This window comes from Drosophila kikkawai, chromosome 3R (assembly GCF_030179895.1).
Source record: "Drosophila kikkawai strain 14028-0561.14 chromosome 3R, DkikHiC1v2, whole genome shotgun sequence".
Taxonomy (NCBI): Eukaryota; Metazoa; Arthropoda; class Insecta; order Diptera; family Drosophilidae; genus Drosophila; species Drosophila kikkawai.
In genome coordinates, this window is record NC_091731.1 from 7,404,566 (window position 1) to 7,476,654 (window position 72,089).

At 40.4% G+C, this 72,089-nt stretch overlaps 3 protein-coding genes across 7 annotated transcripts; 2 read left to right on the forward strand and 1 right to left on the reverse strand.

Moving 5' to 3' along the window:
- Positions 1-11,152: 11,152 nt before the first annotated feature.
- On the forward strand, positions 11,153-48,241 carry LOC108084959 (phenoloxidase-activating factor 2). Of its 5 annotated transcripts, none has more exons than XM_041777595.2 (3): positions 11,545-11,653; positions 11,913-11,988; positions 46,899-48,241. In XM_041777595.2, the coding sequence occupies exon 3, from the start codon at positions 46,907-46,909 to the stop codon at positions 48,170-48,172; it is 1,266 nt and encodes a 421-aa protein (XP_041633529.1). In that variant the 5' UTR covers positions 11,545-11,653; positions 11,913-11,988; positions 46,899-46,906; the 3' UTR covers positions 48,173-48,241. The 5 variants fall into 5 exon arrangements, with proteins under 5 accessions (XP_041633531.1, XP_070142493.1, XP_041633530.1 ...); XM_041777599.2 differs by having other exon boundaries at positions 11,549-11,653; positions 11,930-11,988; XM_041777597.2 differs by lacking the exons at positions 11,545-11,653; positions 11,913-11,988 and adding an exon at positions 11,153-11,297.
- Positions 22,378-24,467, reverse strand: LOC138928828 (uncharacterized). Its single transcript, XM_070286934.1, has 3 exons — positions 23,013-24,467; positions 22,701-22,951; positions 22,378-22,639 (listed from the first exon to the last, which is right to left on the reverse strand). Exons 1-2 carry the CDS (start codon positions 24,169-24,171, stop codon positions 22,905-22,907), a joined length of 1,206 nt encoding a protein of 401 aa, XP_070143035.1. The 5' UTR covers positions 24,172-24,467; the 3' UTR covers positions 22,378-22,639; positions 22,701-22,904.
- LOC138928713 (CCHC-type zinc finger nucleic acid binding protein-like) lies at positions 25,384-25,872 on the forward strand. The gene has a single exon (XM_070286223.1). It carries the CDS (start codon positions 25,384-25,386, stop codon positions 25,870-25,872), a length of 489 nt encoding a protein of 162 aa, XP_070142324.1.
- Positions 48,242-72,089: the final 23,848 nt, after the last annotated feature.

The window sequence follows — 72,089 nt, forward strand, 5'->3', positions numbered from 1 at the left end:
GTCAAATTATAAACATAATAAGTATAGGTTTTATTTATTTATTTATTTATCCAAAGCAAATAGTTTTAAACTAAAAGCTAACTATGGGTAAAGAGCCATAGCATCTAAGGCCTTCGACTCGCGGTTTGTGTTGGTTTAGTTACAATGAATGAAGATACAATGAATAGATATTTACACAAGGATAACATAAACATACATACATACAGTGACAAACTAAATTTTTGGCACAGTTGACATGTCTGACTTTGGCACCGTTTTTCTCCGTTAAATATTGCGATATTTACATGAAACAAATGTTATTTAAATATATTGATCAATTTCCAACAAAATTAACTTAGTTTTATCCTTTTATATCATTCCTTTAATTTAAAAAAATTAAAAAACTAAAAAAACTCCTACATTTCCCTGAACAAAATTATTGGCACACTTGGCACATAGAGTATTATTTTGTAAAAATTTGATCGATCTGTTAACTTTTTTCATCTGGGAAGCCTCGTTATCTTTATTTAGAATATGCTTGTTGATAAAATTTTAACTTAAAATCGTCGAAGCGCCTATTTTCTAAGCCAAAGTAGCGAATTTTACCAAAATGTTGGGCAAACAAAAGTAAACTATCGAATTTCAACGGAAAATAGTTTTGTACTTACATAATAAGGGCAAATCGTATGCTGAGGATTGGGGAAATGATAAATAAATCCCGCTATACCATTTAGAGCATTGTACAGTGGTTAAAGATTAAAATTATTTCGGGTAAGATATTCACCCTTTTTCGGTTTGGCGGACACTTTATGTAGCTAACTACAGTTTCTCGTTGCTAGCCGAAAACAACTCATTTTAAAAGTCAATCAACAGAAGCGTTTAGCCTATTCAAAAAATATTTAAGCAAGCTAGTTGACTTTTAAAACAATTTTATCCTTTCTGATGAAAAAAAATTAAACATTTTCCAATCGGATGGCTGCAAAACAGTAAGAAGAAAGCCCAGTACGGAACTCCAAAAAGAGAAACTTGTAACGTCTTTGAAACGTAGTGGTAATATCGTTATTGTGTGGGGCTTCATGTGCGCTGCTGGTGCCGGAGAAATGGAATTCATATACGGCATAACGGACAAAACAAATTTTTAAGATATCCTAAGGATATATCTTAAAAAAAGAGCCGATAAGTTGAACTTACCAGTCACATTCACTTTTCAGCAAGATAATACGGTTCATTATGTGCGTATGTGGCTGGTAAATTTTGAGAAATATCCTTTATTACATCCACCACGATCTCCAGATCCAATCCCCATCGAAGATTTGTGGGAAGAATTGGACAGACTGCTAAAAAGTGCAATATATCAAAAAAGGTCGAGCTAAAGGTGGCATTTACCGGGGGGTGGCCTAAAATACAAATGGGAACCACCCAAACTTTGGTTTTTTCGACCCCAAGCGGTCATAAAACATAAGAGCTTAGCCACAAAATATTAATTTATACTAAAAACCGTTTCATTTTGAACTTTTTTAATATTTTTGGTTAGGTGTGCCAATAATTTTGTTCAGGGATATGTAGCAGTTTTTTTAGTTTTTAAATTTTTATAAATGAATGGAATGACATAAAAGGATAAAACTAAGTTAATTTTGTTGGAAATCGATCAATATATTTAAATAAAATTTGTTTCATGTAAATATCGCTATATTTAATGGAGAAAAACGGTGCCAAAGTCAGACATGCCAACTGTGCGAAAAAATAAGTTCGTCACTGTAGGTGGAATCATACATAATTTATATTTACAGCGGCTTCATATTTTGTAGGTAATTTTACAGTTGTCTAGGAACTTGAGGATGTTTTTGGAGTTTTTGTTTGAGGGGTTGGCTATTGTGGAGATAGGGTCAGGGTTGTGGAGGAGTAAGGAACGTTGTGTGGTAATGGCAGGGCAAGTGCAAATGATATGTCGAAGATTTACTTCGGCATTGTTGCACATTGGACACAAAAACAAAAAGTTTTGTCAATATAGTGAGCGTTTGTTAAGTATGTGTGTCCAAGTCTGAGTCGGGTGATAATGATTTGCTCTCTTCTGTTTAGGGAAGAGTTTTTCAAGGGCTGGTTTGTTGTTGATAGTCTGCTGATTTCTTGGTACCAGTCAGACGTGCGTAGTTGTGATTGTTTTTCAAGTAGTGTTATTTTTAAGAAATGAGATATATCGTTTGAGTTATAGTTAGCGGTGTACGTTAGGGGTGATCTGGCGGCTTTATCAGCGCTTTCGTTGCCCATGATTCCCATGTGACTAGGGATCCAGATAAGTTTAATTTTCGGAAAGTGTTAGGTGATCATGTTTCTAATGGAGGCTGGGTAGTGAGCGTGGTTGTTTTCGTTGGTGATAGCGGAAACTACTGATAGGGAGTCGGTGCAAATGGCATATTTGCCTGGCAATTTGATGTAAATTTGCATGGCTTCCTGGATCGCTATTATCTCGCTCGAAAGTACTGAGGAGTAAATAGGTAGGAGTCCGATTTTAATTGTTTCGCTTTCACTTGTAATGCTGTAGGTTGTTATGCCGGAGGATTTGGAACCGTCCGTATAGATAAAGGTGTGGTTAGGGTAGGAGAGTTTCAGGGAGTGGAAGAGTTGTTGGAATACAATTGGGGCTGTTGCGTTTTTATTCAAATTTGAGAGGGAGGTGTCTGTTGCTTTGAGGACATTGGACATGTTGAATTTCTTAAAGGTATTTTTCTTTATTGGGAGGTAAGGGATGGAGTTAGGTTTACATATCTTTACTATTTTATCTATTGTGCTGGGGTATCTGTAGGTCTTTTTTGCGGGTTTGGTAAGAGTTTTTAATGGTGTGTCTTTGGCCTGGATTAAGTTTTTGGAGAGTTTGCCGATGAGGAAGTCTCTTTTGTGCTCGATTGTATTAATGCCGGCTTCAGTCAGTAAGTTGTTTATGGGTGTGGAGCGGAATGCCTAATGCTGATCTAGTTGCTGCGTTTAGTGGGGTTTTTAGGCGATTGAGTTGGGATTTGGGTGCGCGTCCATATATAAGAAGGCAGAAGTCTATTTTTGAAACAATAATTGATTTGACAATTTGGATTAGTGTTGTTGTGTCTGTGTTGTATTTGAGAGAGGAAAGGTGTTTAATTATCCCTAGAGGTTTGGCAAGTTCTGATTTTAGTTTGTTGATGTGGGAGTTCCAGTTGTATCTATTGTTTATTGTAAGTCCTAAAATTTTAAGAGTGTTTGTGATTGGGATTTGTGAGTCACCTGAGATTATCGTGGCTTTGCAATTGTGTTTGCGGCAGATATGTAGTATTTGGTATTTTTCCTTTGAAAGGACTGAACCGGATTTTGTGCACCATTCATCAATTTCGTTAAAGATGGTTGATAGGTTGGTTGTGGGATTTTTATAGCAAAATCCGCTGTCTAAATTAAGACAGCGGAATCGCTGTTTAATTCGTTACCGAGCTAGTGTGACCAAACAAATTAAGGAAAAGCCTGATACGCCACGAAAATGTATTTTTTATGGCGTTTAAAGATTTTCTTTGGTCACACTGGACAGCTGTTTGTAATCAAATATTAAAAAAAAAATATTAAAAATATTAATAAATATGGCATTAAAATGTCCTTTGTTAGTTAAATTCCATATTATGGGCTTCCCCTTGACAGCCCCTATCAATGCCACGTTTTTCCTTCAACTAGCTCGGTAACGAATTAAACAGCGATTCCGCTGTCTTAATTTAGACAGCGGATTTTGCTCGTCTAGGCTTTATGTATAAATATACAACTTTTAAATATTTCCCTTTAGTTTGTTCTATTAGTTTAACTAGAATTGCTCGATTCGTAATGATCCAATTGCTAACTGCAAAGGTATACAAACTTCGGCGTGCCGAAGCTAGCTTCCTTTCTTGTTTTTATTATACTGTCTTCCCACTCAGCGTATTTTTGCGGAACGTGTGGGATTTTTCACAAATACGAAACTCGTGTTCCAAAAAAGCTTGCATTTTACTGTCTTCCCACTCAGCGCATTTGTGTGGAGCGGTTGGGATTAAAAAAAAAGTGCATCCGCATCCAATAACAGCTGATCGATCAGCAGTGGCTCATGAAAACGTAAACAAAGATGGCTGAAGCGGCCGATGTGAGAGTAAAATGAGTAGTTTATCAACTATTTAGGCTGTTTAACAGCAGCAAAACCACAGATTGCGTCAGATTTTATCCGCACTAAATTTAAATGAATTAGATAACAAGGAATTTGAGTTTATCTAATGATTTTTCTCTAACAAAGAGCAAATTCCGCGATGTGTGTGTATAGGTGGTATATGCTTCCGAAATCTATAAAATAACGTCGAGGTTGGCGTTTTATATTAAATAGTAGCGATTGGGGACACTTTGGGGCAAGAATATAAAAATAAACGCCAACAACTGTTTTGGGCATTCTTGTAGCTTTGGCGCCACATTTTAAATTCCATATTTAATTTGTTCCTCGCCAACTTTGTTTACATTTTCGAAGTGAATGGTCAAATTTTCACTGCTAAGAAGAAATCAGAGTTGCACCGAAAAACTATCGCCTAACTATCGCGGTATAAAATGATAAATTTCGGAACAGCAAAACTTTATGGGCAACTGTTTTGGGCATTCTTGTAGCTTTGGCGCCACATTTTAAATTCCATATTTAATTTGTTCCTCGCCAACTTTGTTTACATTTTCGAAGTGAATGGTCAAATTTTCACTGCTAAGAAGAAATCAGAGTTGCACCAAAAACAATCGCCTAACTATCGCGGTATAAAATGATAAATTTCGGAACAGCAAAACTTTATGGGCAGTTTGTTCACGGACGGTGAATCCGGTTTGGCACTCTGTGGGAAGACCCTATTAGGTCATATATAAGTCACTTTGGAACTAATCTCTGACTTTTCTGGGTAAATGGCTTCACTGTCCAGAGCACACTCAGCTTTAGCTTTCTCACTAGAGGTGCAGAAACATCGAGTGAAACATCGATAACATCGATGTTTTCAAAACATCGGAACCATCGATGGTTCGTGACCACCATCGATGTTTTCACAAGCAACTCTGCGCTCGGTGAGAAAAATTTTAAGTAAATGAATTTCTTATTGTTTTTTCTAAAAACTAACAAAATTGTTGATAATATTTAGGATTTCTAGTTGATGGTGTTGGTGGACGTTGATGGATGACGAAGGCAAGATGGAGAATTACCTGAAAAGTAGATATATATCTTTACAAGCTTCCTTTAGATATGTGTGAATGTATGTGTATGTACACACATACATTCATAAATTGGCTACTAATGCCGCAAAAATTTGGCGCAAGCCTTAAAATAAAGTAGCTCTTGTTTTGTTATGTTGTTTAGACGACGCTCATCCTCGGGTGCGATGCCAACGCAAGGCACACACTGTGGGGAAGTAAGGAGACAAACGATAGGGGTGAGTCTCTCTTCGATAGTATTATATGTCGTGACGTCAATATTTGTAACAAGGGAAACACGCCCACCTTCATCTTTCTAAGCACGGAAGGATTTCAGGGCTGGGAGGAAGTCCTAGACATAACCCTCCAAATGGAGCATAGTGATTACTTCAGACCACAGGTACATATTCTTCGAAATCGTGATGCCGGTATGTGAAACGGCGCCGAAACGAAACCCTCGAAACACTGACTGGGACAAATACGGAAAGATTGTACAGTCAAAGGTCAAAGACAGAAGGATCAAGACCCGATCCACCACGGAGAGAATAGATAAGGAAGTTGAGGACTTCACAAATATTCTGAACAAAGCCTAGAAAGAGTCATGCAGACTAACATACTCTAAGAAGACATACCCACCATGGTGGAACAAAGAGCTATGCGAGCTCAGAAAGAAAGTTCGAAAAGCCTTCAACACAAGTTACGGAACCAAAGACTGGCAGCCGTACAAAGCAATACACAAAGAATACAAAAAGGCAATCTACGTAGCCAAGAAGGAATCTTGGAGCAGCTACTGTGAATCGCTTGAAGGAGTCAAAGACACGGCGAGGCTAAGTAAAATCCTATCGAGAGGACACACAAGCCCCACGCTCATAAACAAACCCGATGGGACAGGAAGTACGTCGGCTGAAGAGTCACTGGAAATCCTGCTGAATACGCATTTCCCAGGAAACCAAAAAAAAAGAACCTAGAATAATGGAAAGCCAGGGGGCAGACCAGCAGCTACAAGTAGAGAGGTCATCACCATGGAAAGAATACATTGGGCGATAGATTCCTTCGACAAATACAAAAGCCGGCAATGCTACAAACAACAAAAGCAAGCACGGGAAAATGGCTGCAAGCAATCTTCCAGGCATGCATTAAAACAGCACACATACCTCTTCCATGGAAGGAAGCGAGGGTAGTCTTCATACCAAAACCAGGAAAAAGAGGACACATCCAAGCCATGGATTATAGGCCGATAAGCCTTACCTCCTTCCTGACGAAGGAGGGAGTCCTGTCCCCACTGCTCTGGCTGATAAACATGGACGACGTACTAAGAACACTAAATAGCGAAGGAGTAAAAGTGGTAGCATACGCAGACGACGTAGTCCTACTCACTTCAGGACCATTCCCCGACGTCATCAGCGAACTAATGACAAGGGCACTCAATAAACTCAATGCATGGTCAAAAGCCTGCGGATTGGGCATAAATCCAAGTAAAATGGAACTAATGCTCTTCACTAGGAGAACAAAGGTCCCTAGCTTCACAAAGCCAAAGATAGATGGCATAGAACTAGAGATATCACAGCAGGCAAAGTATCTGGGAGTGATACTGGATGCGAAACTGTCATGGAAACAAAACATCAACGAGAGAGTCAAGAAAGCAAGCATAGCATTCTATTCCTGCAGGAAGATGTTCGGAAAGAACTGGGGCATTCACCCCAGGATAATAATATGGCTTTACACAGCGGTGGTAAGACCCATACTCACATACGGAGCACTAGTATGGTGGCCAGCATTAACTAGGGCATACAACGTACAGAAACTAACAAGGATACAGAGATCGGCATGCGCAGGAGCCACAGGAGCACTGAGATCATGCCCCGCGGCGGCGCTGAACGCCATCCTGAACATAATACCGATAGAGCATTTCATCAGGAACACTGCAGCACAAGGTGCGGTACGACTTAAGGCTAGTCAAAGCTGGAGAGACTACCACACCGGGCACTGCAGGATTCTGAACGAGATAAACTATCAGACGACAGTAGACACAGACTACATGACAACCGAACTGCGATTCGGTAACACATACACCACTATATACCCTACATGGGAGGACTGGAAGAGAGGGAGAGTAACCGAACCGGGCGAAGTATCACTCTTCACCGACGGCTGAAAGATGAGCGGCGGAGTAGGGGCCGGAATCTACGCCGAGAGCTGGAAGGTGGAGGAATACTTCCACCTCCCAGAGTCAGCGACGGTTTTCCAGGCGGAGGTTCTCGCGATACTGAAAGCTGCCGAACTTTCGCTAGACCGAGGCCTCCGGAATCCCTCGCAAAAGCACGGACGACTTCAAAACTAGTGGCCAAATGTAAAGGGGCACTAAACAGACTAGCAGAAGACAACAGGGTACAAATAGCCTGGGTACCCGGACACAATGACATAGACGGAAACGAGAAAGCAGACGAGCTGGCCAGAAAAGGGTCAGAAGAACACTCAGCAACAACAGACATACAGATCTCCCTGAACTCAGTCCAGACGGAAATTCATGACCATTTCAAACAACTAGCCAGCAAGGAATGGTCGACGAAGGCAGAGCACAGAAGATCGAAACTATGCTGGCCAGAATTCAATAGGAAGAGAACCGCAGAACTGATCTCCAAGAGCAAAAAGGACATCAGGAGGATAGCGGCAACCATCACCGGCCACTGGCCAATAGGCACGCAAGCCTGTAAGATGGGTCTACCCTACAACCCAATGCAGAAGCTGCAAGGAACCAAGCGAGCAGGAGACACCAGAGCATCTGCTGTGCCACTGCCCGGCACTCAACAAACAAAGCACAACAAAGCAAACGGAGCACACCAACTCGAGTCACTAGGGGAAGTTGGAAGCCAGCCAGTAGCGGCCATCCTAGCTTACCTGAATGACACGGGCTGGTACTAAGTAGGGCGCAGACAACAACAAATCGAGGGTGTGAATCAAAACGGAGCTCAGCTCTAATTGGAGGCTGCCAGGGCTAGACATATACGCCGCCGCGCCACGCCGCCGCCGCCGCCGATTTTTGCCTTATTTGACGCGCCGCCGCCAAATTATGAAAATAACGGCGCGCCGCGGCGCGCCGCTGGGGCGGCATCGGCGCAGCTTCAGCGCGGCCTTCAGTGTCATTGTTCTTTATAAAACTTAAAAAAAAAAAAATAACTCATTAAAATGGCCTTTTTGCCTTATTTGACGCGCCGCCGCCGCCGGTTCTTTCTGACTACTACGCCGCCGCCGCCGAGTCATTTTGACCTCTACGCCGCCGCCGATGCCTTTAACCATCGGCGTAAACCTCTAGCCAGGGCTTCCTCACCACTTATACCTACCTACCTTAGTAACATGCTTTTTTTATTTATTGGTGTAATAGAATACACAGGAAGGAAATACACAATTCCTCGCATCGCTACTCTCGTTGATCCTCGCTTCAAAAAAGATGGCTTTCTCCGGAGATCAGCAGCCAAAGCGTTGGAGCTGGAATTGCTCTCTCTTAAGTCAACAACTCCACGACGTCCACCAACACCAGAATCAACTTCAAACGAGGCAAGCAGCAAATTTTCATTTTTGCAAAATAAGCCTAAAGTAAAGTCTACCAGAGCCGATGCCATTATTGCCACAAGGCAATTTATGGAAAAAGAAAACATTCCTGACACTTGAGACCCCTTGACGTATTGGGAGGTATGATTTTTAAATAATTATGACTAACATGTTAAATAAGAAATATTTTTTACAGATGACTGCTGACAACGAACTGAAATTGGTTGCAAAAAAAATTTTCTGTATACAAGCCTTGTCCTGTGAGTCTGAAAGAGTATTCAGCAAAGCTGGACAAACTATATCTGACCGCAGGACAAGGCTTAAACCTGAAGTTGTTGACCAACTTTTGTTCCTGAACAGAAATAGACACTTTAAATGATCTCAAATAAATCTCATGTTACTGTTTGTACTGTTTCTGTTCTTTTTGCATTTTCTTTTTTTTAAACATCGATGTTTCACTCGATGTTTTTTTTTAAAACATCGAAAACATCGATGGACACGAACATCGATGTTTCTGCACCTCTATTTCTCACTTGTTAACCGATATACAGAATGTGACGTGTGTACTAGAGCTGGAAAAAAATCGATATCAACATCGATTAAATCGATTCATTCTTTTTGGATTCGGTTTAAGAAGAATCGATTAATCGACAAGGTCCATGTTCAAGATAAATATCACCACTGTGAAAAAGAATTTTATTTAAAATAAGTTGCTTTATTTAAAATAAATGGTTTAAATAATTTTATTAAAAATAAATAATTTTATTTAAAATTAAGGTTCATAAAATAAGAAACAAAATATTGTCATAAAATAAAAAATAAAATCAATTAATCACTGGTTATGGCCAGAATAGGCACGCAAGCCTGTAAGATGGGTCTACCCTACAACCCAATGCAGAAGCTGCAAGGAACCAAGCGAGCAGGAGACACCAGAGCATCTGCTGTGCCACTGCCCGGCACTCAACAAACAAAGCACAACAAAGCAAACGGAGCACACCAACTCGAGTCACTAGGGGAAGTTGGAAGCCAGCCAGTAGCGGCCATCCTAGCTTACCTGAATGACACGGGCTGGTACTAAGTAGGGCGCAGACAACAACAAATCGAGGGTGTGAATCAAAACGGAGCTCAGCTCTAATTGGAGGCTGCCAGGGCTTCCTCACCACTTATACCTACCTACCTTAGTAACATGCTTTTTTTATTTATTGGTGTAATAGAATACACAGGAAGGAAATACACAATTCCTCGCATCGCTACTCTCGTTGATCCTCGCTTCAAAAAAGATGGCTTTCTCCGGAGATCAGCAGCCAAAGCGTTGGAGCTGGAATTGCTCTCTCTTAAGTCAACAACTCCACGACGTCCACCAACACCAGAATCAACTTCAAACGAGGCAAGCAGCAAATTTTCATTTTTGCAAAATAAGCCTAAAGTAAAGTCTACCAGAGCCGATGCCATTATTGCCACAAGGCAATTTATGGAAAAAGAAAACATTCCTGACACTTGAGACCCCTTGACGTATTGGGAGGTATGATTTTTAAATAATTATGACTAACATGTTAAATAAGAAATATTTTTTACAGATGACTGCTGACAACGAACTGAAATTGGTTGCAAAAAAAATTTTCTGTATACAAGCCTTGTCCTGTGAGTCTGAAAGAGTATTCAGCAAAGCTGGACAAACTATATCTGACCGCAGGACAAGGCTTAAACCTGAAGTTGTTGACCAACTTTTGTTCCTGAACAGAAATAGACACTTTAAATGATCTCAAATAAATCTCATGTTACTGTTTGTACTGTTTCTGTTCTTTTTGCATTTTCTTTTTTTTAAACATCGATGTTTCACTCGATGTTTTTTTTTAAAACATCGAAAACATCGATGGACACGAACATCGATGTTTCTGCACCTCTATTTCTCACTTGTTAACCGATATACAGAATGTGACGTGTGTACTAGAGCTGGAAAAAAATCGATATCAACATCGATTAAATCGATTCATTCTTTTTGGATTCGGTTTAAGAAGAATCGATTAATCGACAAGGTCCATGTTCAAGATAAATATCACCACTGTGAAAAAGAATTTTATTTAAAATAAGTTGCTTTATTTAAAATAAATGGTTTAAATAATTTTATTAAAAATAAATAATTTTATTTAAAATTAAGGTTCATAAAATAAGAAACAAAATATTGTCATAAAATAAAAAATAAAATCAATTAATCACTGGTTATGGCCAGAAAAATTTATTATATATATTATGAATACATTTTTGGTTTATTGTTTTATGAATGATTATGTAAATAATTTTAAGTTTTGGTTTTTCTCTGAATTTATTTGAAGCAAAAAATAAAAAAGTTTTGTTTTCGATTTAATCTATTTTATTTTCTAAAAGAGCGAAAAAATCGATTTGCTGAGATTCGTTTTTTTTCCAGCTCTAGTGTGTACATTTATCACAGGACCGATTTTGTGAGAAACGATCACTGAATTCAGTGAACGAAACATTTAATAACCTGTTTGTTGAGTAATTCTTCCCTAACAAGTCGCAGTATACTTTGCTCCCATTTAAAATTTAGCTTTAAAATATACGTAAGTATGTATGTAGATGATTCTAGATTGTAACAGAATTATGTATCGAATTAAGTCGACTAAATATTTTGTATACTGAAATACAAATTGAGTTCATTCTTGGAACCCAACCGTAGCCCAAGTCTCACTTACATATATTAAAAGAGCTAATCTGACTTCGGCTACGTATCTCCGAAGCTTTCGTATGATTTTATATTAAACAAGTGAGCTTGGTCGTCTTATCTATATTATGCGACTTAAGCTTTCATCGTCAGTCGTAATAAAGCTTCGTTTCAGTTCACAGCTATACATAAGCTAAATTAATGACGAACTATAATACTTAATATTGTTCTTTTGTATACATATATATTATCGGGGTAGGTACACCAAGTATTATTTGGACTAAGTATATATATAATATATATATATATATATATATATATATATATGTATGTATTTCCATATGGAAGTTGCAACGCAATAAGGGGCATAAATATAAAGAATATAAATACATATATATATATATATATATAAAGAATATAGATTTATTCTTAATGAGTGTATGTTCTTCAGTCGGGTCCTGCGCAAACTAGGTTGCTTAGTTTTGGAGTTATCTGAACTTAACTTTGCAGATAGTCTGCTTTTTATTGCAGGTAGTATATTTGCCGGATCGGAACTGGCCGGACTACACTTTCTCATGGCTGTAATATATGTATGTACATACATATGTAAATTATTTAGTATATGGGGATTTCCACAGAATGGTCCACCGTGACCGAAAAACTAAAGGTTCTCAACAAAATTTTTGTTCAATATAGTTAAGTTAAGAAGTGTTCCAATTAATCAAATTTGACCGAAATAGCATATTCTAAAACAGATATCGAAATATTCGAATGCAATGTAGCGCAAGCTCGATTTTTCAATTTAACGAAATACAAAATAATGGCATTTTTTGTTTCGATAACTTCATAACAAGATGAAGTACATGTTCTAAATTTCGTTTCTATTATCACTCAGAATGCACTCAAAAATAAACGAAAAATAAAGATGCGATTAGCTATGTATAACGGTTCAATGTTGATTTACATTGTCGCTTCCCAAATCGATCTTATCACCTACACAGGAAAAATTTTCGTAGGTTGAATATACTATTTTTGTGGGTTGAAGTTCAGTAAGGTACTGTCAGTGTATTTAACCCTTACGTTCGAAATGATGTGTGTATTTTGTTGTTGGCTTTGGAGACTGTAAATTACTTTCAGCTGCTGTCAAGATATTGCTCGCTTTACGCAGCTTAGAGAGAGAGAGAGCGATAGGAAGAGAGAAAGAGATACATTTTATTTTGATCTCTCTCTCACATTCCCGACTTTAGAGTTTGATTTACCTCAGTAGCCCAGTTGGTAAGCAGACGGTCTGCGAATTCTGGGGCATAGGTTCGAATTCCGGCCGGGGATAAAGAAAAGTTTAAGTTTAAAAGCAACTAATATGATGTATATACTAATTTAAGTGATTTAATAACCATTTGTAACTATAATTACAGACTTAAATAAAAAAATATTTCACAACAAAGTAAAAGTAAATCCAAAACTTCATTTAATTAATAATATTTGGTATTAAGACTGTTTCATATTAACTAAGGGCGGTTTAGGTAGGATTTCATTTTTTGTATTTTTAGTTTATTTTAATAATAATTTCTGAATTTATTTGGGTGGTAGTTAAAGGTATTTGACGGTACTGTAGATTGTAATCGTGGACCAACCTGCAGTTTTATACAGTGAAACTGTTGAATACTTAATTTCACAACTTTCGTAGGTTGGGGCCTTTTTACGGCAGAATCGTGGTTGGATAGTTATTAAATCACATAAATTATTATTAAAAGCTCTATAACATAACTTTTCTTGATCCCTGGCTGGGATTCGAACCCATGTCCCAACTGGGCTACTGAGGCAAATCAAACACCTATGTGAATACATACAATTCCAGAGAGAAATAGAGATTAAAATAAAATGTATTTAGAAAAACAATTATATCCGCAATTTTTCATCATATTTTCATATTGCCGTTTTAATTTTATGAAAATCTGTTGAACAGCTGTTCCATACAAATTCAACTTTCTAAAGTTTCAACGAGTCAGCAGCCTCTGGGCTGAGAGTTTTGTTAAAAAAAACAGCTTGAATCAGTCAATATATGCAAATATATAAGCTCAGTTAATATATTGATGAAAAATAATTCCTTTAGATGGTTTCTCTTGCCTGTCTTAGGCGTTTGCTTCTAATGAAAGCCTAAAATAAACAGCGCGGGAAAATCGATTAGCGATAATATTCGATTTTCAACAAACAGCTGTTTCAAATTTCATCAATTCACTTTTAGGGTAATACCCTTAACCGTTGACAATTTTTGTTAAATTTTCCACGATTCGAAGTGTTTCCACTGGTCTTAATAACTTTGCCGCAATATGTCAACTTAGCTGTGCCGTTTGTAAAATTAATATAAGTCGATTTTGCATATATATTGCTTATTTTTTCACTTTTCAAATAAGTAAGTTCAAAACACCAGCCTAGTACTGACGCCGAAAATCCGCTGTAAATAACTGTCGACCGTGTTTTTTCTTGTGCTCTCATGGCGAGCACAACCGAAAAAGTTCATACTTTCTCGCTCTCGCTCTGAGCAAGACAGTTTTGCTGTCTTCATTTTTGTTTTCTGTTGAGCGCTTTTCGTTGAGCTCTTTTTATTTCGGTCGTTCAATGAGCAGTGCGTAAAGAGCGGAACGAGAAACGTTCGCACAAAGAGAGTCAGCAAAAGACCGATTGACCGAAAAACTCAGCGCAAACGGTCTTCACATTTACTTTCGTTGAAGTTGCAATTAATATATTTCGTCTGCAAAACGAACGCTTGTGAATATATACATATGCAAAGAAATAATACAATTTGATTAATAGAACAATTTAATTTTATTTTCAAATATTTTTGCCTATGCGTGTGAATGTATACCAATACCTACGCAAAAGACTTGTTTCTTCACTGAACACAACAAAACGGTCTTGGAACAACAGAAATAAAAACAGAATAGAAAAAAACGGTTTCGCTCTGAGCGCGAGCGAGCTCATTCAAGAGCCCATGAAACGGTTGCTCTCTGAGTCTTTTCATAAAGAGTCAGAGGGAGACACTTATTTGCAGAAAGTTTTTAGCAAGCTCTGGTTATAGCAGAATCGCTATATATATTTTGAAGGGATGTCGGAAATATATCAAAAAATCAATATATCGATATTTTTTCTATTAAAAAATATATTATCATATAGTATATGGGGATTTCCACAGAATGGTCCACCGTGACCGAAAAACTAAAGGTTCTCAACAAAATTTTTGTTCAATATAGTTAAGTTAAGAAGTGTTCCAATTAATCAAATTTGACCGAAATAGCATATTCTAAAACAGATATCGAAATATTCGAATGCAATGTAGCGCAAGCTCGATTTTTCAATTTAACGAAATACAAAATAATGGCATTTTTTGTTTCGATAACTTCATAACAAGATGAAGTACATGTTCTAAATTTCGTTTCTATTATCACTCAGAATGCACTCAAAAATAAACGAAAAATAAAGATGCGATTAGCTATGTATAACGGTTCAATGTTGATTTACATTGTCGCTTCCCAAATCGATCTTATCACCTACACAGGAAAAATTTTCGTAGGTTGAATATACTATTTTTGTGGGTTGAAGTTCAGTAAGGTACTGTCAGTGTATTTAACCCTTACGTTCGAAATGATGTGTGTATTTTGTTGTTGGCTTTGGAGACTGTAAATTACTTTCAGCTGCTGTCAAGATATTGCTCGCTTTACGCAGCTTAGAGAGAGAGAGCGATAGGAAGAGAGAAAGAGATACATTTTATTTTGATCTCTCTCTCACATTCCCGACTTTAGAGTTTGATTTACCTCAGTAGCCCAGTTGGTAAGCAGACGGTCTGCGAATTCTGGGGCATAGGTTCGAATTCCGGCCGGGGATAAAGAAAAGTTTAAGTTTAAAAGCAACTAATATGATGTATATACTAATTTAAGTGATTTAATAACCATTTGTAACTATAATTACAGACTTAAATAAAAAAATATTTCACAACAAAGTAAAAGTAAATCCAAAACTTCATTTAATTAATAATATTTGGTATTAAGACTGTTTCATATTAACTAAGGGCGGTTTAGGTAGGATTTCATTTTTTGTATTTTTAGTTTATTTTAATAATAATTTCTGAATTTATTTGGGTGGTAGTCAAAGGTATTTGACGGTACTGTAGATTGTAATCGTGAACCAACCTGCAGTTTTATACAGTGAAACTGTTGAATACTTAATTTCACAACTTTCGTAGGTTGGGGCCTTTTTACGGCAGAATCGTGGTTGGATAGTTATTAAATCACATAAATTATTATTAAAAGCTCTATAACATAACTTTTCTTGATCCCTGGCTGGGATTCGAACCCATGTCCCAACTGGGCTACTGAGGCAAATCAAACACCTATGTGAATACATACAATTCCAGAGAGAAATAGAGATTAAAATAAAATGTATTTAGAAAAACAATTATATCCGCAATTTTTCATCATATTTTCATATTGCCGTTTTAATTTTATGAAAATCTGTTGAACAGCTGTTCCATACAAATTCAACTTTCTAAAGTTTCAACGAGTCAGCAGCCTCTGGGCTGAGAGTTTTGTTAAAAAAAACAGCTTGAATCAGTCAATATATGCAAATATATAAGCTCAGTTAATATATTGATGAAAAATAATTCCTTTAGATGGTTTCTCTTGCCTGTCTTAGGCGTTTGCTTCTAATGAAAGCCTAAAATAAACAGCGCGGGAAAATCGATTAGCGATAATATTCGATTTTCAACAAACAGCTGTTTCAAATTTCATCAATTCACTTTTAGGGTAATACCCTTAACCGTTGACAATTTTTGTTAAATTTTCCACGATTCGAAGTGTTTCCACTGGTCTTAATAACTTTGCCGCAATATGTCAACTTAGCTGTGCCGTTTGTAAAATTAATATAAGTCGATTTTGCATATATATTGCTTATTTTTGCACTTTTCAAATAAGTAAGTTCAAAACACCAGCCTAGTACTGACGCCGAAAATCCGCTGTAAATAACTGTCGACCGTGTTTTTTCTTGTGCTCTCATTGCGAGCACAACCGAAAAAGTTCATACTCTCTCGCTCTCGCTCTGAGCAAGACAGTTTTGCTGTCTTCATTTTTGTTTTCTGTTGAGCGCTTTTCGTTGAGCTCTTTTTATTTCGGTCGTTCAATGAGCAGTGCGTAAAGAGCGGAACGAGAAACGTTCGCACAAAGAGAGTCAGCAAAAGACCGATTGACCGAAAAACTCAGCGCAAACGGTCTTCACATTTACTTTCGTTGAAGTTGCAATTAATATATTTCGTCTGCAAAACGAACGCTTGTGAATATATACATATGCAAAGAAATAATACAATTTGATTAATAGAACAATTTAATTTTATTTTCAAATATTTTTGCCTATGCGTGTGAATGTATACCAATACCTACGCAAAAGACTTGTTTCTTCACTGAACACAACAAAACAGTCTTGGAACAACAGAAATAAAAACAGAATAGAAAAAAACGGTTTCGCTCTGAGCGCGAGCGAGCTCATTCAAGAGCCCATGAAACGGTTGCTCTCTGAGTCTTTTCATAAAGAGTCAGAGGGAGACACTTATTTGCAGAAAGTTTTTAGCAAGCTCTGGTTATAGCAGAATCGCTATATATATTTTGTAGGGATGTCGGAAATATATCAAAAAATCAATATATCGATATTTTTTCTATTAAAAAATATATTATCATATAGTATATGGGGATTTCCACAGAATGGTCCACCGTGACCGAAAAACTAAAGGTTCTCAACAAAATTTTTGTTCAATATAGTTAAGTTAAGAAGTGTTCCAATTAATCAAATTTGACCGAAATAGCATATTCTAAAACAGATATCGAAATATTCGAATGCAATGTAGCGCAAGCTCGATTTTTCAATTTAACGAAATACAAAATAATGGCATTTTTTGTTTCGATAACTTCATAACAAGATGAAGTACATGTTCTAAATTTCGTTTCTATTATCACTCAGAATGCACTCAAAAATAAACGAAAAATAAAGATGCGATTAGCTATGTATAACGGTTCAATGTTGATTTACATTGTCGCTTCCCAAATCGATCTTATCACCTACACAGGAAAAATTTTCGTAGGTTGAATATACTATTTTTGTGGGTTGAAGTTCAGTAAGGTACTGTCAGTGTATTTAACCCTTACGTTCGAAATGATGTGTGTATTTTGTTGTTGGCTTTGGAGACTGTAAATTACTTTCAGCTGCTGTCAAGATATTGCTCGCTTTACGCAGCTTAGAGAGAGAGAGAGCGATAGGAAGAGAGAAAGAGATACATTTTATTTTGATCTCTCTCTCACATTCCCGACTTTAGAGTTTGATTTACCTCAGTAGCCCAGTTGGTAAGCAGACGGTCTGCGAATTCTGGGGCATAGGTTCGAATTCCGGCCGGGGATAAAGAAAAGTTTAAGTTTAAAAGCAACTAATATGATGTATATACTAATTTAAGTGATTTAATAACCATTTGTAACTATAATTACAGACTTAAATAAAAAAATATTTCACAACAAAGTAAAAGTAAATCCAAAACTTCATTTAATTAATAATATTTGGTATTAAGACTGTTTCATATTAACTAAGGGCGGTTTAGGTAGGATTTCATTTTTTGTATTTTTAGTTTATTTTAATAATAATTTCTGAATTTATTTGGGTGGTAGTTAAAGGTATTTGACGGTACTGTAGATTGTAATCGTGAACCAACCTGCAGTTTTATACAGTGAAACTGTTGAATACTTAATTTCACAACTTTCGTAGGTTGGGGCCTTTTTACGGCAGAATCGTGGTTGGATAGTTATTAAATCACATAAATTATTATTAAAAGCTCTATAACATAACTTTTCTTGATCCCTGGCTGGGATTCGAACCCATGTCCCAACTGGGCTACTGAGGCAAATCAAACACCTATGTGAATACATACAATTCCAGAGAGAAATAGAGATTAAAATAAAATGTATTTAGAAAAACAATTATATCCGCAATTTTTCATCATATTTTCATATTGCCGTTTTAATTTTATGAAAATCTGTTGAACAGCTGTTCCATACAAATTCAACTTTCTAAAGTTTCAACGAGTCAGCAGCCTCTGGGCTGAGAGTTTTGTTAAAAAAAACAGCTTGAATCAGTCAATATATGCAAATATATAAGCTCAGTTAATATATTGATGAAAAATAATTCCTTTAGATGGTTTCTCTTGCCTGTCTTAGGCGTTTGCTTCTAATGAAAGCCTAAAATAAACAGCGCGGGAAAATCGATTAGCGATAATATTCGATTTTCAACAAACAGCTGTTTCAAATTTCATCAATTCACTTTTAGGGTAATACCCTTAACCGTTGACAATTTTTGTTAAATTTTCCACGATTCGAAGTGTTTCCACTGGTCTTAATAACTTTGCCGCAATATGTCAACTTAGCTGTGCCGTTTGTAAAATTAATATAAGTCGATTTTGCATATATATTGCTTATTTTTTCACTTTTCAAATAAGTAAGTTCAAAACACCAGCCTAGTACTGACGCCGAAAATCCGCTGTAAATAACTGTCGACCGTGTTTTTTCTTGTGCTCTCATTGCGAGCACAACCGAAAAAGTTCATACTCTCTCGCTCTCGCTCTGAGCAAGACAGTTTTGCTGTCTTCATTTTTGTTTTCTGTTGAGCGCTTTTCGTTGAGCTCTTTTTATTTCGGTCGTTCAATGAGCAGTGCGTAAAGAGCGGAACGAGAAACGTTCGCACAAAGAGAGTCAGCAAAAGACCGATTGACCGAAAAACTCAGCGCAAACGGTCTTCACATTTACTTTCGTTGAAGTTGCAATTAATATATTTCGTCTGCAAAACGAACGCTTGTGAATATATACATATGCAAAGAAATAATACAATTTGATTAATAGAACAATTTAATTTTATTTTCAAATATTTTTGCCTATGCGTGTGAATGTATACCAATACCTACGCAAAAGACTTGTTTCTTCACTGAACACAACAAAACGGTCTTGGAACAACAGAAATAAAAACAGAATAGAAAAAAAACGGTTTCGCTCTGAGCGCGAGCGAGCTCATTCAAGAGCCCATGAAACGGTTGCTCTCTGAGTCTTTTCATAAAGAGTCAGAGGGAGACACTTATTTGCAGAAAGTTTTTAGCAAGCTCTGGTTATAGCAGAATCGCTATATATATTTTGAAGGGATGTCGGAAATATATCAAAAAATCAATATATCGATATTTTTTCTATTAAAAAATATATTATCATATAGTATATGGGAATTTCCACAGAATGGTCCACCGTGACCGAAAAACTAAAGGTTCTCAACAAAATTTTTGTTCAATATAGTTAAGTTAAGAAGTGTTCCAATTAATCAAATTTGACCGAAATAGCATATTCTAAAACAGATATCGAAATATTCGAATGCAATGTAGCGCAAGCTCGATTTTTCAATTTAACGAAATACAAAATAATGGCATTTTTTGTTTCGATAACTTCATAACAAGATGAAGTACATGTTCTAAATTTCGTTTCTATTATCACTCAGAATGCACTCAAAAATAAACGAAAAATAAAGATGCGATTAGCTATGTATAACGGTTCAATGTTGATTTACATTGTCGCTTCCCAAATCGATCTTATCACCTACACAGGAAAAATTTTCGTAGGTTGAATATACTATTTTTGTGGGTTGCAGTTCAGTAAGGTACTGTCAGTGTATTTAACCCTTACGTTCGAAATGATGTGTGTATTTTGTTCTTGGCTTTGGAGACTGTAAATTACTTTCAGCTGCTGTCAAGATATTGCTCGCTTTACGCAGCTTAGAGAGAGAGAGAGCGATAGGAAGAGAGAAAGAGATACATTTTATTTTGATCTCTCTCTCACATTCCCGACTTTAGAGTTTGATTTACCTCAGTAGCCCAGTTGGTAAGCAGACGGTCTGCGAATTCTGGGGCATAGGTTCGAATTCCGGCCGGGGATAAAGAAAAGTTTAAGTTTAAAAGCAACTAATATGATGTATATACTAATTTAAGTGATTTAATAACCATTTGTAACTATAATTACAGACTTAAATAAAAAAATATTTCACAACAAAGTAAAAGTAAATCCAAAACTTCATTTAATTAATAATATTTGGTATTAAGACTGTTTCATATTAACTAAGGGCGGTTTAGGTAGGATTTCATTTTTTGTATTTTTAGTTTATTTTAATAATAATTTCTGAATTTATTTGGGTGGTAGTTAAAGGTATTTGACGGTACTGTAGATTGTAATCGTGAACCAACCTGCAGTTTTATACAGTGAAACTGTTGAATACTTAATTTCACAACTTTCGTAGGTTGGGGCCTTTTTACGGCAGAATCGTGGTTGGATAGTTATTAAATCACATAAATTATTATTAAAAGCTCTATAACATAACTTTTCTTGATCCCTGGCTGGGATTCGAACCCATGTCCCAACTGGGCTACTGAGGCAAATCAAACACCTATGTGAATACATACAATTCCAGAGAGAAATAGAGATTAAAATAAAATGTATTTAGAAAAACAATTATATCCGCAATTTTTCATCATATTTTCATATTGCCGTTTTAATTTTATGAAAATCTGTTGAACAGCTGTTCCATACAAATTCAACTTTCTAAAGTTTCAACGAGTCAGCAGCCTCTGGGCTGAGAGTTTTGTTAAAAAAAACAGCTTGAATCAGTCAATATATGCAAATATATAAGCTCAGTTAATATATTGATGAAAAATAATTCCTTTAGATGGTTTCTCTTGCCTGTCTTAGGCGTTTGCTTCTAATGAAAGCCTAAAATAAACAGCGCGGGAAAATCGATTAGCGATAATATTCGATTTTCAACAAACAGCTGTTTCAAATTTCATCAATTCACTTTTAGGGTAATACCCTTAACCGTTGACAATTTTTGTTAAATTTTCCACGATTCGAAGTGTTTCCACTGGTCTTAATAACTTTGCCGCAATATGTCAACTTAGCTGTGCCGTTTGTAAAATTAATATAAGTCGATTTTGCATATATATTGCTTATTTTTTCACTTTTCAAATAAGTAAGTTCAAAACACCAGCCTAGTACTGACGCCGAAAATCCGCTGTAAATAACTGTCGACCGTGTTTTTTCTTGTGCTCTCATTGCGAGCACAACCGAAAAAGTTCATACTCTCTCGCTCTCGCTCTGAGCAAGACAGTTTTGCTGTCTTCATTTTTGTTTTCTGTTGAGCGCTTTTCGTTGAGCTCTTTTTATTTCGGTCGTTCAATGAGCAGTGCGTAAAGAGCGGAACGAGAAACGTTCGCACAAAGAGAGTCAGCAAAAGACCGATTGACCGAAAAACTCAGCGCAAACGGTGTTCACATTTACTTTCGTTGAAGTTGCAATTAATATATTTCGTCTGCAAAACGAACGCTTGTGAATATATACATATGCAAAGAAATAATACAATTTGATTAATAGAACAATTTAATTTTATTTTCAAATATTTTTGCCTATGCGTGTGAATGTATACCAATACCTACGCAAAAGACTTGTTTCTTCACTGAACACAACAAACGGTCTTGGAACAACAGAAATAAAAACAGAATAGAAAAAAACGGTTTCGCTCTGAGCGCGAGCGAGCTCATTCAAGAGCCCATGAAACGGTTGCTCTCTGAGTCTTTTCATAAAGAGTCAGAGGGAGACACTTATTTGCAGAAAGTTTTTAGCAAGCTCTGGTTATAGCAGAATCGCTATATATATTTTGTAGGGATGTCGGAAATATATCAAAAAATCAATATATCGATATTTTTTCTATTAAAAAATATATTATCATCGCGTTATTTTTTGGTCAAAAATAGGCGATAATAATATATTATTGAGATGATATTTCCGATATTTTATATTTGGTCACTCTTAACACAAACGATTTATTTGGCTGTGGACGAGTCTATGAAGACCATTCAGTCCTTTTCTTAGAGTTGGGAAACTATCGATAGTGGCACCATTCGATATTTTCGATGTTTTGAATACGAAAATTCGATACTATCGATAGTATCGCTTTTTTACCATTCTTTTTGCAAATTAAAGTTATAGCAATTTCAAATAGAATTACATATATTACTACTAGCGGACCCGGCGAACTTTATCTCGCCCCAACTTCGACTGATTAAAACAAATTAAATTGAGACGTTCCGTTTCTACTTTGACGTACATTATTACCTTACCTTATTCCTATCTTCTCCTAAAATTTAAATTCAAAATTAGTTGATAATCAAAAAAAAAGTGATGACTTTTAAACAAACCTTTCGTTGGATTGACAAATTTTTTTGACTTGAAATTAGTGCAGAGCGATCTGATAAACAATGTTTTTTGTTTTGTTATCCGGTGCAAAAATAAATAATGATGACGGCTTTCCCACACGCGAACAGGCTACGTATAGCTGGCCATGTGAAAAACATGGATATTCCAGATTTATCCCGCAGACTTCCAACGATTGGCCTTGCGATTTATTGATTGTCATCGCAAATGCCAATCGAACTGGGAACTGAATCCTCTTGAATTGGAATGGAAGATCTGTTGGAATAATCGGAATTTGTGATGACTTTTAAACAAACCTGTCGTTGGATTGACCATCTTTATGTTGAAGTGATACCCATCTTCTCCACGACAGAACATCAACGGGTATTGAAGAGCATCATAAGACCGATGAGTCTCATAAACTCGCTGCAATTGGCCATTATCCCGACGCTTAAGAACAATATCGCGTGATTCAACATTCTCGCCAACAATCACCACTGCGACTTCATTGATAGTGGGAGCATTAAATTGTCTTGCATGGCTACCAGTGGGTCTTTTGTCAGCGCTGATAATGATTTTATGTTCGTCATAATGCATTATATCCAATGCGGTTTTAAACAATCTGACCAATTCATTATGCTCATGGAGAAGGTTTTGCAATTGTTGAATAATTTCACGTTTAGTTGCAGTAAAAATTGCACAGCGGTGATTTAGTTCAACTTCCGAATCACCAATGAAATAGATCTGAAGGAATTTATGATCTTTGTTTTGTGGTGGTAACAAAGCGCCCGCTCGGTGGTGAATTTGCCCTTGAATCTGAATGTTGGGATGCAATTTTGAAAAAATGTGATAATAAAGAGACGCCATTACCTTATAACTTGGATTGTAGCCTGATTGTTGAACAACCTCGGCTCCAAAAGACGTCATTTGAAAGCATCCGTTATATTTTTGTGCAAGCTTCAGGAAACTGTTTGATTGGGCTGAGTTTCCATATAGTAGCGAGTACAAAGGCTCTGGTGGATGAGCCAAAACGGGCAATTTAATTTTGCCACCTGCACAGCATAAGCCGGGGGTTTCCAACCGAAACTTCAATGCATTACAATGCTGACATACAGCAGATAATGAACCAATAACAACGCACGTAAGATCCTTGTAGGATGTTTCAGGATTGTGTGGGAATGCAGCGCGATTCAAGTTTTCATTTGCGGCTCGTCTTCCTCTATTATTTTGTCGGGCTTGAGGTGGTCTTTGTGCAGCGCGAAGCTGTGCCATTTGGGCACGTATCGATGCATTTATTTCTGTACGTTCCTCTTGCGTCCGACTATTACGGAAATTCTGATTATTTATTGCACTGCGTGAACGCCGCCCAAGATTTGATCGTCTAACAGCAGGCATTACTTCCAATTGTTTAAGCTCACTTTGGTAATGCTTCGTTAGCTCGATTTTTTTGTTTAAATATTTTTTTACCGAGTTCATTGATACACAATTTCAACGCAGCTATGATCTTTGTAGGGTGTTTCAGAATTTTACATACAACAGTGTGTCCATCTGTTGAGCCGCTAGCGACCTTTCCGGAAGGACTTTCCAAAATTTTCTTATGCTATAACCTTCTTCTGGCAATTACAAAAAACTGAAAAAAAATTTGATCCAAATCGGCCCAGCCGTTCTCTTGTGATTTGATCCCTAACATTTTTTGTCTCCATTTTTATATATATAGATTCAATATGTTTTGACTAAGTAATTAACATAAATATTCTATCCAAGCAACTTTGCACAAATAAAATTGTATTACCATTGCTAAACATACGCTTAGACTCTGAAGACGTGGCGTAGACGCACCCCTTTCTTTTGAGATTCAGTTAATATTTTTCACCACCAACTCCAATTTAAGTTAATTTAGAATACATTTTTATTATAAAAAAAAAATATATATATATATATGTCGCAGATTATTTTGTTAATTCAAATTATAACGATTTTTGTGGGTACACAAATTATTGCTTCTCTGTTCTTTCGTGCGAGGCATACACTGTTTTGCCAACGTAGCCTGGGCGTGGGTATGAAAGAGACGGATATTGTTTTCTGAGAACTCACCACACCTGCGTGTGTGTTGCAAGGTAAAAAGGAGTTGAAAATGAATGACACAGCGTTTTTGAGTGGCAAGCAGATTGGTTGAAGATTTGAGGAATCATGCCACGCGCCAGGAAACGTTTCGCAGAAAGTCCAGTTGAGGACTCCGATGCTGGATCGTCGTCATCAGAAGTGGGATTACCTCCGCGTCCAGCCAATGATGCAAATCTTCTAACAATTCTGGAGCTGCAAAACCGTAATTTCGCCGAGTTGATAAAACAAGTACAGTGTTCTCAAAATGAACCAAAAGAGGCAAAAACCATTGTGCTGCCAAAGTTCAACCCTGATTGTGCAGGATCAGACGCGCTGTCCTGGTGTTCTACAGTCGACTACATATTGTCTGAAAACCAGCTCGTGGGGAGCGCTCTTGTAATGGCCCTCAGCAAATCATTGGAGGGCACCGCATCTCACTGGCTCTCGCAGACATGTTTTCCCGGCATTACATGGACGCAGTTTCGAGAATTATTTTTGCAATATTTTTCCGGAACTGCGACTGTTATGAATTCGCTAAACGCACGCCCAAATGAAGGAGAGTGCTTGTCGTTATACGGGAGCAGAATGGTCACCTCACTAATGGCCCGCTGGAAGTCGCTCAGCGTTGAGCAGATTGCAGTATCCGTCACGTTGGCACATGCAGCTGGCATAGATACACGGTTGCGCCGTTTGGTTTTTACGACGGACATCAAAAGCCGAAATGAGCTGCATCAGGAACTCAAAGCCTTTTCGTTTGACGCCGGACAGAGACAGCATTCGAGTGACAACGTATCGGCACCAGAAGGAAAAAGAGACAGAGCTATGCCTCACATCACGTGTTACAACTGTGGCAAACCCGGCCACAAGAAGGCGGAATGTCGCTTTAACAAAGAGACAACTCATTTGGAGCAGCCCCGTAATCAACAATCTGGATATAGAGGAGCATCCGTGATCTGTTATAAATGTGGAAAATCTGGACATGTTTCTGCGGTATGCCCGGATCGTCAGGAGCGTCCACCGGTCACGACCAATACAATCAAAGATGTGAACATATGCACCGTACTTGACCCATAGGAACGTTGCTGCAGTTTGGTGAGTCGTTCCAATTTTACTTCGACTCCGTGTGTCCGCTCATCGAAGAGACTGTATCCACGAGATTATTAAAGAATAAACAACTGTTAAATGTTTTGATTTTTGAGCGTTCTTTTAAAGTCTTATTTTACGTAGTTCTACGTAGTTCATATCAAATACGACGCTCCGATTAGTTGAGAAATTTTGAGTAAGGGCATCGGCGTAACAATTACATCAAGCGCTTTTATGTTTAATGAAATATAAGAAGAGGACCTTTTTAAGTGACCGTAATATTAGGAGATTGGTATAGACTTGAGGAATTAAATAATAATTATTGAGACGTATGCCTGAGAAGGGGATTACCACGGAATTTGGATGATGATGTGGTGATGAAGAGATCACGGAATTGGATGATGAAGGTGGTGATGAAGAGACCACGGAATTTGGATAATGATGTGGTGATGAAGAGATCACGGAATTGGATGATGAAGGTGGTGATAAAGGTGCCACAGATCAAGCCGGTGAGGGCTGTGATTTTGAAGTAGAATGAAGACGTGTCATGACACGCCCGAATAAGTTCCAGGTTTCAGAACTTTCTGTGCAGGTGGGTGCCCGAGTTATGTGGTTCGCCATTTGTTGCAGGAAGGCTGAAATTTTGGTAACGTTCGATGAATTGTTATTTGGCCGGCCTGTGGACTAAATTGCGAGCTATTTCAGATGGCCGGTTTGTCAGGATATAAGCTGTGGGCTAAACTAACTCAATAATTGACTGGCCAGTTTATCTTGTGGATGACTGTGTGCTAGTGGTTGGCATGATGTTTGAAAACGAATGAATTGTTTGGACTTAAGTTGGTGGTAAACCGGATCTCATGGCATAAGTTGTTTAAAAGTAAGAAATAAGAAGTCTAAGAGAAAACTTTAAAATAGTTTGTTTGATTTTGATTCTGAAATGATCTAAGAAAATGTAATGAAGAAAGAAGAAGAAATGTAATGAAGAAAGAAACTTGAATGAAGATAAGAGAATGAATTTGTAAAACCGTTATGTTATAGACTCACGAGGACGTGAGATATGTCAGGAAGGCCGTGTCGCAGATTATTTTGTTAATTCAAATTTTAACGATTTTTGTGGGTACACAAATTATTGCTTCTCTGTTCTTTCGTGCGAGGCATACACTGTTTTGCCAAAGTAGCCTGGGCGTGGGTATGAAAGAGACGGATATTGTTTTCTGAGAACTCACCACAGCTGCGAGTGTGTTGCAAGGTAAAAAGGAGTTGAAAATGAATGACACAGCGTTTTTGAGTGGCAAGCAGATTGGTTGAAGATTTGAGGAATCATGCCACGCGCCAGGAAACGTTTCGCAGAAAGTCCAGTTGAGGACTCCGATGCTGGATCGTCGTCATATATATATATATTTGTTTGCATTTTTCTTACTAAATTTCAGCAACAAAGCAGAGATATAAAAATAGTCCCGTACTATCGATAGTGATAAAAAACTATCGATGGTGGCTCAAAAAAAGGAAAAAGTCGATACCTCGATAGTACCATCGATAGTTTCCCAGCTCTACCTTTTCTTGGGTTTTAGACAAAGTTAAGCATATAGTCATGCACTTTAAACACAGCCAGTGTTGCCAGGAGAGTTGTTGGTTTTTAAAGAAATATCTTATTGATGATATTTGCAGTTAAAATAATATCACTGTATGATATTTAAAAATATCGTAAAAAGATATCGATATATCGACTTTTTGCTATTTTTTAATGTTTAGCAAAACTTGGATAAAAATTTCCTATTTCGGAAAATTTTGGTAAATTTTGAGCTTACAAATCGTTATATTTGATTTCATCAACCGTTAACAGCAAATAAGAGCTATTTGAAACATAATAGACTGTTTTTAATTTAAAAAGTGAATAGAAATCATCGAACTTAAAAAAACAAATATACCCACTCTCAAGCAACTCTTATTTACGATCCTTGGCATAGAAAAATAATTACAACATTATGAAGGATATGGTATAGACCATTAAGTGGTTTTATTTAATACAAAACTGTTTTTAATGATTTTAGAAAAACTCGTTCCGTTACATGTTGGTCTGTCATACGACTACGGGAGTCACAAACAACACACTTTATGGCACAAGCAAACCGTTCAGATGAAACCGAACTACCAGGCGTGATCAGGCAACTTAATGCCACCTTCGCTAGCATGGGCATAGTTGACATTTGAGAGATCCAGAATTCCATAGGGCTTGTCTCCCAACTACATAATGACATTTTCAAGAAAAGCTGCAATTCGTTTCTTTCGGAACTCTTGACTACACAGTCTCCTATAGCCTTGTTGTGCAGATCTAGAAAACTTTCCTGTATGCTTAATGCGACCATGTCCTCTTCTCCGCTATCCATTTCTAGTTCAGACGAAGGCAGTGTTTCTGTTTGTTAATTTTCAACCATCTGCTTATGCCCATATAATACACTAATGCAGTTTTCATTAATTAGCTACTTCATTAGAACCTTGAAAGAGTCCACTATATGTGTCATTTTGCTTGGATTATTTTGGTGATACGACTACGGTCACACCGACCGTAAAAGGTAAACAAAAAAAACGGCCGCCATTTGCGGTGTATTACTATGAATTTCTGAATTCCTCGTCGAAGTATTCTTGCATAAATAAATGCAGAATCCTTTAAGGGGGGACATCTGAGTAACTTTTTTTAAAAATCGAAAAATTTGTTTTTTGCTTAAAAAATACTTTAGGGTCTTAAAAATAACATATCAAAAGATAGAGTCCGGCAAAAGTTTCTAAGTGTCGAAATTTTCCATTCTGCGGCGATGCCTCACATGTAATCATATACGATTTTAAAACTTTAAACGCGGTTTTCTCAAAACCACTTTTTTTGAGTTGGCCGAAAACATAACTCGAACAAATCTTAACCGATCGATCTAAAATTTTGATAGTATATTCAAAATACCTATGGCTATCGACACACGTAGGATTTTTTTTTTTTTTTTTGCTTACTTTTTCTTTTATCAACAATTTTGTGACGTTTTTTTTTCATGAAAATGTAACATTTTATTTAATCACTCACCATTTTGCAAAAAATCAAAATATCGAAAAAATCCTACGTGTGTCGATAGCGGTTGGGATATAAAAACTAACAAAATTTGATTTTTTGTTCTAAGTCAAAAATTAAGGACGTTAGGTTTTCGGCCATGGACTCCCTTTTAAAAAAAAGGTCCTACGAAGAAATGCTGCACAGCCGCCATTTTGTTTTCGATTTATTCCAAAATAATATATTTTGTACTTCACATATAACATTATCAAACCTACTTTAAAATTTTTCGATTGGCCTTTTCATTTGGCCAAAAAAAAAATTCTAGAAAAACGGCTTTTTTTTTGCGAGTTACTCAGATGTTCCCCCTTAAATTTGTGTTTTTTTTTTTTTTTAATGATGCTCCCAATTTTTTTAATTATTACAAACAAAAAATGTTTAATTAATTTTACAGCGCAAGAACCTTGCCACCGCAAAACATATTATTTTTCCTAATTTTCTAATATTTTTTCAGTTCAAAAAACTAGCGAAAAGATATAGAAATAAAATTCTCATTGTGAGACCATACTGTCAATGAGCTGGCTAATACATTTTTCAATTACAATTTTCTTCATTAAACCCGTATTTTGTTATCGAGTATCTGGTATATTTTATGTAGACGGGCAATACGGGCATACGGGCATGACACTGCCGCATTAATTAGAGACTTCATTAAGGGGGTCTTCTCATTCAAAAGCCGTTTTTTTAACCCTTTTTAAAAAAAATCTTATTTGAAAACGCAAAGAATAATTAAAAACTTTTTTTATTTATTGTATTCAAAAATGTTCAAAGTAACTAAAAAAATTGTTTCTGCTTCGATACGAGGGTTGTTCAAAGAGTAATGAGACTTCAAACTTGGTGGTCGAAAAAAAAGGTGTCGTCCTGGCGGCCACGATTCAGGGTCTCCAGAGCGTCTGAAATGAAAAATAAAAACGGGGTTATAATCAGAATAGATGTCATTTTCGGGTGACGGAACAGATTTGTTTAAAAATTTTTTTAAACAAATGGCCATTTAAAAAAAAAATTTCGATTTCGGGTTTTTTTTTGTAGTTTAGTGTAAAAAAAAAAATATTTAAAAAAATTTTAAAAAAATCTGTTCCGTCACCCGAGAATGGTGACAATTCTGCGTCGATTCCACTTTGTTTCATGAAAATCGGTTGAGTTGAACTGGAGATATCATGGCCGCCAGTTCGAAAAACGTGGTTTCGAGATAAACGCGTTTGAAGTTTGAAAAAAGCTCATTTTGCGAAGACCTTGCTTCACAAAAAAGGCTGTATCTTCTAAAGTATTTCGAATTTCTAAAAATCCTTTTGGGGACATATACACACCACCCCAAGCTATAAATAAATGCAAAAAAAAAAAATCGAAAAAAAAAGTTGCCCAATGAGAAGACCCCCTTAAAGATTTGACAGCGCTATAGCGTTTTACACAAGTGCGAGCAAGACGACTATATGGCGCTCTAATGCATTAGAATAATGCATTAGCTACTTCATTGGCGCGATAATCGATAGATCTGCATAAAAATACTAGATACTCGATAACAAAATACGGGTTTAATGAAGAAAATTGTAATTGAAAAATGTATTAGCCAGCTCATTGACAGTATGGTCTCACAATAAGAATTTTATTTTTATATAATTTCGCTGGTTTTTTTAACTGAAAAAATATTAGAAAATTAGGAAAAATAATATGTTTTGCGGTGGCAAGGTTCTTGCGGTGTAAAATTAATTAAAATTTTTTTGGTAATAATTAAAAAAATTTTAAGCATCATAGGCTAACGTTATAAATTTAAACGATTCTGCATTTATTTATGCAAGAATACTTCGACGAGGAATTCAGAAATTCATAGTAATACGCCGCGAATGGCGGCCGTTTTTTTTGTTTACCTTTTACGGTTGGTGTCGTACTCGTATTACCAAAATAATCCAAGCAAAATCCAAGCCAAATTACACAAAATTACACATATAGTGGTCTCTTCCAAGGTTCTAATGAAGTAGCTAATTAATGAAAACTGCATTACAGTATCATATGGGCATAATTAATGCGCCAGTGTCATGCCCGTATTAATGATTTCATCGGTGACAACTTTTACGTGAAGAGGCATATCGTAGTAATTTTTTTTTAAAACGAGGATCAAGCATAGTAGCTTGCATCATTACGTTATTCTGCAGCAAACCACTCAATCATAGAAATCATAGGAATCACTAAGATGACTGTCACGTAAGAATCTCCGCTCATGTTATAAGTTCTTTAAAAGGTTGGAGAACAGGGCAAAAATCGCGACAAATATTTGTCTCCTCCACTGAGAGCATCTGTGGTAAGTTGACTGAGGTTCGTCTACTCAAAATAACAAATGGCACTCCGTCAGCTAGCGCATCGAAGGCGTTTAGCATATCCAAAAACGAGTTCCATCGAATGTCCACGCTTTGAATTAGTGTTTTGATTCTTTCTTCTGGTACTCCTTTTTCCATTTGACATTTCCGTAGTGCGTCCATAGCAGCTGTGCTGTATTTAAAGTGCATGACGATACGCTTAACTTTGTCTAAAACTAAAGAAAAGGACTGATGGTCTTCATAGACTCGCCCACAGCCAAATGAAATCGTGTGTGTTAAGAGTGACCAAGTATAAACTATCGGAAATATCATCTCAAAAAATATCATTATCGCATATTTTTGTCCAAAAAATATCGCGAGGATAATATTTTTTTTTAAGAGAAAAAATATTGATATATTGATATTTTAAAATATATTTCCGACATCCCTATTGGTAATTGGAAAATTAAAGTAAATGCCTCAAAAACAAAAGCATTTTTTTTCACTAAAAAACGGAAACTGTGTTTTCTACCAAATAGTGAACTTAAACTAAATAACATTGGCATTAAATGGGAAAAATCTATAAAGTATTTTGGCATAAATATAGATAAACAACTTATTTTCAATGTTCACATACATAAGTCATAACATTGACAAAATAAATAAGACAATCCGAATATTGTACCCTTTTATAAATCGCAGATCAAAACTGTCTAATCACAATAAGCTGATAAAATACAAACAAATATTTTCACTCATAATGAAATGAAATGAATTATGATTTACCATTTTTCTATGCGACCAACCGTCTGCATTTAAAAGCTAATATCAAAATGATCGATGCAATCATCTCTCATTCAAAAAAAATTTCAATATCTTATATCGCACAACTGCGTGCAGACAGGTTCTTCCCCTTCCAGTATTAAGCTAGTAATCACGAAGTACCAGTCTTAGATTTAACTTAGTTTTAAGCCCACTTTGAGCTAAGTTTTCCCATTTTCTTGTGTAATTATTTATTTTTAATAATACGCTGAACTGGAGTGATCACAATAACACCGCGGTTGGGAAAACGTATGGTTTGTTAAGGTCGCTTTATTTGGTTAGAAACTTTCTACCCATAAATGTAAGAATATTGCTTGCGAAATCTTGCCTGATCCCAACTTTATTCTATGGGATCGAATTATTTGCTAATTGTGACTCAATCAGCCAGCACAAACTTAAAATGGCCTTCAATAGCATTACAAGATTCGTATTTAATTTGCGACGATTTGATCATGTAACTAGACTATCATACAAAATATTTGAACTTTACTTGGCAGATTGGATAAAAATGAGGGTGTTAGTTTACTTACAAATAATAATTTTTCCCAAATTACCAATTTATTTGTATGAAACACTTAGATTCTCCACTTCAGGAAGGTCAAATATTATTATACAAATAAGACACAGATTCCTGCTTTCAGAACGACATTATTTTATCTATGCTATAAGATCATGGAACCAATTACCAAGCTATCTAAGAAGTATTAGCAGTACCGCGCAGTTTAAGGTAAAACTTATTGCACACTTTCAAGAACAAAATGTGACATAAAATAAAACAAAGCGATCGTAGTTTTTAATTTTAGTATAAGAATAATTAAAAATGGTATAATATAGTATAATATAGATGTGAACTGATAAGGAACTTGTCCTGTGTGGCTAGCGCATTAGCTTATAACAGTAGTCGGCACGTCTCAAGCCCATGGGGTAGGCAAAGGCTCTGCCGGCAGCGCTGCCGGCAGCGCTGCCAGCACACGGATAGCGTAAAGACTTCGTGTGGCCTCGTCAAACGTCTTCGGCTCAGCCATGATAGAATTATACATTATATATTATATATATAATTGTATCATGGGCTCAGCTGCTCAAAACATCAGTGCTGTCAAATCATATTGCTCTGACTAAATCAGCCAATTTTAGCGGAAAATAGCTATTTCAAATAGTAATAGCTATTGGTTTTGCATAGAAAACCAAATGCTAGCTATATTATTTTCTTATATCTGGACGACGACGGCGTTCGTGCTACGTTGCTCACTCACACAAATGCGCTTTTGACTTGCGATTGTGAGCGTGCCGAGCACTGGCCTATAAGTATTTTTTACTTGTAGCGTTAGGAAGAATATCTTTAAATAAATAAAATAAATAAATAAAATTAAATGTTACTAAAAATGCACAAATAAATATTAAATAAACAAAACAATAGAATGTTATAGTTGTAAAGATAGTTAATAAGTCTAAACTCTAAGGCTGCAAACATAGTGCGCGCTGAGACGAAGATGAAAATGAAGACAAAGCTGAAGACGAATTGCTTGCGATGCGAGTAAGCTAATAGGTTGCATAGTGGAAGACGAATTTGTTGCGATTTTCTGATGTTAGTCGCTATGGATTTCTCATCAACATTCAATCCCTTTAAAATATCATTCCAATTCTGGTCCACAATATGCCTATTGTGGTATAGTTTATTCTGCTGGTCCCATAAACATTGTTTTTTAAAAACGGCTGCAATTAATTCTTCATTTATTATAGACATTTTTACAAAACATGTGCATCAGGAAAATCGCAAGTCAAGTCAAAATCGCCCGCAAACATAGTGCGCGCTGAGACGAAGACGAAGATGAAGTCGAAACGCAAGCGATCAGCTTTAAACGGAGCAGTACTGTTTTTGAAGACGAATCGCTTGCTATTTTGAGTTGTTCTTCTTCTTTTTTTTACATTTTAGGGGAAAAACTGGAAATTTTAGGGGAAAATTTCAACTTTTTGAGATTATTTAGGGGGAGAGCCAAATTTTTATTTGGCAACACTGCAATTTACTTGTGACTTGCGATTTTCCTGAAGCACATGTTTTGTAAAAATGTCTATAATTTAAAAAACAATGTTTATGGGACCAGCAGTTAGACATAGCAGGGACAACTATTGTTTTGTATAGCAGCACTTTGTTGCTGAGGATCAGCTTGCTTGTGGACTTTAGCATCCAGTTTAGCTTTCTGAGTTTTCCACGGCATGCTGCTGCTATTTTGGTGGTGTGTTGCCTCCACGTGAGCCGCTTATCCAGGATCAATCCCAGGTATTGGGCCTGAGGAGATTGAGGAATTAGCGTGTCCTGAAATTTAACCCTAGGGAGGATTTTGTGTCTCAGGGAAAAATTGCAGTGTTTCGACTTATTTCCATTAATGTATATGTTCCACCTCTTCGTCCACTCTCTATATATGTCTAAAAAGCTTTGCGTTTTTCTAGAAGCCTCGATTCGACACGCTGAGTTTGCGATAAAGGCTGTGTCATTAGCATACGTTGCAAGGTTCTATGGGATTAGGCAAGTCAGAGGTGTAAAGGGTGTATAACACAGGATCCAAAACACTACCGTGCGGTACTCCACCTCGACTGCTTCTAATGGATGATCTTTCACCTCTCAGATTAACCATGAATTTTCGCTCCTACAGGTACGATTTCAGAAGGAGATATTGAGCAGCTGGTAGGAGTGTTTTTAGCTTAAAAAGCAATCTTTCTATCGAAGGCTTCCTTTACGTCAAGAAAGACGAAAGCATCTAAGATATGTTGCGTTACTCGATGAGCCTGTTCTGGGGTTCCATGGTGATTCCGGAAGCCAAACTGGTGATCTGGAATGGCATCCTGATCACTTCTTACTGCCATCATTCTGCTAAGAAATATTCTCACGAATATTTAAGAGAATGTTGGCAATAAGCTTATTGGCCGGTAAGACGCAACAAGGTTCTCCGGTTTGCCTGGCTTTGGTATCATTGATATCACTGCGCTCTTCCATTGTGTGGGGAAGTGGTAGATACGTAACATGGAGTTGAACAGGAGCACAAGGAATAATATGCCCTTTTTGGGTAGAGTCTTGGCAACTCTATTATCGATTCCGTCAAATCCTGGTGCTTTACTGACGTGCAGTTTTTTAATTTGGAGACAAACTTCTTCCGGATTTATCTGACGAATGGGCTCTACATCTGGGCAGGAAGTATTAAGAAAAGCCAGCGTTGCTTCCACGTCCTCACTCTTAGCAAGATCAAATGGCTGAAATCGACTGGAAAGTTCGTCAGCAAAAGCCAGAGAAATTTCTGCATCCGATCTGCCCCAAGTGTTGTCAGCACGCTTTATAGGGATTCTGCTTGGGGGCTGCCGTTTTACTGACCTTTCTGCTTTCCAGAGGTTAAATCAATATTCTTCCATCAAAGTGAACGGACGTGTTTTTTTCTTGCGCTCCCGATTTGTGTAGAATTTTGCATAAAAACCACCGGGGTTTATTAACAAATTCATATTTGGTGTTTTTAATAGCTCCAACTTTTCTATTTGTGTTGTTTAATTCATTTTAAATTACATTTTAGTTTGAGCTTCTGCGGTTGCTTTGCATTCTGGTTGCATTCCCTTTTGTGCATATTCCGTTTGTTGTTGTTTGCGTCGTCGCGACAGCCATAAACGGTTCTTAGTTCAGTGCTTAACTCACGCTCTCCCGATCTGTTGCTCTCCTGCTCTTCCAGTGCCGCTGCACTTAAACCCTTACGCCCTCTCTTCGCTAAATCCTGTAAAAAAATATTATTTACGGTGAACTCACCGTCACCTGTTGGCTGTGTGATAATATAGTGCATCCCAACTGCATTGGTGTTACTGCACGGACAGTAGATGACGTGGCCAAGAATATCGGCGTACGTTACTGCTGTGAGGCCTGCCGCGAGGTGGAGAGGAAAATGATGTCTTTTATGCGGCAAACCAAGGGCGGTTTTAAAGAGCTATTATTGAGTTTTAAAACTCAAGATATGCTCCTAGGCGCAAAAAAAACGCAACTGGTGTGCAGCATCTAGGCGGATCCCAGCCACCAGTGATAGGCTCTCAACAGCAGCCTTCCTCGACTCAGCCCCCGACCCCAGGACAAATTCCAAGAATCCTGAGATCAAGTGCTAAAAAAGATTCGGTATCCGAATGTGTCGCGGGTGAGACCGTGCCCCCGGTGTTACCCATTTCCGTTTTGTCCGTTCCTACACAGAAAAAAAAATCCGGGATAAAGTCGCCAAAATCAATCCCAAGTGGGCATGATTTCGAGCTAAGGTCGGATTTTCTTAATATAAGAACGAACATACTTAATTTTTTCAATCTCGAAAATTCTTGATTCAATCCCGCTAACCTTAAAAATTTCAATCCCAATTTTTCTTAATTTAATCTCAAACATTCTTAAATTTTAATTTAAAAATTTAAATTTAAATTTAATTAAAAAAAAAAAAAATTTTTTTTCTCGATTTAGTCCCCGAAATTCTTAATTATTTTAATCCCAAAAACCCTTGATTTAATCCCTCTAAAGTTCTTAGTGAGAAGTGAAAGAGAAGTTTTTATTTAAATCAGTAATTATAAAGCTACAAATGGTTATTAAATTAATTATATTAATGTATAAATCTTATTAAAAGCCACTTAAACTTACTTTTCCTAGTTCCCGGTCGGGACTCGAACCCATGTCTCAGAAATCACAGACCGTCCGCTTACCAACTGGGCCACTGAGTCAAATCAAAAGCTAATGTCGGGAACCCGAATACATACAGTTTCAAGGAAAGAGCAAAAATGTTATCTCTCTCTCTGAGCTAAAAATAGATTTGCTGCTCTCACCAAATTTTTAAGAATATTTAGGCTTAATTCAAGAATGTTTGGGCTTATTATGCCTCTATAATCCCAAAATGAGATTAATTCAAGAATTCTTACGCTCATTTTGTCATTTTAATCCCGAAACGCGATTGATTCAAGAATTTTTAGGCTTAATTGGTAATTTTAATCCCGAAACGGGATTGATTCAAGAATTTTTAGGCTTAATTTGCCATTTAATCCCGAAACGGGATTGATTCAAGAATTTTTAGGCTTAATTTGTCATTTAATCCCGAAACGGGATTAACTCGACTGTCTAACCCCGAATCGTACTTAAAAATTTTAATCCACCACATCGAAAAAATCAAGAAAAATATTCTTGATTTTTTCGTTCTACCATTTTTTCTGTGTAAAAACTAACCAACTCCCTTAGTATTTCCTATCAGAATGCAAGAGGCTTACGCAGTAAGCTTCCTAAATTGTATTCTGACAGTGTCACATTTGCTTCCCAAGTTATTGTGTTCACAGAAACCTGGTTAAAGCCGGAGATTCTGAGCTCCGAAGTTTTTCCAGCTGCGTTCACAGTATACCGGCTAGATCGGCCTATCAGGCGTGGGGGAGGTGTCCTTATAGCGGTCGACTCCACTCTCACGTTCGAATTAATAACCTTCGAGGAATTCAACGATGTTGAATTCCTTTGCGTTACATGTTCCTACATTCCTCCATTGTCGGAACTTCCATTTATTGGAACCATCTTTTCGCTATTCAGTTGGTCTCCAAAAGACTTTCGGATAGGGACCATTTAGTAGTTCTTGGTGATTTTAACATTCCAGGGGCTATTTGGTCCCTAGATAATTCCACTAATAAACTTCTTACCACAACACATCATGAATTTATTGCTGGCTTGTTTGACATTTCGCTGTCCCAAGTCCACCATGTACGAAATTCCTTAGAGCGCTTGCTTTATCTTTGTTTTGTGTCTGATCCGGCAAGAGTTAGTTTAGCTACCCTGACGCAACCCGAAGATCCATATCATCCCACTTTCGATGTGACTATCGACAGCCCCTGTTCAGCCCAAGAAGTCTTCTAATTTAGCAAGACGGATTTTGTACGGCTGAATAATCATAATTGATTACAACTGGTCCGATCTATACACATACACTGACATGGCGGAAGCCGTGGATATTTTTTATAGTGCTATGAATTCATTTTTTATTGAATGTGTTCCGTTATACTGTCCGTCTACATCAAAAATAGAAAATCAAATCTGTATGCTAAATATCAACGTACCGGTTCTCCAACTGTCCTATCTAGTTATTTATCAGCATGGTCCACTTTAACCGTGCATAACGCGCATTGCTACAATAATTATTTGACTCGTTGCAGGTCCCAGTTTTCTGAGGACCAAAAACAGTTTTATAATTTTGTTAAATCTAAGCGTAAACCCATTACTTATCCGTCCTCGCTCTCTTTTGATAATACAACAGCAGATAATGATCAGGCAATAGCCAATCATTTTTGCTCAGTTTTTTCAAACCACTTACTCCAACTTAATAGACCCAAATCAGGCTTATTCTTACATCATTCCCAAAACGAACCAAATCTTCAGTCCTACCTTAAAAGAAAACTCTCTTCTTATAGATCTTCATCGTGTTAAATCATTTTTTTTTTTTACCAGGCCCCGACGGAATACCAGGCTGTGTGCTTAGGAATTGTGCCGAAGCCCTGTGCAATCCCCTTCTCAAATTGTTTACCTTATCCTTAGAAACCTCCCACTTTCCCCTTATTTGGAAGGAATCATTCGTTATTCCTCTCCACAAAAAAGGTAGCAAATTGGAGGCCAACAATTACAGAGGAATCTCTAAGTTGTCGGCCATCCCTAAACTGTTCGAAAATGTTATTACTCCCCATCTGCAGCACCTGTGTAGGTCAATTATTTCTCCATGTCAACATGGTTTTATTAGGCGAAGATCAATTACAACGAATCTGTTGGAGCTTACTTCCTTTATTATAAAGGGATACCAAAATAACTTTCAGACAGATGTAATCTATACTGATTTCAGTAAAGCATTTGACTCTGTTAACCATTCTCTTCTTGTTCGGAAACTCGATTTAATGGGATTTCCGACTGATCTTCTTAATTGGATCTCAGGTTATCTAAATGGCAGGACGCAAAAGGTCCTTTTCGAAAATAAACTATCTAATGTTCTTAGGGTTACATCTGGCGTCCCGCAAGGGAGTCATTTGGGTCTCCTACTGTTTACGTTATTTATCAACGATCTGCCCGAAGTTTTGACCAACTCCAGAGTAATTATGTATGCTGATGACGTCAAGCTTTGTGTGCAATATAACGATGCTACTTGCCAATCAGACTTACAGACAGATCTTAACAATTTTCAAACATGGTGCTGCGTGAACTTATTAAACTTAAACGGCTCTAAGTGCAAGCTAATGACATTCTCCCGTGTCGTTCCTAAGCCTGCAACTTATACGCTAATCTGCTGCTCTTTGAAAAAAATTAATATAGTTGATGATTTAGGTGTCCGTCTGGATCCTAAACTCGACTTTATCGATCATATTTCGTGCATGGTGAATAAAGCCATGGGTGTGCTTGGTTTCATTTAACGGAATTCAATTCATTCGAAGGAATTCAATGACCTCTATGTTACAAAAATTTATATAGTTCACTTGTTCGTCATATCATAGAATATGGATCCTCCGTTTGGAGCCCCCAGTACGGCGTCCGCAGTAAACGCATAGAATCGGTTCAAAAGAACTTTTTACTTTTTGCTTTACGCGGCTTAAACTGGGATGCAAAACAGAGGTTACCGTCTTATTCTAGTAGACTCTTACTAATTAACTTACCCTCTTTATCTAATCGTAGCACCATGCTAGGTATTACATTTTTACATAACTTAATCCGTGGTGACGTGGAAAGTACTGACTTGCTCGGTCAGCTAAATTTTCACCTACCAATAAGAAACACTAGATCCTTATTACCATTAGTTTTGCCCCACTGTAGAACTTCCTTTGAAATGCATGATCCCTTGAGAGTCCTTTGTGCAAATTACAATGATTTGTACACCATAACTTGTAATGTTGATAGCCTCCCAAAACTAAAAACTTTAATCTTAACCCATTTAGTACGCATGCAAGCAACCAATCCGGCAGCCAGTAGTAGTTTCCTCGCATTCTTTTCTATTAATTTCCCTCGCGCCTACTAACTGCTAACATTAACAAGCACGTGATTGGTGTCGCTAGTTCCACTTGTTATGTACTGTACATAGAGTGCATAAACGTCTTGCAATAAAATCCATACGGTTTTGTGGGGTCTGCAATGCGTAGTAGATCTGAGAAATAATCATTTTTCGTCTTATGTAGCAACTTCTTTAGATCGTTCTCAGCATGAATCTACGACGCAAGGCTCTTTTCGACCTCACCAAATCCAGCCCTCAGGTTTTAAAAGAGCATGAGGTGGATCTGATGGGTTTATTGAACCTTGTCCACAGGTTGAAGATTCGGCAGTAATGTGAATGTTTCGCACAAAGACCTCAGTGCGTCATCAATGTCTTCAGGGGAGCTCAGAACCATGTTGAGGTTTACTAGCTGGTTAATTGCTGCCTGAAACCGTGGAATGTTTGCGTTTCGAGGGAGAATATACGTTTTTTGGGAGACCTTGAGAGCAGCACATCTTAGCTCAATTACCAAGGAGATGTGATTAGAACAAAGTTCTAAGCTCTCTGAGATGGATATGAGCTCAGAGCGAATCCCCCATATATGGCAAAATCGATTGCAGTTGGCGTACGCTGGCTGTACGGGTAGAGGGTGGGACCTCCGGTTGCAAGGACTTGGATGTGAGAACTGAGGATACAGTTTGCTAATACTCTCCCACTGACTGAGGAATTTCGACAACCCCAAAGTCGATGGGGTGAATTCCAGTCACCGGCAATTAGAAATTTGGGTCCTAGTTCCTCAAACAGTATTCTAAAGTCCTCATAGGAGCGTTGGAAGTTTGGAGGACAATAAATAGAGGCAATGACAATTTCACCTTGTTCCCTATTAACTTTAAAAATTGGTCGTTTGACTCATGGTTGGGTTGAATAAACTGGGAGACGTCCAGAGCTTGGTTGAGCAGATCCTGACGCGTTTTATGATAAAAAGCTAGTGACGAGTGTCATCATTGACATCATCATCTGGAACGTCTTTTCTAGTTGTGTTACGAGAACTGAAATTTTTTTATCAGTTGTTGGGATAAATTTTGCTGTTGCGGTTGTTGCTGTTGCTGGGTTCCTGGATGTTGCTCTGGCCTTGGGTTTGTGTCCAGCATTGGTTGTTGGGGCTGTCGGTTGTTTTCAGTTGTTTTGGCGAGATCCCCCGGCGACGTGCCCGTAAGATAGCGAGGGCTCAATGCCTCTTCGCGCAGTTGGAGCCGTAGCTTGTTGTTGAGGGGGGCTACGAACGGTGTAGCAGTTCTGCGTCGACTTACTGTCTTCTGGTATACGATACAGCCCTTATAGCTTGCAGTATGATTACCGCCGCAGTTGTAGCATTTAACTAAAAGGACATCTCGTTGGCAGTCTTCAATGGAATGTTGCTGACCACATCTTACACAGTTAACTTCCTTATGACAGTTATTTTTTGTGTGATTGTAAGATTGGCAACAACGTCCTTTTTCCTTTCCTTAATATCCGGGATGGAGTGATGCACACCTCGGATGACAATGCGGTAAGATCTTTCCTCTTTAAGTTGCCAGGTATGAAATGGCACCTTTTTTGAGGTAAGCGATTTAGTAATAGCTCTGTACGCATCTGAGTCTGAAGCCAAGATCGAAACGGAATTATCTGGGTAGTATTTAATAGAATATGTCAATAGGCATAATATTTGAGGGTTTGGTAGAAGGTTTGATAAATGTTGTTCACGCCAGAAAAGCGCTTAATTTCTGGAGGCAGTGTGATCCCGCTACCAGCCTCCAATGATCCCGTAGCTTTAGTTTCTTTTGTATAGTTAGTACCAATTACTCCTTCTATAAATAAACATCCCGACGCACATCGCGTAAAACCCCGAAAAGTCTACGTGTTCTTTTTTTCGAGTGCATTTGAGCTTAAAGCCACCCCCCTCCGAACAAATGATGATTAGAAAGTGTTGATAAATGAGAACATGATACTAATTTTGATGAAGTAGATGGTAAAGGCTGAGAGCTCATGGCTCCATTAAGGGGGTCTTCTCATTCAAAAGCCGTTTTTTGGACCCTTTTTAAAAAAATTCTTATTTGAAAACGCAAAGAATAATTAAAAACTTTTTTTATTTATTGTATTCAAAAATGTTCAAAGTAACTAAAAAAGTTGTTCTTGCCTCGATACGAGGGTTGTTCAAAGAGTAATGAGACTTCAAACTTGGTGGTCGAAAAAAAAGGTGTCGTCCTGGCGGCCACGATTCAGGGTCTCCAGAGCGTCCGAAATGAAAAATAAAAACGGGGTTATAATCAGAATAGATGTCATTTTCGGCTGACGGAACAGATTTTTTTTTTAAATTTTTAAAACAAAATGGCGGCCATTCAAAAAAAAAATTCGATTTCGGGCATTTTTTTTTTTTTGGAGTTTAGTGTAAAAAAAAAAGAAAAAAAAATTTAAAAAAAAATCTGTTCCGTCAGCCGAAAATGGTGACAATTCTGCGTCGATTCCACTTTGTTTCATGAAAATCGGTTCAGTTGAACTGGAGATATCATGGCCGCCAGTTCGAAAAACGTGGTTTCGAGATAAACGCGTTTGAAGTTTGAAAAAAGCTCATTTTGCATAGATCTTGCTTCACAAAAAAGGCTGTATCTTCTAAAGTATTTCGAATTTCTAAAAATCCTTTTGGGGACATATACACACCATCCCAAGCTATAAATAAATGCAAAAAAAAACAAGAAAGGAAGCTAACTTCGGCACGCCGAAGTTTGTATACCCTTGCAGATTGGTTTTCATATTTATGTCATAAATTATAATGCCGAAAACAGACACTAAACTGAGTTACATACCATTTTACCTATACTTATTATGTTTACAGTTTGACAGTTACAGTTATACATTCCCAGCTTTACATTTTCTCTACATCTGCGGATCGCTTCTATGGCTGCTATATGATATAGTTGTCCGACTTTCATAAAATGTATACCAAAATTCTATAATAATAAGTAAAGCTCATATCTCAGAGTAGATGAAAATACGTTGAAAAACAACGAAATTATAATTTTTATACCCTTGCAGGGTATTATAATTTCAGTCAGAAGTTTGCAACGCAGTGAAGGAGACGTTTCCGACCCTATAAAGTATATATATTCTTGATCAGCATCAACAGCCGAGTCGATCTAGCCATGTCCGTCTGTCTGTCTGTCCGTCTGTCCGTCTGTCCGTCTGTCCGTCTGTCCGTCTGTCCGTCTGTCTGTCTGTCTGTCTGTCCGTCCGTCTGTCTGTCTGTCTGTCTGTCTGTCTGTTTCTACGCAAACTAGTCCCTCAGTTTTAAAGCTATCTGAATGAAACTTTGCATATAGTCTTCTATATATTCTCACTGCTATATATGTCGGAACGAGCCGGATCGGACGACTATATCATATAGCTGCCATACAAATGATCGATAAATTTTTAGAAAAAAAATTATAACTTTGCTGTTTTTTTTAAATTTTTGCACCATTTTTTAGATATGGCCATTTTATATTATTTCTGAATTTTGGAAAAAATTTTATGAAAATCGGACGACTATATCTTATAGCTGCCATAGGAACGATCCGGAAATTAACAGGAAACAAATTATAACTTCGTTGTTTTTCAACGTATTTTCATCTACTCTGAGATATAAGCTTATTTTATTATTCTAGAATTTTGGTATAAATTTCATGAAAATCGGACAACTATATCATATAGCTGCCATAGGAGCGATCGGTAGATGTAGAGAAAATGTAAAGGTGTGAGTGTAAAACTGTAACTGTCAAACTGTAAACATAATAAGAATAGGTAAAATGTATTGAAATAATATCTGCAAGGGTATACAAACTTCGGCGTGCCGAAGTTAGCTTCCTTTCTTGTTTCTATTACTTTCCCCATCGTTCCTATGGCAGCTATAAGATATAGTCGTCCGATTTTCATAAAATTTTTACCAAAATTTTGAAATAATACCAGAAGCTCATGTGTCAAAGTAGATTAAAATACGTTGAAAAACAACGAAGTTATAATTTGTTTGATTAATTTCCCGATCGTTCCTATGGCAGCTATAAGATATAGTGGTCCGATTTTCATAAAATTTTTTACCAAAATTCTGGAATAATATAAAAAGGCTATATCTCAAAAATGATGGAATAATATTGAAAAACAGCCAAGTTAAAATTTTTTTCTAAAAATTTATCGAACATTTGTATGGCAGCTATATGATATAGTCGACCGATCCGGCCCGTTCCGACATATATAGCAGTGAGAGTATATAGAAGACTATATGCAAAGTTTCATTCAGATAGCTTTAAAACTGAGGGACTAGTTTGCGTAGAAACGGACAGATGGACAGACGGACAGACGGACGGACAGACGGACATGGCTAGATCGACTCGGCTGTTGATGCTGATCAAGAATATATATACTTTATAGGGTCGGAAACGTCTCCTTCACTGCGTTGCAAACTTCTGACTGAAATTATAATACCCTGCAAGGGTATAAAAAAATCGAAAAAAAAAAGTTGCCCAATGAGAAGACCCCCTTAACGCATGATAGATATGAGAATGTGGTGGATGGTGCTGATGGGTCATGATTCGTGCAAAATAATGAGTGGTGTTTCATTCGACAATATCTTCAGTCGACTTAAATTGCTGCAAACTATGACCCTTCTCTTTATCGAAGATTTGGAATCATATTTAAAAATCGAGAAAACTTTAGCAAAGAATGATTCCTCGCATCACAAAATAAGTGTATCGTATGATTTTAGTTAGTAGCAGAAGCAATAAGTGTATTTTGGGTAAATTTGTTCAAGTCTATCCACAATTTGTTGCGCACTGGCCAGGGTTCGAATTGTCCTTAGATGTAAATTCATGCAATCACTGAGTTCCCTAATAAAGAGTTTTTAGCCCTTTGACGATCCCTTCTCGACACCCATTAAACCAAATATTGCCTGAACGTGTGCCTGAAAATGTAAACTTTGACGGTGGTAAAAGTTGCAAGAAAATCCGGCTACTCAGAATAGGATCCATGAAACCGAGCAATCTCCAGACTTGGCAACCGAGACTTCCTAGATCGAAGAGAAAGATCCGCATTGTAAGTGATGTAAATAGAGGTTGAATTGGCAGCGGTTGACTTGCGATGGGCAGCTAGTCCTCGGTTTAGTTTCGACTTCACATCCAAGAAAACTGCAGAAAATTCAATTCGATCGTCACTCGGCGGAATCAAATGCTAGATTTAAGGAATTAATCCATTCCACTCGCGCCATTAAATCAGCTTCGTCAAACTTATCAACCAAAGCAGCGTTCAAATAAAATTTCATCGAGTTAATTTGCCATAAAATAGATTGGGATTTGGCTCGGTAGAAGTCAACGTCACTTGGGGATTCATTTTGAGCCCGAACCGAATTTTCCGTATCAGACATTTTTTTCAATCACAAGAAAAAAATTTATAAAATAAAATTTCTAACCGCGTCAAGTTAATTCGGTGCAAAACGGACCACTTTTAAAAAAATTGTTGTGGTGAAACGACTGAAGTTAGCTTAATGAATTAAGGTAGAGGAGTTATAGGGAATCTCCCGAGTCGCCTCCAAAAAAAGGTGGTATGCGGTGTACATCCTAACAGTCCACAGAATCATCCGATCAAAAAAAATTATACCTCATTCGTTAAAGGATAAGTGTCCCGAGGTACTCACGTGGCGTTTTTTTTTTTTTAATTTTTCCCCGATTTTTTATAAAAATTTGTAGTCAAAACCCTGATTTTTGGCCAAAAAACTAATTTAAATTGTTAAATTAAAAATATTATAAAATTAAAAATTAAAAAAAGCTCGACGTGAGTACCTGAAGAAGTTATGTTCCAAATTTCAAACCGATTGGTTCAGTAGATTTTGAGTTATCGTGTAGACCGATTTTCAAAATGGCATTTTTCATGAGAGCGCTTTAAACTTTGTTATGCTCATGCACTGAACACCAACCGACCTTCCTTCAACTCTGCATAACTTCGTCAATTTTCCTATGATCGATGTAAAACTTGGACACATTATTCTTAAGATATTGAGCCTTCAAAATAAAAATGAAAAAAAAATTACGAAAAAAAAAATTAAATACCTTGGCTTGGCTTTCAAATATATGCATGCATACGCTCATGAGATTACAAATGTAGTTTGGCTAAATAGATAACGCGACACCTTGGACGAGATAATAAAGAACCGAAAAGAGAAAACAGAAGAGCGCAGCAGGTGCTGTGGTACACCTATGCGCGCATGACTAGATGCTGACTGTCTGTTCCGAACAACAACTAAGTTATAATTTTTTTTTTTAATTTGTATGGCAGCTATATTATATAGTCGTCCGATCTGGCCCGTTCCGACATGTATTGCAGTGAGAGTACTCAGAAGTCTATATGCAAAGTTTCATTTAGATGACTTTAAAAGTAAGGGACTAGTTTGCGTCGAAACGGACAGACGGGCGGACAAACGGACATGGCTAGATTGACTCGGCTATTGATGGTGATCAAGAAGATGTGTACTTTATAGGGTCAGAAATGTCTCCTTCACTGCGTTGAAAAAATCTTCTTTTTATTCTTATTAGTATATAAGTAGGTTTAAATTCAGAGAATCAGAATCTCCCATATATCTGAAAAAAGAACCATCGCTCAATAAATAGAAAAAAAATTTAATAATAGTTTTTTAATATATTTTTATTTACTATGAGATATGGAGATTTTAAAAATGTTTTCTTGAAACAAATTTCCTTTAAATTTTTTATTTATTTTACAAGAAATTTCTAATTTTACCAGCGATTACTAATTCATTAAAATTAAAAAATTTTTCAGATTAAACGATGACTGGCTGTAACAAAATGGTTATTTTCGGTATATTTTACGCAATTGTAATAATTAGTGTAGAAGGTGCGCCCCAGCAAAAATCGAACGCACAAAAAAACATAGAAGAAATATTTAACACCAATGTCAACAATCCGTTACAACAAAACAGAGGAATTGGATTAATCGTTACACCCGAGCCCATAAATGCAATAACACCACAAAACTTTAATTCTATTAGTGGAAAGACAGCAGCATGCAATTGTGTTCCATATTATAAATGCGACCCTTCAACCAATAGTGTGACAGAAGATGAATCATTTGATGGGTTTGGGGTAATCGATATTCGATTTAACGCCGATGATCCCATATGCCCGTCATCTGTAGATGTGTGTTGTGCTGATAACAGAACTCGTGAAGAGGTATTGAACCCGACGCCGTTGAATCAAAGGCCGAACCAACCACGAGGCTGCGGTATTCGGAATACCGGAGGGCTAGATTTCACTCTTTCTGGGGCCTCTCAAAATGAAGCCGGCTTTGGCGAATTTCCATGGACAGTAGCTTTATTACATATTGGAAATTCGAGCTATTTCTGTGCTGGATCACTTATACATCCCCAAGTAATTTTGACTGCAGTACACTGCATTGAACCTCACGGTCCAGAAACTATGAAGGTTCGTGCGGGGGAGTGGGACTCGCAAACAACAAAAGAACGCCTACCGTATCAAGAAAGAACAGTGCAAAGCACAATAAAGCATCCTAAATACAAAAGCAGAAACATTGCTAATGACTATGCACTTGTGGTTCTCAGTCAGCCTTTTAATTTGGATGATCACATTAATGTTGTATGTTTACCACAACAAGGAGCTATTCCTAATCCAGAAACCACGTGTTACTCTACAGGCTGGGGTAAGGATGTGTTTGGTTCTCTGGGAAAATATAGCGTCATAATGAAGCGTGTGCCCTTGCCTGTTGTGGATTTCGACTCTTGTCAATCTCGATTGAGAAGCACTCGACTTGGACCTAAGTTTGCACTAGATAGGTCGTTTATGTGTGCGGGAGGTCAACGTGGTGTTGACACTTGCCAGGGCGATGGTGGAGCCCCACTTGCGTGTCCTATTGGTCAAGCTTCTGAAAATAGATATCAGCAGAGTGGCATTGTTGCTTGGGGAATTGGCTGTAATGATGAGGTACCAGCCGCTTATGCCAGTGTAGCCCTAGCACGCGATTGGATTGACCAGCAAATGTTAGCAGGCGGTTTTGGGACGGCTGTGTACACCGCTTGATTTCTAGGAATCTCAAGCTAATGTTAAAACAGATGTATAAATAAATAAAGATTAACAACCATAAAACTACTTTGTTTGTCTATGATGAGTCCTGTCACTTGCTCAGTTTAATATAATTAAATAATTAAACTGTGTAAGGAAGTTCGACGGCTGGGGTAAGCCTCAGTCACGTCCAAGGTCCTCCTTAACAGAAAAATTTGTAAAGATGTGGGACAAAGTGTTTTGACGGACGGCAAACTGACATGAGATGGTAATGGTCAGTTACCGGGATACGCAGCCAGAAAAATGGCTGATTCGGTCTCTGCAATAGAGCGAAATATTCGTCGGAGCGCGTTTTGGGTCGGGCCCATAGCAATCGCTAGAAGGAGACCGAAAGAGGGGTCGATTTTGGGGACCACCGTTTCCTAGGGCAGGGTTTATGGCCTAATATCTAGGCATTTTGGGCAAATATTCTACGTAATTCATGGCCAGCGTGACCGGGGGTCGTTCCCTCGCGAGCTGGACTCGATCGGAGTCGAAGATTTTACTTGAGAAAGCTTTTCTTGAATTTATTTAATTTCTCCTCATTTTAAATTTATCTGCGTTTATTTTTCTCAGTGTGGGCCGTGGGTAGATAATCCGCGAGAGCAGGAATATATTTTTGAATAAAATTTACTTAGGTCTCATTATAAAAGTTCGGAGGAGAAATTTCTCCCAGTGTAGGCCATCCCCCGCAAGCACCAAAGGAAAATTATAAATACATCCGGAGTTTATGTTTAATTAGTTTTCAGTTTCATTATTTATTTATTTTTACTTGAGTTGTATTTTCTTCAAAAGGTTTATTTTTCAGTTTTCATTGGGTTTTATTTTTATTTAAATCAAGTTGCATTTTCCCAAAATTTCTCTCTTTTAGTTTTCGTTTTGGTTTTATTTGAATAATAAAGTTTGCAGGGAATTTTAACAAAAAAAATATGGTTAGATGTCGGGGCATTATTTCTAGCCTACTCTAGCGAAAACCGCATCCTGGCCATCGAGAAATTTCTATTTACACCGGTACCCGCTGGCCAAAATGCGATCCTCCTATACACTCACCCGTCTCCGTTTTTCCGCACACACACACGTGCCTGCCGGTGGCTGCTGCTTCCGCCACGTCCTCGCCGTCCGCTTCCAAAAGAATTTGCCTCCTTGGCCGTCGAGAAAAATCAAACTCCGCTGCACGTCACTGGCTGCCTCACGATCGTTGGGGCACTCCGTATAAATTGTCACTGTCAATAGGCACTTTTTCCGCACTCGTTGGTCGCAAGAAAAAAATATAACTCCGTCGCTTGAAAAAAACACTCCCGTTTTGGCTTCGCTGTGAAAAGAACTCCGTCGTCCGCTCGCACGTCTCTTCGATTTCGTCGCCTCCGCAAAAGTAAAATCAAACCACGCGGCTTTGCCAAATTTTCGGCCGCGCCGGTAACTTTCCGTTGCTCATTGCATTGCGGTGCATCAGCTTCCCTCTCGCTCTCTCCTGTTGGCGCGTGCCAAATTTCGGGGGTTGCTTTGCGCTCGATCGTATGCTCGCTCTCCGTTGCTCTCATACGGCGCTAACTCCGTGGCCACTTGTTCGTGGTGAATAGCTCTCTCTGCTCTCCGCGTGTAGATGTGTGTGTGTGTGTGTGTGCGGGGTCTAGAGATGTGAGAACGGGGAACCAAAGATAATTACAAATTTTTGTCTATGCTTATAAATGACTATGTTATTATATTAAAATATACGCCGCTTATTGTATAAAGAAATAGGGGAATGCTTATATCTACAATGATTTATATATACCAAGCTTATAGTTACAAAGGGCGAAGTGATAAAGTATTTTACAAGAAATATATTTATATATTGACAAAGAGAATAATTGGGCGTTTGTCGTTTTGTTTTTTTGTTTTCGCTGCTCGCTGCGGCTGTTGCTATTGCCGCTGCTGTTGGCCGCTGTTCTGGCCGTTTGTTGTGGCCGTTTGTTGATGACGTCGACGTTGGTGACGTGGCCGTTGTTCTGGCTGATGTTGTTGCCGTCGTTGCTGGCGCGGATGGCCGGTGTTAAGGCTGTTGTTATTGCCGCCGCCAGTATTGGTGGGGAGTCAGACGACTCCTCACATCCTCCCCTTACTTCGGGGTGCGCTGAGAGATGGTGACCACGTTCCCCTTGCTGAAATGGACCCTGAATTCCACTGGGCCCGCGTAGTACAGGAATTTCCTGCTCACTCGCCTGTTCGCTGCCTCCTGTGGTTGGACGCGCTCGACCACAGAGCGTGGGATCCGTCCTCCCGGGATCCGGATACGCCAATGTCGTGGCGGCAGGACCCAGTCCTCATCGGCAGTGGGATACTCCTCCTTCTCCTCGGCTGCGGGGGTGGCAGGCGGACCCTTGCTCGGCACCGGTGTAGGGCGGTTGCGTTGTTCAGCTCGCTCTCGGTGGGCCTTAGCGAGACAGTCCTTATCGTACTGCACAAACCAGGGATCGGGGGGCAGCTCGCTCGCGCTGCGCTTGGGTTTCGGCTTTGGCTTCAGGCCGCATATCACCCCGGACGCGGAGAAAATGGTGCGTCGGGCAACGTCGGCCGGGTCGAAGTCCGACATGCTGCTGGCCCGCCGGTGTCTCTCGTAGATGGGGCCCACGTCGTCGTCCTCCTGGCTGCCGTCGGCGTCGGCTGCGCTCCCGTTGCTGCCCTTGCTGCTAGGGCCTGTGGCGACTACGTCGTTGTTGTCGCTGCTCCCGTCCGGTCGACCGTGGCGGTTCTCCTCGGGTGTCGCCGACCTCGAGGTCCCCACGGCCGACGCGAACACCACCCGGCGACGTGCGACTGGCACCCTGTTGGGCACCGCCGCGGCTGCGCCGGCGTGGCTAACTGCGCGCTGGAGATCGGGCAGTGGTCTACGGCCCGCTAAAATCTCGTCAGCGTGCTCCATCGCCTCGCTGAAGGCCTCCCAATCGATGTCCTTGGGCAGGAATCCCTCGGCTGGATATCCCAGCACCACGTCATCCGGGCGGGGAACTTCCACGGTGGCCGCGGCTGATGTCGCTGCGCGCCACAAACGGCCAGGCTTGTTCGATGCCATTGTCTCTGTAGAGGGAGAAAAACAAAGGTTTATTAGCTCGCGGTTGTGATGATTACTAACTAAGGTTTTAAGGAAAGTTAGTAATAAGGGCAAAGATTCGCTGTGCTGGCACTGGGAGCGTTGAGTTTCCACTAGGGAAAGTGGGACGTTGGGAAGGCGCACCCTCCAGCAAGTGGCCCCACTGACTCAATTGTTGGCTCCTGTATCAGTGTTCCTCGGTGGCTCTTGCCTCGGCCAGATCGAGCGTGACTCGTCGGCTTCTTTTGAGCAAGTTGGTTGCTGTTTGCCGTCTTCATACGGACTTCCGTGACTGCTGCTGCGTGGCTATCGCCGTGTGTTCTCCCGCCGTCTGCGGGTATCCTTGCCTTCTGCGTCTCTGCTGCTGCTGCTCTGCTGCTCAGGGGTTTAGCGCTCCTCGATCGCTAAACTTGCTCCGAAATCTGTGTGTCTTCTACGTGGTCCAGTCGGCTGGGTACCAGATTCTGTGTTTCTGGCTCGTTGACTGCTTCCTTCAAGTCCCCAAGGGCTGCTGTTCGACGTTGCCGGCTGTGAAGATGCTGCAAGCGCACTATGGTGGGAGAGAAAAATTTGATTACTTTGTAAGGGCCTTCATATTTGGGAGCGAGCTTGGCGGCAAAGTTATCCGCCGCCTTAGACAAATGATGCTGCTTTACAAAGACCAGTGATCCTATGGTTGGCCTCCATGATCGTCGTCTGAGATCATAATGCTTGCGCTGTTCCAACGACGCCCGTTGAGTGTTCTCTCGAACCACCTTGAAAATATCCCGCAGCAATTCCGCCTTTGCTTCTGGTGAATGTGGCGCTTGGCTTGGTCCTGGAGTCACTTCATCATACAAGGCTCCTGGGAGTCGTGGCTCTCGGCCTTGAACGATGAACGCCGGACTAAATCCGGTGGAGTCGGAGACGCTGCTATTTATCGCCAGGTTCAACTCGGGCAGGAGTTCGTCCCAAGTCGTCTGCTTGTCCTCGATATACTGGGCGACCATTGTTTTAATGGTTCGATTGGCCCTCTCTGTCGGGTTCTGCTGCGGGGTATATGGCGCTGTGTACTGGATCTCCATCCCTGCCTGCTTACAAAAGGATTTAAATGAACGACTCGTAAACTGTGTCCCATTGTCACAGACAAAAGTGCGAGGAACTCCGAAGTGATTTAAAATCCTCTCCCTAAAGGATTTTTCGAGATGTGCTGAGGTGGCTTTTCTAAGTGGGACCAGCTCGACCCACTTCGAGAACGCGTCGAAAAATACGAGCAACATTGTATTCCCACCTTTTGATCGCGGAAGAGGCCCAATAAAATCGGCGCAGACAGTATCGAATGGCTCACTCACCTGCCTGGTAAACATTTTACCCGCTGGCTTGGCTTGACTAACTTTGAATCGCTGACAAGTGTCGCACTTGCGAACGTACCTGGAAATATCGCGAAAGAGGCCCGGCCAGTAGTATCTCTGGGCGATCCGGGCGGTTGTCTTCCTGATTCCCAGGTGTCCTGCCGTGGGCTGGTCATGGCATTCCGCCAGTACTCGCTGCCGGTGTTCCTTGGCCACACACAGTTTCCATGGCACGGAGTCTTCGTCGTCGGGTCGAGATCCGATGTGTCTATACAGCTGCTGGTTCTCATATACGTAGTCCGGGTAATCCTCAGGTCTGTCCTGTACAAGCTTCACCATCCGCTGGTACCATGTACTCTCCGGCTTATCCTCCTGGATCATCTGTAGTACCTCCAAAGGCTGTCGAGAAAGTGCATCCGCGACGACGTTCTGGCTCCCGCGTCTATAGGTGACATCGAACTGGTACTGCTGGAGCTCTAGCGCCCAGCGCGCTACACGGCCGGTGGGATTCTCAATCGAGTTGAGCCACTTCAGAGCGAGGTGATCGGTTATCACTTCGAATCGGTATCCTTCCAAGTAACATCTGAGCTTCCTGATGGCCCATATGATAGCCAGACACTCCTTTTCCGTGGCGGAGTAGTTTTCCTCTGCAGCGATGAGGCGTCTGCTGGCGAATGCGATGACTCTTTCTTCTCCCTGGATCGTCTGTGTGAGCACTGCTCCGAGGCCGATGTCGCTGGCATCCGTTTGTAACACGAACTTCTCGTTGAAATCAGGGCAGGCAAGAACCGGTGCCTCCGTCAGTTTACTCTTCAGGTCATCGAACGCATCCTGCTGCTCCTTCTCCCATTGCCACTTCTTGCCCTTCTTGAGCAATAGAGACATGGGCTGCACGACGCTAGCAAAGTTTGGTACGAATCGCCGATACCAAGACGCGATACCCAGACATCTCCTTAGCTCCTTGCACGTGGTCGGTGGGCTCAGTTGCCGTACTGCTGAGATCTTCTCGGGGTCGGTGTGAATTCCCTCCTCGCTGATAACATGTCCCAAGTATACCAGGCTGCGCTTAAAGAAGCTGCACTTCTTTGCGTTGAGGCGAAGGTTCGCCTTCCGTAGCCGTCGGAATACTTCTCGCAGATGCTGTACGTGCTCGTCCAGAGTGCGTCCGATGATGATGATATCATCTAAATACGCAAACGCGTTGGGCTCCATGTCCGGTCCTATGACGCTGTCGAGCGCCCGCTGGAATGTGGCTGGTGCTGAGTGGAGGCCAAACGGCATCACTTTCCAGTGGTACAGACCCCTCCCGGGGACTGTAAAGGCTGTGCACTCGCGACTAGACTCGGCTACAGGAATTTGCCAATATCCGCTCTTCAGATCGAGCGTCGATATGTATTTGGCATGGCGCAGGCGTTCCAAGATGTGTGTTATCCTTGGCAGCGGGTATGCATCTGGAATGGAGTGAGCATTTAATTGGCGAAAATCCACGCAAAGTCGCATCTCTCCAGACTTCTTGCCCACGAGTACGATCGGGGCGCTGTGGGGACTCCGTGAGGGCTCTATACAGTCGTTGCGCAGCAGCTCGTCGATCTGCTCATCAATAATCCTCTGCATCGCGGGATTCTTCGGAAAGTATCTCTGTTTGATGGGCTTGTCATCCCGCATCGTGATCGTGTGTTCCGCGATATTCGACACTCCTGTCAATCCGTCGAATTTAGCCAATTCCTCCTGTAGAAACTGGTTCACCCATGGCTCCAAGTCTGCGTGCTCCGTGTTTTCGGTGATGACAGCTAGCGCGCCTCCAGCGTCAGATCGAGGCTCCGGGATGGCTGGTGAAGGGGCTCGCCTTTCCGCTACGGGTTCCACTGCCGGCTCCACTGGCCTGGTGGCTTGTCTTCGTCGAAACGGATTGTTTCGCACGGCGTTGTCATCCCGAGGCCCTAAGACGCTGCTGGTCGGGGCATCTTGGGTCTCCTGATCTGGTTCGTTGCTGGCTGGTGTGGCTTCTACGGCTTCGATGGGGTCTGCTGCTTTCGGAGTGAACGCGTTTGTCAAAACCGACGGCGTAGCTAAGTTGTAGGTGGGGCTAGTTAACACGAAAGGGCTCAGCTGCAGTGATGCGCGGCCACATTGGATACTGGCAGATACGCCACAGAGGAAGTCCATGCCTAAGAGCACGTCTTCCATGATCGACGGCAGAACTAGTAGAGGAAAAGTCACCCTACGTTGGTCCAACTGGACTTTGGCGACTAGAGACGTTGTGATCTCCTTGCGGGAGCCTTCAGCCAGGCTGACGTGAGTGCGTACCGACCGTACGTTATGTGTTGTCCCTACGAGTTGGACCACTCGTTCACTCACAAAGCTCCTGCTAGCTCCGGTGTCTATAGTCGCGCTGAACTTCTGCCCCTCGATCTGCACCTGCGCGATGATCCGACCAGCCTGCACCTGTAATATCTCTCCTAATTCCGGGGATTCCTGAAGGCAGTCTCCGTCCGCTCCCCGAGTGGGCGAAGACTCCTCTCGTTTCCCGGCTGTGTGCGTCTGCAACACTCGACTGTGCGTATTCCCCGACGCCCACAATCCCAACAGAAAAGAACTCTGGGATTGCGGCACGTTGCCTGCTGGTGGCCCTCTTGAGCACAATTCCTACACGCAAACCTGAAATTTGTGATCGTTGACAGATTCCCTACTCGAGGACCCTGTGGGGTCGTAGCTGGGATGGGTGGTCGCCCGACTGTTCGCGAGAAATTTTGTTGAACTGCTGGTGGCTCGTATCCGCTCCTCCTTGGCGCGGGTTGTGGCTCGGCTACCATCCTGGCATGGCTTCCAGTGCTCCGGTCCCGAGTGACCTCGAAATTGACCGCCAAACTGGTGAGTTGCTCCAATGTGGTAAAGTCGTGCCTCCTGGCGTACATCTGGTACTCCGGTTGGAGGTTCTCGTAGATGCGCTCCAGCTCTTGTTCCGCGCTGTATCCCGCTCGGTGCATCAACAGTTTGATGTTGACGAGATATTGCTTGAACGTCTCCCCTCGACGCTGATCCCTAGTGCGGATCTCATCCTCGAGTCGCTGGAAATACCTCGGCGGCAAGAAGAAATCCAAAAACGCCTTTTTGAACTTCGTCCATGATTCTCCTAGCAGCTGGCTCGTCCGGAACCAGTGCTCGGCCGTGTCCGTCAAAAGACCAGGGATGGCCTGCGGCATCTTCTCCACGTCGACTTCGTAGGCAGTTGCTCGCTCCTCGAGATGCTGGATGAAGGTGATGGGATCCGTGGTGCCATCGAAAGTTATTCCCCAGTTCCTGAGTTTCTCCGACAGTGTCGCTGCCGACATCTCCGCCTTCTTTGGAAGAGTCTCTCGCCTGGCCGGGAGGGTCTCCACGTCTCTGGCCACGTCGGCGGTAACTCTGCCCTCCAGTACTGGTACTTGCAGTTGCGCGGGACCCGGTGGGTGTGGTTGTGGACTCGGCGATCGTTGTTTCCTATCCGCTAGAGTGGCGTTGATTTCCGCCTCACATTCCTGTAGTCGTTCGATGACTTCCAGCACGTGATCATCTTGATTGTTGAAGGCAGCCAGCCGGCTCCGCATTTCCTCCACGGTTCCGGTTGCTTCCATGGAAAACTCCTTCAAAATCGCCTCCAATTCCCGCTTCCGCAGATACGCGATCCAGCGTGCGCCCATATTGCTGTGAAAAATTAATCAACTGGCAAACGACAAGGGAAAAAAATTCGAAAGGTCGAGAGAAATATTTCAGACGAGGGTCAAGCGACGGTTGAGTTGATTAACTTCAGTGAAATATTTGATTTTTATTTTTCACACAAAAATCACCAAATGCCCACGTGCAACTAGGTTAAACTCGAATTTGATGTAACACGGCGATTTAATGTTACTGCTCTCCTCGACGGGGATTAAATTTATTCGACGACGATGTAAGCTTGTAGAATTTCCACGACGATGAGTCAAATTAGGCGACGGCGATGTAAATTTAATTCGACGATGATGCAAAGTTTTATTCCACGATGCTTTAAATTTTATTCGACGGTGATCGCGACTTAGTAAAATTGGTACGACGATGGCTTTTATTTCCGTTGAAAACTGCGACTGTACGTGTTGACTCGACGGCGGTTGAAAAGAGAAGACCCCGATGCGTATCTGCAGGCTGTATTCGATCGCCGCTGGTGTGAGAGAGACGACGATGAGAGTGAAGGGTGAAAACAAAATGGCTGCGCTGTGGGGAATTTGGGTTAGCTTTTCCCTGCCTCGTGCTTTCGAAATTCTCGCGACCTGACTTGGCTACCTAGAGGGCTTTTCGCTCTCGCTCTCTCTCTCCTTTTTTCCTCTTTGCTTTCTCTGCTCGGTTCTATTTCTTGGCTCACGTGTGTTTCTAGTCGCGTGATCAAATAACCTCTCGTTTTAGGTTATGATCTTTTCACGGCTGGGGGTATAAAAATTTTCGCTGCGTGTGCCACGAGTTTCTGAGAGTGGGTATACTTTTTGGTTAAGTTCTCCCGATTTTTGCCATGTGCCTCTCCATACGTTTCGACTTAGAAAATTTTCTCTAAGTGGCGGAACCGAAAATTTTTCAAACTTGACGTATCCGAATGGGTCTTTAGGCCATATTTTCGACGTCTAAAGTTCGTAAACCCCATGTCCCTGTTCGGGCGCCATTCTGTAAGGAAGTTCGACGGCTGGGGTAAGCCTCAGTCACGTCCAAGGTCCTCCTTAACAGAAAAATTTGTAAAGATGTGGGACAAAGTGTTTTGACGGACGGCAAACTGACATGAGATGGTAATGGTCAGTTACCGGGATACGCAGCCAGAAAAATGGCTGATTCGGTCTCTGCAATAGAGCGAAATATTCGTCGGAGCGCGTTTTGGGTCGGGCCCATAGCAATCGCTAGAAGGAGACCGAAAGAGGGGTCGATTTTGGGGACCACCGTTTCCTAGGGCAGGGTTTATGGCCTAATATCTAGGCATTTTGGGCAAATATTCTACGTAATTCATGGCCAGCGTGACCGGGGGTCGTTCCCTCGCGAGCTGGACTCGATCGGAGTCGAAGATTTTACTTGAGAAAGCTTTTCTTGAATTTATTTAATTTCTCCTCATTTTAAATTTATCTGCGTTTATTTTTCTCAGTGTGGGCCGTGGGTAGATAATCCGCGAGAGCAGGAATATATTTTTGAATAAAATTTACTTAGGTCTCATTATAAAAGTTCGGAGGAGAAATTTCTCCCAGTGTAGGCCATCCCCCGCAAGCACCAAAGGAAAATTATAAATACATCCGGAGTTTATGTTTAATTAGTTTTCAGTTTCATTATTTATTTATTTTTACTTGAGTTGTATTTTCTTCAAAAGGTTTATTTTTCAGTTTTCATTGGGTTTTATTTTTATTTAAATCAAGTTGCATTTTCCCAAAATTTCTCTCTTTTAGTTTTCGTTTTGGTTTTATTTGAATAATAAAGTTTGCAGGGAATTTTAACAAAAAAAATATGGTTAGATGTCGGGGCATTATTTCTAGCCTACTCTAGCGAAAACCGCATCCTGGCCATCGAGAAATTTCTATTTACACCGGTACCCGCTGGCCAAAATGCGATCCTCCTATACACTCACCCGTCTCCGTTTTTCCGCACACACACACGTGCCTGCCGGTGGCTGCTGCTTCCGCCACGTCCTCGCCGTCCGCTTCCAAAAGAATTTGCCTCCTTGGCCGTCGAGAAAAATCAAACTCCGCTGCACGTCACTGGCTGCCTCACGATCGTTGGGGCACTCCGTATAAATTGTCACTGTCAATAGGCACTTTTTCCGCACTCGTTGGTCGCAAGAAAAAAATATAACTCCGTCGCTTGAAAAAAACACTCCCGTTTTGGCTTCGCTGTGAAAAGAACTCCGTCGTCCGCTCGCACGTCTCTTCGATTTCGTCGCCTCCGCAAAAGTAAAATCAAACCACGCGGCTTTGCCAAATTTTCGGCCGCGCCGGTAACTTTCCGTTGCTCATTGCATTGCGGTGCATCAGCTTCCCTCTCGCTCTCTCCTGTTGGCGCGTGCCAAATTTCGGGGGTTGCTTTGCGCTCGATCGTATGCTCGCTCTCCGTTGCTCTCATACGGCGCTAACTCCGTGGCCACTTGTTCGTGGTGAATAGCTCTCTCTGCTCTCCGCGTGTAGATGTGTGTGTGTGTGTGTGTGCGGGGTCTAGAGATGTGAGAACGGGGAACCAAAGATAATTACAAATTTTTGTCTATGCTTATAAATGACTATGTTATTATATTAAAATATACGCCGCTTATTGTATAAAGAAATAGGGGAATGCTTATATCTACAATGATTTATATATACCAAGCTTATAGTTACAAAGGGCGAAGTGATAAAGTATTTTACAAGAAATATATTTATATATTGACAAAGAGAATAATTGGGCGTTTGTCGTTTTGTTTTTTTGTTTTCGCTGCTCGCTGCGGCTGTTGCTATTGCCGCTGCTGTTGGCCGCTGTTCTGGCCGTTTGTTGTGGCCGTTTGTTGATGACGTCGACGTTGGTGACGTGGCCGTTGTTCTGGCTGATGTTGTTGCCGTCGTTGCTGGCGCGGATGGCCGGTGTTAAGGCTGTTGTTATTGCCGCCGCCAGTATTGGTGGGGAGTCAGACGACTCCTCACAACTGAGATGGTTTTAAATCAAATATAATAAAGAATTTGTGGATTATTGTATGCAGAGCTCGCACAAAACGGTCAACCGTTTTGATCAATCAAATTCTTTCGGAGAGAGAACAACCAACTAGTCTGAAAAGGGTCTCTCTCGTAGATGTTCTCGCTTCTTTGCTTTGATTGCGATTCCGGTTAACTGTAACGGGAGATCGCAAAGACAAAGCTTTCGGGAAACGAAGCGGCATAGAAACTACTCGCTTGCTTCTGAGTCGAATAGAGTGCCTGAGAGAGAGGGAGAGGGATGAAGCACTCGTTTGAGTTCATGGGTACGAAAAATTCAAAATATGTTCTACAAACAATTTAAACACAAATTAATAAAGAAATAAACTCAAGTTTGTGTTAAATGTTTTTTCTTTTTGTTTCATTTGTTATTCATTTTAATCATTTAATTTAATTTAATTTAATCATTTACATTTTTAAATTTTTGTTGTCAAAATTGAAGAAATTGTGCAAACAATCAACTGACGCTACGCGAAATGTGCAAAATTAACAGCGAGAACTTTCCGCGAAGAGACCGGTCACACTTCAGACGACGAGCCCGCTCTCTCCGCTTCAACCGAGAGAAAATAGAAAAAGGGCCCATGTCAGCGGTCTCGTTGAGAGTTTTCGCAACTAACCGGTTACGTAACCTGAATGTTGAGACTTTGGGAATCGGGACTCAACCCTGCGAGCTCTGATTGTATGTTAAAATCGGGCAACGGATCGAAAATGGGTTTTCACATGGAAAGCAATAAATTGTCTCGATTCAAAATGTTAAAATCCAAAAAACGAAAAGATACAAAAAAATCCGCGTCAACAAACTTAAAGAGTTCTTCAAAATCGTAAAGCAGGCGTGTAGAAACTTCTGCTCCAATGTAGGGCGGTCCCATAAACGGGTACAATCAGATTGGGGCACCGCCTCCATGGTGAGACGAGCGCACAGAGGCACGCCGAAAGGTGGGGTCCTATCGCCCTTCCTATGGAATCTGGTGGTAGACGACCTAATCAAGAGATTCGAGAGGAAAGCACAAAAGATAACAGCTTATGCGGATGACATAAGCATAATTATCACGGGAGTCTGTCCATCGACCCTCAGCTCGATCATTGAAACAACGCTCAGGGAGATTTATGAGGGCGCGGAAGAGGTAGGACTCGGCATCTATGCGGATAAGACATCACCAAGAGCTACAAGGTGCCGCAATGGATCCCCCCAAAAATTGACACAACTAGGCTGACCTCAAAAACACACTTGACAGCAAGCTGGCGTGGAAGACCAATGTACTACAGAGGATGGATAGCGCTTTATCCATCCAAGAAGATTCTTAGCAACACATGGAGCCTCTCACCCGCTCTACATATCGGTGGTGCGTCCGACTCTGCTGTATGGAGTCTTAGTGTGGTGGCAAGCCACGGAGAAGAAAACGTATAATAAGCTTATGGAGAGAACCCAGCGGCAGGCACTGCTCTGCATATTAGGGGCGCTGAGGTCAACCCCCACCAAACCACTCGAAACCATAATCGGTATATATCCCCTAGATATCCAAGCGCAACTGACAGCAGGAAAGGCGGCAGAACGCCTGGTTGCATCAGGAAATATGTCGCTACAGGGATTCTGGCACAGTTCAATTGGTCGAGGAATGATCAGTATATCTAACTATATAGTATATAGTATATGGAATGGTATATAGTATATACCAAGAACTCGTAGAAACTACAACATTCATGGGAACTAATGAGTGGAAAACCAGTCGGGACCATGCTTAACTCCTCAATATATACCGTTTCTACGCAAACTAGTCCCTTAGTCTTAAAGCTATCTGAATGAAACTTTGCATATAGTCTTCTATATACTCTCACTGCTATATATGTCGGAACGGGAGGGATCGGACGACTATATCATATAGCTGCCATACAAATCTTCGATTAATTTTTAGAAAAAAGATTATAACTTGGCTGTTTTTCCACATTTTTGAGACATGGCCATTTTATAATATTTCAGAATTTCGGTTTTAATTTATGAAAATTGATCGAATATATCTTATAGCTGCCATAGGAACGATCGGGAAATTAATAGAAATAAAATTTGAACTTCGTTGTTTTTCAACGTATGAGCTTTCATTATTATTTTAGAATTTTGGTATAAATTTCATAAAAATCGGACAACTATATTATATAGCTGTATTGAAGCGATCGGTAGATGTAGAGAAAATGTAAAGGTGTGAATGTAAAACTGTAACTGTCAAACTGTAAACATAATAAGTATAGGTAAAATATAATGAAACTCTGTTTTGTGTGTGTTTTCAGCATTTAAATTTATAATATAAAAATCAAAACCAATCTGCTAGTGTATACAAACTTCGGCGGGCCGAAGTTAACTTTTCTTTCTTGTTTTTTAATGAAAACAATTTGAAAATAAATATATTTTTTGTTAAAGTTTATATCTTTAGTTTTATGTATTTGTGTCGGTATTTTTGTATATTTAACCCTTAGGAGTTTTGGTTTATGTCGTTGCATTTTTGCAGACACAGCTCGACGAAAGTTAATTCTTGTCAAGGAAAGATCCTCGTGGCTTTCATCAGCTTCAGAAGTTATAGACTACTGTAGGCAAAAAAAGGTTAAAAAAATTGAGACCTGGCAGGTAGCGATTTATATGTTCAATCCCAAGCCAAAGTGCCCTTTTTCGGGGTTCATTAGGTTAGGTTAGATTAGGTTAAACCGGACGGCTCTCGAGGGGCCACACATAGGCCAATATGGCCCATAGCTATCCGGGGAAACTCCTGGATGGACCTAGAGACTATTTATGCGGGTTTCGAGATCCTTGAATATCAACGTGTTTTTCGCAAAGGAAAGGAGTTCGCCTGGCTTTCTCCTGGAGCCATCTTCTAGCGATGCCAGAACTGGAGAGCCTAGGCATCTCATTCTTGCCCTCTTTAGGGCCGGACATTTGCAAATGAGATGCTCCAAGGTTTTGATTGCCTCGGTTTCATCACATTTCCGGCATTTGGCGTTGTCGGTAATACCCAGCTTGACTGCATGTGCAGCAGACAGGCAGTGACCTGTAAGAATATCCACTAACATTCTGCAGTCCTTCCGCGGAAGATGCAGCACGTAGTGGGTGAGTTTCTCGTTGTGCTCTTTGCACATGATTTTTGATATTTTGCAGGTTGCGGAATTACTCCTCCACCTGCTTTTTGCGCTTGCTTCACCCGTCTTTCTAGCTCGCTTTGGAGCGCTCTTAGGGAGATAGGGACGTTTTCTGTTCTTTCACTCGCCAGTCCAACGCCTTCCTTTGCCTTGGTGGCTGGGAACCCAGTAGATCCTCACTGACTTAGTCGTGCTTAGGCTATCTAGTGACTCCCTGCTTGCCAGTACATTTTTGGAACTGACCGCTGATGATTGCATGGATCTTATCGCCGCTTGACTCTCTACGAACAAATTGACCGCCTCATGTGGACGGTTTATGCTCAGCGCAAGCTCTCCTGCTTTCCTGATGGAGAATACTTCCGCCTGGAATATACTGCAGTAGCTTGGTAGCTTATAAGACAGCCTCATTTCAGGGTCTGAACAGTATATGCCCGCTCCAACTCCTCCTTCCATCTTGGAGCCGTCGGTATATATATTGAGGTATTGAGCATGGTCCTGGCCTGACTTCCAGTCATTTGGTCCCATGAATACTGTTGTGCTTACATCCGGGCAATTCTCCATGGCTTGCCACCACACTGAGACTCCATACAGCAGAGTCGGACGCACCACCGATATGTAGACCCAATGCATCAGAGCGGGTGAGAGGCCCCATGTGCTGCTAAGCATCTTCTTGGATGCATATAGCGCTATGGTGGCCTTTTTTACTCTCTCTACTACATTGGCCTTCCACGTCAGCTTGCTGTCAAGTACAATGCCGAGGTATTTGACTTGTATTTTAGGGGTCAGCCTGGTTGTGTTAATTTTCGGGGGGATCCATTGCGGCACCTTGTATCTCTTGGAGAAAAGAATAAGGTCCGTCTTATCCGCATTGATATTGAGTTCTACCTTCTCCGTCCACTCACATATCTCCCTGAGTGTTGTTTCCATGATCGAGCTGAGGGTCGATGGACAGACTCCCGTTATAATTATGCTTATGTCATCCGCATAAGCTGTTATCTTTGGAGCTTTCCTCTTGAATCTCTTGATTAGGTCGTCTACCACCAGATTCCATAGGAGGGACGACAGAACCCCACCTTGCGGTGTGCCTCTGTGCGCTCCTCTCACCATGGAAGCGGTGCCCAAATCTGATTGTACCCGCCGGGATCTTTGAAGATTTTTTATCCACAGGTTGATAGCGGGGGACGAGTTGGTCGCTTTTAGGCGATCCATTATTGCGTCCGTGCTAACGTTGTTGAATGCCCCGGATATATCCACGAACACTCCAAGTGCATACTCCTTATTGTTTAGGGCTCTCTCAATGGTGGCTACCAACGAATGCACTGATCTCCACTGATTTCCCCTTCGTGTAGGCGTGCTGGTTGGTCGACAGTTGTCTCCCTACATCGTTCCTGATGTATAGGTCCAGCAGCTTTTCCAGAGTTTTAAGTAGGAATGAGGTGAGGCTTATCGGTCTGTTATCCTTGGGGCTCATGTGGCTGCACTTTCCTGCTTTGGGCAGGAAGACAATCCGAGAGGTCCTCCATTGGATAGGGATATAACCCGTGCTTAAACAAGCTGTATATATTGCGTAGAGCCATGGGGTGATCACGTCCTTGGTCGCCTGCCGCATGGCTGGGAATATTCCATATAGTCCTGGTGCTTTTATCCTCGCAAAGGAGTATATAGCTTAGTTGATTCTACTAGAGGATATTAGATCTTTTGGGAGATGCTCTTTTCCAGTTGCTAGGTCCTGGTGCTTATTTGCATCGGGTACCTCAGTGCATCATGGGAAATGCGCATGCATAAGTGCTGTTGGGGCCTCTTCGCTGCCCTCAGTCCACTGTCTGTCGTCGCGTTTGAGCTTACTCTGTATGGTTTGCTGCTTCGCTAGCAGCCTCCGGAGTATAGCCGTTTTCGGGGGCAGTCTCTATATTGGAGTAGAAGTTTCTACATGAGTTTCTCTGCGCCTTGCGTATTTCCTTCTTGTAGTCCCTAAGTAGGACTTTGTATTCCTCATTGATGATGTCATCTTTCGCCTGCTTGGCGATTTTGAAGAATTCTTTAAGTTTGTTGCGTCGGTGCGAAAGGTCCTTATTCCACCAGGGTGGCCTGGTCCTCTTTCTCGTGTCCGATATAGGGCATGATGCGTGGTACGCATCCAGCAGTTCTTTGGAGAGTGTCTCTAGGGACTTTTCTATGTCTTCCGCGGATTCTACTATGCCCGGAGGGATCGCGAGCCCTGTCACGATAGTCTCCTTGAACTTTCCCCAGTTAGTATTCCGGGGGTTCCTGAAGACTGATTGTTTTGGAGAGTGTTCGAATGCGAATTGGAACCGTATGTACTTATGATCTGAGAAGGATGGTCTCTCAAGGACTCTTCATTCTGATACCAAAGTACCTTGTCCCCTTACCAGAGTAAGATCTAGCACGTTTGAGGAGGTGGGACCTACATAGGTGTGTTCCTCCCCCACGTTTGCTATACTCAGGTTGGTTGAGAGTATAAAGTCTAAGAGGGACTCACCTCTGTCGTTTATGTCGGGGCTTCCCCATACACAGTGGTGCGCGTTGGCGTCTGCACCCACGAGCAGTTTCTGGTCCTTCGGGCTGGCTTCTACCAAGCTCATGAGTTCTTCTGGTGGGGCCGTCCTGTCGTGTGCCATGTAGCAGGAAGCTACTAAAAGGCGCTTTTTCCCGCTCTCTGGCATCACCACGGTCAGGTCATCAGAGCTGTAGTGAGACATAAGGTTAGCGTGTAGACCCTTCCGTACAAGTACGGCGGTTCAATTCCTGCTTACCGTTGGTGGATGGAGCAAATTGTAATTTGCGGACTTCAGTCCGGCGATGGCATTGCCTGAGGCGATCCATGGCTCCTGGACCAAAGCTATGTCGGCGGATCCTTGCTCCATGGCTATGAGGAGTTCCGCCGACGCGACCTACCTCTTATGGAGGTTGAGCTGCAGCACCCTGAGTGTCATGGGTACTGGCCTCACCTCCATACGACGGGTTGACTACTACGGTCAGGTCACCGTCCTCTCCTTCGTCGGACTCATCCAGCGTCATTTCCCGGTCGGCATCCACGATGGTTTCCAGACCTAGGTCCTTCTCCACCACATCTGCCTTCAGGGTGTGAGCAACCTTATCCCCGCGGGGGCGCTTTTTGAGGCGTAGGTATACGCTACCCATGCCCCACGCCATCTTCCCGTATCTGGGATAAAAGATGTCCTCTGCCTCCTTGTTTATCTGGAGGACTGCACTTTGCCCCCCCCCCCTCCTTGGGTGATGGGGCCGCAACGTGCAGAACCTTCCAGTCCGCGGTTGGGATATCCGGGTTCTGACGCTGCAGCAGCTTCAGCGCCCGGTCCGCTTGGATTGCGATGGGGAAGAGTACCTTCGCTTTTGGAGTGGTTGGGATTAGCTCCCGGTCCACCACCTCTAGCTTGGCTCCCTCCCACAGCGCCTCCAACTGGCAGACCGCTAGCGTCAGCCACTTTCTCGTCGGGTCATCCATGCACTTTAGGATTTTGACCCCATTTAGCCACCCAGCGCCATCGAAGGTGGGCATGGGAGCTTCGGGATCATCCTCCATCTGTGTGTACAATGACTCAACGAGCCGCGCATGCACCATCTTCCCCTGCGCCTCGGTCATTTTGCCGGCTTCATCGCTTCTGTCAATGAGGTTCACGATTAAGTGTCGTTTGGTCACCTCACTGACTTTTACGGTTTTTTGGGCTTTTTGAGGAGGGTCTGCCTCCTTAGGCCTGCGTTGCCGCTTGCTCCCTGGTGCGTCCGTAGAGGCGCTTTCGGTTGAGCGTTGCCTTTTATTGGCAAGCGTCTCCTCCACCTTGTTGGCGAATCCGCCAGTCGAACTCATATGGGGGATTTTGGCGAGGTGAAGCCTCCCCTCAGCGATTTTCTCCTCAGCCCAGGTAAGCTTTGCCTTCTCCTCTGGGGATAGGGCGGCTTTTTTCTGGAGCCGATCCTGGATGCGGAGGGCAGCCTTGTACATCGCCTTGGCCTTCATTCCCTCGCTTGACCGCTTTGGCCCGTCCCTGCGCTGGGAGCTGGTGCCTGGTTTCCGTGAGTGGAGAAGCTGCACGCTCTCAAGGTCCGAGTCTGTATCGACTATGGCACGTGAGCGGCTCAACTTCCCCTGCGTAGTTTTTTCGGCAGTAGCGTTGCAACTGACATGACCTGCTCCCGTCACATCAGAGATGTAACCGCTGGCGACACGCAGAGAGGATTGCTCCCCCCCGTGCCCGCCGGTGCTAGCGGTCACGCCTTCCACCGACGTTTGGGCTGACATCCCAGCCCTGGTTTCTTTCTTTAAACCCTCCAGAATGGTTTCTTTTTCAGGGGTACCACCCACTTGCGTTTTATGCCTTCCGCCAGGCACCTCAACCCATGGCTAACGGCTCACTTCCTTAGGCTTTTTAGGGCAGAAGGAGTTGAGCCGTGGCCTTAGCTAGACACTGTATTATCGCGGACGGGGCAAGCAGCAATGCATTACCCCTGTCCGGGCTAATATAGTGCCCATTGCCCAGCCGGCACCCTCGGGGGAACTCTCCCCGAGATGGAGGATTTTTGCAGGCCTTTAGGTTCCTTAACAATTTATGAATGTAAAACCATGACCATTGGTTTTATGGTTTTTGTGTAATATTACCTGAAAATTGACCAATTTACTAAATTTTTGTACGATGCAAAAAACGAAAGAAAGTTGAACTTTGAATGCTCATATCTTCGACAAAATAAATCTTAAAATTTTGTTGCACATTCTCAATCCTTGGGAAATGTTCTGTCGAACATGACTTTTTCGATTTTTGCAATAGTTTGAGAGGCGCTACTGTGCGACGGCTCCAAGATGGAAGGAGGAGGAGGAGCGGGCATATACTGTACAGACAGTCAAGCTGGGCATCAACGACAACGCCATATGCCAGAAATCTGATGAATTGTAAATCTTCGGACTTAACGAGGGCCAGATTAAGATGCCTAGAATCATGTATTTTATTTCGTATTTATTTATAATATATTTAATAAGGCTTTATTTACGTCAGTTTATAAATTTTACAATTTTGAAGCCGCTAAAGACGACGTGAACGCTTTGCTAGTCGAACGGTAGTGAAGGTGTCGAAAGAATACATCAAAGAAATCACGCGTTTTCTTATCATAGTAAAGAGAAATAGAAAAGTACCGAAATATGCGCATGTAGGCATAAATATATTAGATTAGCATCCAATTCGGGCAATCACTGGAGCTACGGTTGAGGTCGTACTTGACTCCCCCCAGCCCGTACAGTTAGATGAAGCAAATAATACAATGGATCCTGAAAATCTAATCAATGCAACCGGCAACAACGAAAGTGCGCACAAGGAAGATGATGAAATAAAAGACGTGATTTCTAAGAACTTAATGGCGGCAAGCGGCGACAACGAGAAATTGTATGTGGATGAGGGAGACAACTATAGTGTGGCGTCAGTCAAAAGCGTAGAGTTAGGCGACAGTCTGGCGCAAAGGATAATGAAATAGCTAAGAGGAATGAGACAATGCATCAGAATTATCTTCAAAACCAACGTAAACAAGCATTGTCGAGAGAAGCAGAGTATGTCCAATCAGAGATGCAGCATTTAAACAATTTGGAAAACGTATATCTAGCTCGCAAGCGTGTTGCCGAACTTGAAGCAGAAATGAAGGTAATGGAAGTTGGATCAAAGGGAATGAACAAGAATGACGTCATTGATATAAAAGATGTTGAAGCCCTGATAAAATGTTTTTCTGGAGATGATAGGTATCCGATTCTGCGCTGGATAAATGATTTGAAAAGAAATTATTGGTTTCCAGCTATGAAAATCAAAGTAGGACATTTAAAAAGAAATTGTTTACCGTGTATATTGCACTCAGTGCCAAAAACCATTCATAATCGCACACTTCATAGTATCCCAAAACCTTGCATACCTTTCCATACTCTGCACATAGATCACCTAGGACCCTTACCAAACATACAATCAAAAAGAAAACACCTTCTTGTTGTTATAGATCAGGGGTGCCCAAACGTTGCTTATGGCAGAGCAACGCACCACCAACCAAATTTCTGCACTGCAAAAAATGAAAGTAAATTCAAATTAAGATATCGAAGTAATAAAAATACATGAAAATACATTTTAACAATGCATTGGGGCTCACAATAGCAATTTTTACAAAATAAAAAATTAGATTCTGCAATATCAAACATCTTGCCCGCAACGCAAAATACAACCGATTTTTTGCGATGTACTTTTTTCGGCGATCCAACAACAATTTACATTAGGACAAGCGAGATAACGGTGAAGCCTATGAAAGTGTTGTTGCCGAGATAAACGAAGACGTAGAGAATGAAGAGAATTCGCAAAATTGTTTGTGTAATCTGCTTTGGTTATGGAGTGAGTCGTGCATGTATACGGCGATTGCTTTGCCTATGCCAAAGAGCAATTACAAAATTACACACAAAGAGCTATGGGCTGGGCATGACTGTTATAGATTAATTTACAAAATTTGTTAAACTTTCCCAGTAAACAGAACTAGTACTCGTGAGGCAAAAGACGCACATAGTAGGTATTTTGAGTTCTATAGCCGCCCTAAACGAATTATTTTCGATAGAGGATCTTGTTTTACCTCCCTAGAGTTTTCAATCTTCCTTCATGAACGTGATATAGAGCATATAAAAGTGGCCACAGGAGCACCTCAAGCCAATGGGCAAGTAGAGGGAGTGAATAGGATATTAAGCCCTATGTTAGGTAAATTAGCTGAACCAATAGAGCAAGCAGATTGGTATAAGCTGTTAAATAAAGTGGAATTTGCTATTAACAATTCCATTCATAGTAGTGTCATTCAGAAAGGTCCCATAGTAGATGAATTATCTGAGTACATTGAAGACAAGTTTAATTTAGAGCAAGAAGACTTAGAAACTATCCGTTTAGATGCTAATAGGAATATTATACGATCACAATATAAAAATGAGCAATATTATGCAAAGAAACATAAAGCCCCTTTGGAATATAAAGTTGGAGATTTTGTAGCCATACATACGTAATGTTGATACAACACCTGACATTAATAAGAAATTCGCACCTAAGTATCGCGGACCTTATAAAGTAAATAGAGTATTCGATAATGACCGTTATGAAATTGTTGACGTAGATGATTGTCAATTAACACAATTACCTTTTAAAAGTGTATTAGATCCTGCAAGACTAAAACATTGGATAAATGTATTAAGGTCGATCTTTTATCAGGTTGGCCGAATGTAAACATTGTATAAATATGTAATACACACTTCCGTTTTGGCTCTCGTGAGTTGCGTTTGGTTTGCTGGTAAAAATTTGTAAAATCTTTGTCTTGGCAAGCAATCGTGTTCCTTTTTGACATAGGGCTGTGCTCAAAACACCCCGAATTCATTCCTGGTCTTTATTAAGACTATATTTTCCTTTTTCTGTGACTTTTTGGTGCTAAATTGAGGTGAGTCTTTGGCAGTCTGGTTAAAATAAAAGGAATCATGGCTACCCCAGTGGCGTCAGTTTCAAAAAGAGCGCCGGAGCGTAAAGTTAATAAGTGTGACATTTACAAATTTAGAAATAATGCGGCTGTGTTGGAGTCCGCAGTTGATTTGGTTAATAGTTCTAAGAAATGTGAAAAAATGGACACTTATACAGATACAGAAATTGACAGCAGCATTGCGTGCATATCTAACATTAATACATCAGTCTTACATACACAAGAACCCTCAAAGGGTGTCTCGTGTTTACATGAACCACAGGGTGAAGTAAATAGTGCAAATAAAGTGCGCGACATAAATTTATATGAGCAGTCTTTTTATGGTGCCGCCAATGTTTTGTTATCTACTAAGAACAGCAAACATTTTGAGAATAAAAATAGAAAAAGTGACCCCTATTTATTTGAGAACATTAAACATGGCAATCTCCAGGGCTTAAAGTCCATTACTCCTCTAGGGGTATCTCTGTACAAATTACTTTTCAAAACACCCTTTGAGGCCAATGATTTTGTACTTAACAACAATATAAAGCTAGACAATGTGGATATCTTTATCCCTAGTAGTTTCACAGAAACGGTAGTTGTAATTAAAGGTATTCCGAAGCATATTAAGGACATGGAACTTTTTGATAATTTAAAGTCAGACATTAAAATTAAAAAGGTCGAGCGTATCTTTAGGCGTGCTCGTAACTCTCCCACTGAACAAATGCAGCTGGAGCCAACTGAAACTGTCAAGGTGTTTTTTGCTGGAAACGAGATTCCTGAGGCTGTTCAGATTTATGGCATTTGCTCTCTGAAGGTCAGCTATTTTGTCCCCACAGTCAGGCAATGTTATAATTGTGGTCGTTTGGGGCACACGGCTTCTCGCTGTAAGTCGGAAAAGCGCTGCAAAAAGTGTGGCAACAAGGAATGCAACGAAAATTGCAACATTAATAAGTGTGTGTTATGTTTCAAGGATGATCACAATGCCTTTGAGCGTAGCAAGTGTCAGGTTTGTTCCAAGGAATTTGACATCCAAAAAATCATCGTCATCAAGAAACTATTTCGTAAGGAAGCCCTTTAGCAGTACTCTTTCCAACAAAACTATAGCATTGATATTGAGTATGATAAAAATTTCCCTTCCATTCAGGAAATGTCGAATTCTAACAAACATAGACCTATTAAACCAAATGTGGTTAATGCTAATGAACTGGCCAATCAAGTTCTGAAAAAACATTCGTATGCCAGCAGGCTTGTACAGCATAAGGCTCCGCCTTTAGACATTAGTAGCCAGAAATGTCAATTACCTGTGTGGGATGACCAGTATTATTTTAATATGGCAGTTCACAAGGTTATGCAAATAATTTCTCCATTATTGCAAAATTCTGCAGATGGAACCAAAGCCCTCCAACAAGTCCAAAACATTCTTCCTCAGGAACCGTATTTAAGCGAACAAAGTAACACGTTACATGCAGAATCTCTCCATACTGGTAATCATGAACGTTAAAATCTTTCAGTTTAATATTCAATCTCTCAAAAAAAAATAAAAACGACTTAGAATTCATTTTAAATAACGGAGGATATAGTCTTGCTAAACTCTCGGAAGTCTTTTCACATGTCCTATCCTATCGAAAACTCATTAACTTTGAGCTTCTTGAGAAGCACAGGGATGATGGGTATGGTGGGGTAGCCATTGTTTTTAAAAAAGGAATAAAACTCAAGAAATTAGATTATGCCTCTGAACATGATGTTCTGATGGCCCGAACCACAAATCTCAGCGTAAACTTCAGCATTGTGAGCATATATTTTGAACCCGACATGAACATCGCTTGTTTTACAAAAGAAATTCAAACCATCTTACAATATCTTGATAATAACAATAATGTCCTGTTTGTGGGTGATTTTAATGCCAGATGCACATCTTTTGGTGACTGTATTTCCAGTGCCAAGGGACGGGCTTTGGTTGAAATCATGGCAAATGCTGGATATAGCTGCTTAAATGACGGAAGTTTCACTTTCAAGCGTAATATAGACAGTCAAACAGGATCGGTTCTGGATTTAACTTTCTCAAATATCAATACCAACTTTAAATGGTCTTGTGAAGCTGTTTTTGTTGGAGGCAGTCATCATCATCCTATTTCTATAGAGATTCCTCAAAATATCATCAAACCCAAAACTTTTTTGGCAAAACATAGACA

What these genes read in the sequence shown, in the direction of transcription:
- LOC108084959 (XM_041777597.2), top strand. Translation starts at nt 46,907, where the DNA reads ATGACTGGCTGTAACAAAATGGTTATTTTCGGTATATTTTACGCAATT.
- LOC138928828 (XM_070286934.1), bottom strand. Translation starts at nt 24,171, where the DNA reads ATGAACTCGGTAAAAAAATATTTAAACAAAAAAATCGAGCTAACGAAG. An exon ending in GATGGTCAATCCAACGACAG is followed by an intron (nt 22,952 to 23,012) that starts GTTTGTTTAAAA and finishes TTCCAATTCAAG; the next exon opens with AGGATTCAGTTCCCAGTTCG.
- LOC138928713 (XM_070286223.1), top strand. Translation starts at nt 25,384, where the DNA reads ATGGTCACCTCACTAATGGCCCGCTGGAAGTCGCTCAGCGTTGAGCAG.